General features: G+C 37.7%; 2 protein-coding genes across 27 annotated transcripts; both read left to right on the top strand.

The window, feature by feature from the left end:
• The first annotated feature begins 14,804 nt into the window (after positions 1-14,804).
• Positions 14,805-53,873, top strand: LOC110694885 (chromatin structure-remodeling complex protein SYD-like). Of its 26 annotated transcripts, none has more exons than XM_021872067.1 (62): positions 14,823-14,986; positions 15,416-15,535; positions 15,658-15,719; positions 16,059-16,174; positions 16,271-16,693; positions 17,221-17,402; positions 21,570-21,733; positions 21,822-21,886; positions 21,989-22,717; positions 23,316-23,617; positions 24,804-24,901; positions 24,985-25,170; positions 25,538-25,718; positions 25,799-25,987; positions 26,074-26,117; positions 26,520-26,576; positions 26,721-26,817; positions 26,931-27,103; positions 27,187-27,400; positions 27,557-27,682; positions 27,769-27,858; positions 30,022-30,138; positions 30,335-30,415; positions 30,542-30,649; positions 32,700-32,869; positions 33,885-33,963; positions 34,157-34,231; positions 35,105-35,202; positions 35,306-35,413; positions 35,867-35,924; positions 36,060-36,287; positions 36,458-39,104; positions 39,410-39,538; positions 39,693-39,827; positions 40,013-40,114; positions 40,587-40,697; positions 40,867-40,980; positions 41,377-41,490; positions 41,878-41,991; positions 42,569-42,682; positions 42,976-43,089; positions 43,554-43,748; positions 44,187-44,300; positions 44,702-44,815; positions 45,233-45,346; positions 45,711-45,824; positions 46,203-46,316; positions 46,722-46,835; positions 47,265-47,378; positions 47,795-47,908; positions 48,123-48,188; positions 48,355-48,468; positions 48,624-48,737; positions 48,867-49,013; positions 49,176-49,289; positions 50,583-50,693; positions 51,102-51,215; positions 51,613-51,726; positions 52,144-52,257; positions 52,808-52,912; positions 53,017-53,119; positions 53,588-53,873. In XM_021872067.1, the coding sequence occupies exons 2-61, from the start codon at positions 15,425-15,427 to the stop codon at positions 53,100-53,102; spliced, it is 10,731 nt and encodes a 3,576-aa protein (XP_021727759.1). In that variant the 5' UTR covers positions 14,823-14,986; positions 15,416-15,424; the 3' UTR covers positions 53,103-53,119; positions 53,588-53,873. The 26 variants fall into 26 exon arrangements, with proteins under 26 accessions (XP_021727778.1, XP_021727780.1, XP_021727759.1 ...); XM_021872070.1 differs by having other exon boundaries at positions 14,824-14,986; positions 43,635-43,748; positions 48,075-48,188; XM_021872065.1 differs by having other exon boundaries at positions 14,824-14,986; positions 48,075-48,188; positions 48,672-48,737.
• Positions 53,874-65,653: 11,780 nt separating this feature from the next.
• On the top strand, positions 65,654-66,697 carry LOC110694849. The gene has a single exon (XM_021872012.1). The coding sequence runs from the start codon at positions 65,654-65,656 to the stop codon at positions 66,695-66,697; it is 1,044 nt and encodes a 347-aa protein (XP_021727704.1).
• Positions 66,698-72,089: the final 5,392 nt, after the last annotated feature.

Genomic DNA, 72,089 nt, shown 5'->3' with positions numbered 1-72,089 from the left:
ACGGGACCTCCAACCCAGAAGACCACCTGCTAGCGTATACCCACCTCATGTATTTACAGGAGTTTGATGATGTCGCATAGTGTCGTTGCTTTCCAGCAACCCTGAAGGGCATAGCCCAGCAGTGGTTTAGTAATCTTCCGGCTGGTTGCATAAATAGCTTCAAGACGCTTGCATTCTTGTTTGCTTCAAACTTCTCTATGAACATCCCTGCCAAAAAGACAAGTCTTGACTTTGGCAATGTACAACAGGGAGATAGAGAAGGCTTACGTTCCTACGTTAGGCGGTTCAATCTGGTCCGAATCCAGATTCATGGGCTATCTGATGAGGTCTCTTTCACAGACTTTTTTAAGGGTCTGAAGGACGGGTCTACTTTTAAGTACGAACTCGTCCGCAAACATATCTTTACTCTGCAAGAAGCCTTGCGAGAGGCGGAAGCCTACATACAGGCGACCGAACTCTGCTCCTCCAATAAGTAGTCGGACCATAAGAAGTCCGACCGACAGAAAGTGAGTCGGCCTGCTCAGCCGGCTCCTAAGCCAGAAGAGAGCAAAAAGAAAAAGCAAGTCTGGGCCATTGATAACTCTGATCAACCGGCCCAGAAGAAGAAAAAGGAGTGGAAACCGTACGTCCCAAGGTACGAATTCCACAAGGACTGCTGCTCCATCCTCTTGGAAATTAAGGATCGGTTGACTCTTGAAAAGCCAACTCCTATGAAAGTTTCCGCTAAAAATCGGAACAAAAACAAGCATTGCCATTTCCATGAGGATGTTAGCCATGACACAAACGACTGCTTTAGTGTCAAGCGGGAGCTCGACCGTCTGGCCGACAAAGGACAGTTGAAGTCCTATGTGAAGTCCAAAGTGACTTCAAAAGCAAATCCGGGGCAGTCCAAGAAAAAGACTCCCCAGACTGCTGTGAGTGCCGAAACTGATGAAGAACCGGTGTACACCATAGCAGGCGGATTTTCCGGTGGTGGCCCGACCATTCGGGGTACCAAGGACCATCTGAGAAAGACGGTCAACTCTGTTGAGGAGGGGGATGCAGCAAGCGCATCCACCTTCCCTAAAGTTGTCATCACCGAGCAGGACAGAGGCAAAGTCCGTCAGCCGCATGATGACCCAGTTGTCATTGAGTGCAAGGTTGCCAACCAGCTGGTTGGCCGAATTCTGATTGACACAGGAAGCTCCTCTGACCTCATCAGCCTCAAATGCTTATCCTATCTCAAGTACTAACCGGATAGCATGATGGAGGTCACCCACACCCTTGTTGGGTTTGGGGGAGGACTTGTGCACCCAGTCGGACGAATTGACCTACCTGTCCGCCTGGGAAGCAGGGGAGACGGTCGGCACATGACCATCCGTTTCCTAGTGGTTGAAGAGCTCACGGCTTACAACCTCATCTTTGGCCGTCCCAATCTTATGAGTGTAAGGCCGTCATCATCCCTGCTCTCATGCTACTCAAGTATGAGAAGGATGATGGAACAGTTGGCTCCCTTAATGGGGACCAAAAGACGGCTCGAGAGTGTTACCTTTCGGATGTCAAGCCTGCGGCCGCAGCATCCGGCCAGGGCAAGCAAATGATCGACCTCAACGATGTCGAGGAAGAACAGTCGGCACAACCAGCCGGAAAGAAAAGAAAGACTGATCAGCTGGTGGTGGTCAAAAAAGAAAAGCAATAGCAATCATTGACCGGGGAACGGTCGGATGATCTTCGTCCCCAGCCTGCTGGTGAACACATTGATATCCCTCTAGATGACAGTCGTCTAGAGCGGACTGTTAAGGTGGGGACGATTGCCTTTGCAAAGCTGGGTGAAAGCCTTCACCAGCTGCTGAGGGAATTCAAAGACATCTTTGCCTTTGAAGTGGAGGAGATGCCAAGCATCAGCCCGGATCTCGCTGTCCACAAACTCGCCGTGGATCCTAAAAAGAAGCCCATCCGGCAAAAGATAAGAAACCACGGCGAAGAAAGAAGTCAAGCGGCAGCTGCCGAAGTAAAAAAGCTGTTAGATACCAAGTTCATTCGGCCGTGCAATTTCCCTGAGTGGGTAGCTAACGTTGTGTTAGTAAAAAAGCCGAATGGAACTTGGCGGATGTGTGTTGACTACACAGACCTCAACAAAGCATGTCCAAAGGATAGCTATCCATTGCCTAAGATCGACAGTCTGGTCGACTCAACAACCGGACATGCCCTGATGAGTTTCATGGACGCCTATTCAGGTTTCCATCAGATCCCCCTGTGGAAAAAAGATCAAGAAAAGACGGCATTCGTCACTGATCAGGGGTTGTTCTATTTTACGGTGATGTCATTTGGTTTGAAGAATGCGCCTACTACCTTCCAACGAATGATTAATACGGTCTTCATTAATCAAATCGGAAGGAATGTAGAGGCGTACATTGATGACATGATAGTCAAATCCAAACAACAGGGCGATCACCTTGCTGATCTCCGAGAAACATTCGCCACACTCAGGTGGCACAAGGTCATGCTTAACCCAAAAAAGTGTGTCTTTGGTGTTGAGTCTGGGAAGTTTCTCGGATTTTTGATTGACCAAAGGGGAATAGAGGCCAACCCTGAGAAAATACAGGCGGTGATCGACATGCAGTCGCCCCGTACTGTGAAGGAAGTGCAAAAACTAACAGGTTGTCTGGCGGCCCTGGGGAGATTCCTCAGTCGGTCAGGCGACAAGTGCCTCTACTTTTTCCAGGCAATCAAAAAGAAGACAAACTTTGAATGGGGAGATGATGCAGAGGCGGCCTTTCAAAAGCTGAAAACTCATTTGCACTCTTTGCCGAGGCTTGTCAGCCCTTTGCCCAAAGAGAAGCTCTTCATGTACTTAGTCGTCTCTGATCATGCCCTCAGTGTCGTTCTCTTAGCTGAAAGAGACGGCATCCAGCTCCCGGTGTATTTCATTATCCATGTTCTGAGAAACGCGGAGCTTCGGTACCCCATGGTTGAGAAATTCGGCCTTGCCCTTTACATGGCCATCAAGAAGCTTAAACCCTACTTCTTGGCGCATGCGGTAGAGGTCTATACTGACCAATCGATCAAACGGCCACTCACAACCTTGGAGTCTTCTGGACGAATGCTCAAATGGGCGATTGAAATGCAAGGACTAGAAATCACTTACGAACCAAGGAATGCAATAAAGGGACAAGCATTCTCTGACTTTATTGTCGAAATGACAAGGCCGGTTGTTCCGGACAATACAGACCGGGTTTGGAAAGTGTATGTGGATGGGAGCTCCACTGTGAACGGCTGTGGTGCAGGGATTATCTGTCAGTCTCCTGAAGGGGATAAGTACGAATACGCACTACAGTTCAAGTTCCAGGTCTCTAACAATGAGGCCGAGTATGAGGCCCTGCTGGCTGGCATCCGGTACTGCAAGGCTGCAGGGGCAAAGAAGATAGCCGCCTGCTCTGATTCTCAACTGGTCGTTCTCCAGGTTAATGGAACATACGAGGCCACTCATCCGGCCATGATAAAATATTTGCAGGCGGTCAAGAATGAAGTTGGGTCACTTGAAGAATTTCATCTAACTCAAGTGCCCAGGTCTTCAAACAATCAGGCGGATGCTCTGTCCAAACTGGCATCATCCGCCTCCTGTGAAACGCCTCGGTCAGTTTTCTGGGAGGTCATGGAAAAAAGAAGTATATCTGAGGAAGACCCCATTGGAATTCATGACCGAATCTCAACCTGGATGGACAGCATCCGGGCCTATCTTGCAGACGACACGCTCCCTGACTCACCACAGGAGGCGGCTATTCTGAAAAAACGAGCAGCTAACTTCGAGTTGCGACAAGGAGAACTCTTCAGGGCTGGCTTTTTGAAACCCCTGTTGAAGTGTGTTACCCCTGAGAAGGGTAAGGAAGTCCTCGAAGAATTGCATTTGGGATTCTGCGCCTCCCATATAGGCGGCAGATCCCTCGCAGCCAAGGTCAGGCGGCTTTACTTCTAGCCAACTCTGGAGTCGGATACCATGGAAATGGTGAAAAATGTGACAAGTGCCAAAAATTTGGCAAGCTCATCCATCGTCCGGCTACAGACCTGACGGCCATCCACAGCCCAATATCTTTTGCCAAATGGGGCATGGATATTCTGGGGCCATATACAACTGCACCAGGCGGCAAGCGCTATATATTGGTGGTTGTGGATTACTTTACCAAGTGGGTAGAGGCGGAGGCAGTAAAAAACATCAAGACTAAAGACGTCATTTCCTTCATCTGGAGGAACATAATCACTCGTTTCGGGGTGCCCATGTCTATGGTTTTTGACAATGGTCCTCAATTTGAGACGCCTCAACTCAAGACTTGGCTGGGAGACCAGGGGGTCTCAAGCTTCTTTGCATCAGTCGGCCGGCCGCAAGCAAACGGCCAGGTCGAAGCCTTCAACAAGTTAATCTCAGACGGGATTAAAAAGAAAATTGAGCGGGCTGGAGGCCTTTGGGCGGATGAATTACCACACGTCCTCTGGTCCATCAGAACGACTGCTAAAGGGGCGACTGGAGAAACCCCATTCCTTATGGTGTATGGAGCATAAGTTGTTCTGCCCATTGAGCACTATGTGCCGACTCTTCGAATCATGTTGTATGATGAAGAAGCGAACTGGGAGGCCATGCGCCTAGCATTGGACTCACTTCCAGAGCGCAGGGGCAATGCTACCTTGCGACAAGAGATATACCGTCTGAGAATGACTCGGGCTTACAACAAAAGAGTACACAAGCGTCCTCTCAAAGTGGGGGACTTTGTGCTACGGAAAATGGAGGCAGTCGGTAGGGCGAATGAGCAGGGAAAGCTAACCCCAAATTGGGAAGGCCCCTACCGAATCTATGAGGAAGTAAGAGACGGCACCTACCGCCTGGAAGACCCAGACGGCAGGCAGCTGCCTAGAACTTGGAATGTAGACAACTTGAAAAAGTACTACTTCTAAGTACGAATGTAAAGACCTTAATTTTGTAATCTCGAGTTTTGTTAATGAGAATATGCCTTCATTTCCCAACTTGTCTTTTCATTTAAGTTTCTTAGTGTCGCTTGTACAAAATACAGACGGCCAATGCGTTTGGAAAGCGTCTGTACCAACAGCAGACGCCCCAATCCTTCTGAAGGAGCCGATTGTTTTAGAACAGTCGTTCCTACGAAATTCACTAAGTTAATATTGACACTTAACAAATATTTACTCAACCATTTAAGAGGCCTAAGGCCAGATAAAATAATGATGAGGCCGATGGCCGAATATTAATAAACAAAAAGAGACCGAATTGTCACAGTCTGCTCCAACATGAGTATGACCATCTGCTCCAACATGAGTTAGATAATCGGCGACGTCCATTCGAGGGAATTCGTCGAGGAGAAGCATCTCCCATTTGGGTGGCACATTGCTCTACAAATATAACAAGCGGCCCTACCGAATGCTAAGGCAGCATTCGCAGTCATTTGTTTTAATCGAAAGTGAAATCTAAAAGGCCTGAATTTTCTAACTGTTCTAGCACAGCTCGAAAATGGTCACTGTTTCATAAGTAGAGGCTAATGAGGCATTAAGCCGGATGCGCCTGTTTTTGCCCAGGGGCAAAGCAGGCAGAACATTCTTGTTAATATACGAGTTAAGTTAACTACTTAAGCACCTAATGAGGCTTTTGGCCGGATGACGCCTGTTCTTTGCTTTTGGGGCAAGACAGGCGGATAATTCTTTTTAAAAAACATTTGCTAAGTCATAAAATTAACTTATCTCAAAGAGGCCTATGGTCGGATGCGCCTGTTTTTAGCTCACGGGGCAAAACAGGCGGAAGTTTTCCTCTAGCAAAATTTGCTAAGTTGGAAATTTGAGTTTTGTTCGAGCCAATGGCCGAATGAAAACTTTAAGTTCCCTATTCTGGATGGACGTCTGCCGAGTGGTTTGGGGCAATCACCATAGTGATTGATTGACTTAGAAACCATGCATACTCCTCTAAGTATCAATATTTTCTAAGTCAATCAATCCAATAAACTGAAACCACTCGACATCCGTCCAGGGGAAAGAACATTCGTATGGTATACAGGTGATAATACTTAGCCAAAAACATGCAATGAAAAATTCAAAAATACAAAGGACAACAATATGAATAACTTCAGCCAAATGGGCGAATGATTTAAATTTAAAAGACCAATCGCCATCAGACGACTGGTTAAGATTGTTTTCTGGCAATGCCAGAGAAATTGTTAGAATACTCGACCCCTTGGTCAGTAAAGATACATCCATACTCGGCACGCAGGCCAGACAAGTAAAGTACATGGCCATTCTGCCGCAGAAAATATAAAAAATCTTAAGTGATCAGGGGAGAGCTGAAGGTTCAATGGGCACTCAAGAGGGGGGGGGTGAATTGAGTGTTAAGTAATCGTTGGCTAATTTTGCTTCTTTTCGGATTATGTGTGAGGAACCAGTTGTGCTGGTTCCCGTACGCAGCGGAATATAAATAAGCAATAAAGAAGACAACAAATTTAACGAGGTTCAGCCAACTCAGGCCTACGTCCTCCTATCCTAAGTTCTTTATTAATCTACTCCGAAAAACAAAGACAAAGAACACTCTGCTGTTTCCCTACTCCGGGAACCAGCAAACCCCACACTCTACTCCGAGTATGCTCTCAACTTACCCTCGTAAGTTCTAAACGTGTTTGAACTCACAAACACTCACCCAGCCTTTAGCCTCTTTGCCAAAGACTCAATTACAAGATCAAAACTCTCTAATGATCTAACTCTCAAAAGTTAATGTAGAGAAAATATTAAACACTAGATGCTCTTGTATATAACTTGATGAATGGGATTAGTGCTTAAGTATATGCTCTCAAATAATTGCTCTTTTAATTTCTGGAGAGGCACACGAAATATGTGAAATAAGATGAGTTTATATAAGCTTAGATTCCTAAAACCTAGTTTCCTTAAATCACACAATCTTAGAGAATAAGATATATTGTAATTTTAGGAAAGTATTTATCTTATTTGATTTAATCACAAAGATAGAATCAATTAAGATAAATACTCCTAGTTTTTAGGTAACCAAGAATATTTCATCTTATTTCCAGCTGCACAAAATATTTTCAAAATAATCTTTTCGAAAAAATCTTTTTGTAAAATCTTTTTCCAAAAACGGCAGCTTGAATATTTCGTACAGTGAACCTGGTTCCCCGACCTGGTTCCCTGAATTGAAACATGTTATGAAACCTGTTCCAACTTTGTACCAGATTTCATATCATACTTCAATATACTTTTAAGCACTTATATAACCCAAACATGCAAGCATACTACGGAGCATATTACATGAAAACCTAGATAACATATTAAAGCATAAATCGTCTTTTCTTCATGTAATCTTCAAGACTTGAATCTTCCTTGAATACTTCTATTTTGAGCAAACAATCTTTCTTCGAAATATCTTCGAAAGGCTTCTATGCTCCAAGTCTTGGAATCAACTCAACTACTGCACATGTAACATGGTTAATGCACAATAAAGAGTATGTGACTGCTTTTCCGCATAGCAGTCAAGGAAACGGTTCATACTGGTTCCCCACCAGTACATAGCACATTTATCATCTAACTGTTTCCTGTACATAGATAAGTTAGTTCAATAGATAACTCATATAGTCAATAACTTATCTAGGAAAACAGTGTTCTATTATAGCTGGTTCCAACCAACTGTTTTCAACACTTATTAAAACCTGTTTCCCATAGCTGTTTGTCATCATTCAAAACCATCATTCAAAACCTAAGGGACTCAACAAGAGCCTCTTCATTGGCAGCCGGCCTGTTGTCCTTCGGCTGCTCTTCATCATTTTTCTCTTGCTCCTCCGCCTGATCCTCCTCCTCGCCACCAGAGGACGACTCCCCAGAAGAGTCGGACCTAGAGCTTTCCTCGCCCGCAGTAGCATTCTCAGCCTCTTCAATAAGGCAAGTGTCGAATGCTTTGCTGGCTTCATCAAACTTGGATTTCCAAGTCTGATAGTCCGAGTCCGGCTGCACAGCCGCCCAAGTGTCCCGCATGATGGCATCATAGTCGCTCATCATTTGCTTAACAAGAGCCTCTCTCTCTTGTTCAGCCACGAACTCAAACTTGGTCTTCAGCTGATGCTCCTGGTTGCTGAGGCGCTGCTCCAGGCGGCCCACCTTCTGCTTGGCTCTCTCGGCCTCTTCTTTGGCATCCTGAAGAGGCTCGAGATTCTCCTTAAGATTTGTAATTTCTTTCTTAAGGGAAGTGATGCGCAGGCGGGCCGAGTCCAGGTCCTTCTTCACCTACATGTTGGCTTCCGCCTGCGAATACATCATATCAAGCGTCAGAAACTCATTTTGAGCAATATCAAATTGAGCTCGATCCAAGGCGGACTCGGCCCGAGCTTTAGCGGCTGTTACCTCTTTGGACTTCTCCTTGAGGGGTTGCATGAGCCCTTGGACGCGCAGCATGGCATGCAAAAAGAGCCGAATGGTTAAAATCAGACGGATAAAGACTTGAGAAAAAAAAAAAAGAATTGATTTGCTTAAGTCAAGACTCATACCTCGCAGAGGTTCCCCAAGATGCCATCCAAGTCTAGGGTGCCGACTCCTCTGACAGACGCCTTGTCGTCAGGATCAACCGCCCTCAGCATGGACTTGACCATCTGGATTACAATCGGCCTCTGCACAGGAACCGATAAGGAAAGAAAGTTAGAAAAATAACGCAAGTATATCAAAATGGAAGAACAATAAAGACGAATGGTTATTACCGTCGTCCTTCGGTTCCTCCACTTTCCCCAGACTCCTCCTCTCTCCTGCTGAGCCGACAGCAGCGGTGGGTTGCTTGAAGCCACCCTTTGATGCCCTTTGGGCATCCGGTTTGCTGATCTCCTTTTTAGCTTCGAGAGAAGAGGCATCTGGGCCCTTCTTGGGCTTGTAAGCAATGTGCTTCCGGCCGCCCCTGCTGGATGCGCTCACATCACCCGCCCTTGTCTTTTGGACCTTAGGATCGGATGGTTTTGAAGGAGATTTGGAAGGTGCACCCTACATCAACACAAGATAAAAACAAGTTAGAAATCATTTGGACAAATCTAACATTGGTCAGAAATGGCAAGTATAATGAGTTCTCACCTTGGGGGTGTCGCCAGTCTTCTGCTCATCCACCTTGGTATGGGTGGTTTCCTCTGCCTTATTTAGGACATTCGATCTGTATCAAGCAGCAGATACAACCGGCTTCCTTGTGGCCGAGAGCTTCTCCATTGCCTTGTCTGCAAAAATGAACAAGTGTTAGCACCGTCAAACAAGTACTGGAAAGCAAAAGTAAATTGCATATAAAACAGACGGCCACTACCTCTCGGCATTTTAGAACTTAGCCCACAGGCGGCTAAGAATGTTCCTTCTTCAAACCATTTGTACAAAGGGAGATAGCATTGAGGGGTGACCTCCTTGTCCCCCTCATCATTCGTCCACACGGACACGATAAACAACCCCGCGTCCATGATCTCCTCCTTTGTCCGCCTAGGAATAGGCGGCAATGCACTCCTGCCTGCTAGGAGAGGTGGATTCTTATTCCACCTGTTATACTTTTGGTTCAGGCGGCAGTCGGCAGACTTGACTATGTAAAACTTAGTCCTCCAGTCTTTCCACTTGTTCTCTTTGCCAACAGCCATCATGTACCCCTTGCAAGTGGTCAAGGTGTACTAGCCCTCACCGCCCCTAGCAGGCGCCCTGCTCAGATAGTGCATGTGGGCGAACGCTTCAAAGCTCGCCTCCACCTGCAACATCTCACAGGCAGCAACGTACCCCAGAATATTAATCCAGGAGTTGGGTACAAGTTGCCAGATACCCAGTTGGTATCCGTCCAAGATCCTCTCCACGGCCGGATGGAGAGGGCAGCGGAGGCCAGCTTGGAAGGCCGCTTCATAGCAGCCAAATGCTCTGTCCTGATAGCTGGCCAGGCTCGGCCAGGTTATGGTGTCACCCTCGTTAGGGACCGACAAAGTGTAGCCATAGCCTAGGACGACCTTGCGCCTAAAATTGGCAAGGCCGGATGCCATGGAGCTCCGCCTGCCGGACGAAACATGATGATAATAGGGGGCTCTCTCCAAGCGCCTGGAAGCGCTCGGCTCGGTCCAGCTTTCCCCCTTATCCACTGCCAGGGACTCTATGGTAGAATCTATTTTTGATCTAGCCTTCTCTGAAGTTATGGAGGCGTTCTCTGAAGAAGATGACGAGGCCGACTCGTCATCAGAGCTCTCATCAGAGCTAGGGGACCGCCGACTGGTGCCAGCGGGGTCCTCCCCTAGACTCTCTTCCGGCGCCTGTCCAGAAGGCCCGGGTTGATATTCTTCATCTGCCTCCCCCAGGATTCCATCACTGGGAGTTCCACTAGATGTGGGCGAATGGTAATAGGTGGGGGTAGGAGGAAGATAAGAAGGGCTGTCAGGATGTTCCGACAGCTCACTTCGAGGCACTCTTATTGAGCCGTCTGAATAAACAGTCGACCCATTCGAATAGTAGAAAACTCCATCGGAGCTACACTACCTTGCTGTTCTTTTGGTTCTGGCCATAGTGTCCTGCACAGACACAAAAACGGTCGGATTCGGAGAAGTTCGCAAAGCAGGGTCTTTGGCCAAGCATTCGGCACTGCTAGTTCTAGATTCAGTCGTCCCCGGTGACCGGCTGATCACTATCCTACGCCGTGCCGCATGCAATTGGGGAGCCATTTTTTCGAAAACAAAGAAAAAATGAAGAGTAAAAGAAAAAAAAAATAGGCGTTACCTTTAGAAGAAGGGAAAAAGACGCTTGGTTGACTAAAGAACGGTCGGACTGTTGGCCGAGTGTCGGATGCTTGAAAAACGCTTAGGGAATTTTGAGATTCTTTAAGTCAAAAAGTCCAAGATTCTCCAAAGATTCGCAAAGGTGTGAATCCAAGGGGGGGGGTCAAACCTCACTATTTATAGGGGGGTAAAACCCTAATTTTTTCCCTCCAGTAATTTTTGAATCTGACCACTCAGATGCTGACACCTGTCACAGGAGTCACGTGCAATGCACGTGACCCCTGTGAGGGGCAAATGATTTGGGTATTTTATACCCGGCCAGGTGGCCCAATCAGAAAGCGCCACGTGTCCTCCATATAGGTGCCATTTGGACCCATGGAATGATGACACGTGGAGGGCGGATTCTTCTCTGTCCTACACGGACTGAAGATCCAGCAGGGACCATTCAGGTGGAGACACGTGTCACTCGAAAGGTGCCTTAGAATCCTTTTGGGCTCAATGACACGTGTCACTCAGGCATTGGCCCTAGGATGGCGGCCTTCAAAGGCCCAAATCCCGAGGCGCCGCAAAACGGCGTGACCTAATTCCTAAGTCACCAGATCCTAGGAAGGGCACACTTTTCAAAAGGACCCTATAAATAGGGATATTCTGGCATTTATGACAAGAGAGAGAATTTTACACGCAATACGAGACAATACGTCACTTATCACACTTTACCTAAGCTTGGAATCCGAGCAGATAACTTTATTTCCGCACGTTTTATTACCGAACGCTTGCTAACTTAATCTTCGGAGGCGGACCATCCGGCGGTCCGTTTGCTTTGCAGGTACAGGCGTCCTCAGTTGAATCCAGTTTCAGTGTTGTAACTCTCCCAAGGGAAAAAAACCCCAGAAACAATATTAGGCCCTCCCCTAGATCATTGGGCCGCATATAAGGCTCAAACCGGGCCCAGTTTAGTAAATTGGCCATAACTTCCTCAATATTCATCGGAATTGGGCTTATAATATATCGTTGGAAAGCTCTTGTCAATCCCCATCCAAATACACTACTATTGGACCCATATCATGGACCAACGAAACTGGATTGGTTGTTTTCTTAAAATAAGTTTTCAAAAACAGAGAGAAGAGAAAAGAAAATTAAAACTATCCAAAACACTAAACTTTCCACACTTTCGCTTCATTCGATTATGATTCGACGCAAAAGGTGCTCATCACTGGGTTTGGTTTTGGGGAGACACAAATGGGTGTCTACAAAGATCCTCTCTGTTATCAATGAGCATTCTTAACTCTATCTCACCTTATTGCTTTGTTTAATTTCATGTTTGTTTGGTTTAACTTTGATGTTTGATGGTTGATTAGTGTAATTGTTCTTGATATAATGTTGATTCTTGATTTCTTTAGTTGATTGTTGATAGATGATGATATTTGAGTAGTTGTTGGCTAGAAATTGGGTGAAACTTGCATGATTGATTAATTGTGATTAATTTGGGAATTGTTTTGATTGATTGTTGAGATTAAAGTGATTGATGAAGGTTTGCATGTGTGTAATTCGATTAGGCCTTGAGAATTATGCTAGATTGCATTATAATAGCTAATGACACGAACAATTGATTTAGGAATTGCAATTATCGATTGGTTTTGATTGTGATTCTCTTAGTTTGTTATTCATAGTGAACCCTAGCTTATCAATTAGGAGATAGCTCTTTGATTTCAATTGATTGCTCTTATCATTAGTCTTCACAACCTTTGATTGGCATGCTCTTCCCAAGTTGTTGCAATTGACATGATTACTTGTTGATCCTCGTTCCTAGTGCTTTATTTCCTTGGTTACTTGTTTTGTTAGTTGTTAGTATTCTCTCTTACCTTTGTCTTCGACCTAGCTTAGGCGCATAATTGAAAGTGCTTGAACATTACCGTTCCTTTGGGTTCGACCCTTGACTTGCCTCTATACTCGTATTTAGGTTTGTTAAGTGTTTATAAATTTAGTTTGACCGAGGGAAGATTAGATAACAACCTAGTTTTCCACTCGTCAATCCTCAAACCCAATCACACAAATATGATTATGGAGATTTGGAGTGGTTTTGGGAGTTGAAAAAAAGGAGAGGAGTGGTTTCGAGGATGGTGGGAGAGATCTAAGGTGGTTTCGATGAATAATTAATCAAATCCCACTCATCTTGTTGTCATTAGGGGTATATGGTGAATTTTTGTAATAACTCAAGGGTATATAGTAAATTTGAAATTTTTTAAGGGTATATAGTAAATTTGAAATTTTTTAAGGGTATATAGTCAATTTGGAACTTTTTTGGGGTATATGGTGAATAAAAAAAAACTCAAGGGTATGTGGTGAAAAAACCGTAACATCTGTATTGTGCAAGATCTTGTGGGCAGATATAGAAGGAAGAACTCTCCTCTTGGGTGCATGTTCAAGATTGAAATTTGTAAAACCTATGATTCTGTGAATTGGAGTTTTCTTGAAGATATGCTGGTAGCTTTAAAGTTTCCTGAGCATTTCATTAAGATGATTATGGAATGTGTTAGAACTCCTAGTTTCTCTCTTGTTGTTAATGGAGAAGTTAAAGGGTTCTTTCCAGGGAAGAAGGGTTTAAGTCAAGGGGATCCTTTATCCTCTCTTTTATTTGCTTACGAGGAATATCTCTCTAGAATCCTGCATAAAATTGGAGAGCATAAGGATTATCACTTTCATTCAAGATGTAAGGGGATTAAACTTAATCATCTTGTGTTTGCAAATGATTTGATTGTAATGAGTAGAGGAGATGAGAAATCTTCTAAGCTTCTTTTATGAGGTTTTGCTACTTTTGCTGCTACTTTAAGGCTGATTACTAATGAAGGCAAGTCTAATGTCTATTTCTCCAATGTGCCTTAGGGAGTTAAGGACAAAAGTATCAGTTTTTTGGTTTTAAGGAGGGTCAACTTCCGTTTAGTATTTGGGAGTGCAAGTAAATGCTAAGAAACTCTAGTGGATGACGGTCAGATCCTGATTAACTTGGTTGTTCCTTGAATCAAAATTTAGGGAAGTAAAACCATGTCCTATTATGCTAGAGTAACTTTGGTTAACTCTATTATTTTTTCTTTGCATACTTATTGGGCAAACTTGTTTATTTTGCCTAAAAAGATGTTGGATGGAGTTATGGCTGTGTGTAGAAATTTTATTTGGGATGTCAGGGCTGTTTTCTTCAGAATCCTCCCATTGCCTGGGATATCATTTGTAGACCAAAGAAACAAGGTGGTCTAGGTGTTCATGACTGTCACATTTGGAACGCTGCTGCTATGGGGAAGTATGTTTGGGACATTGCAAACAAGAATGACAGCCTTTAGTTAAGATGGGTATGCCATTATTACATTAAAGGCAGAAACTTGAAGAGAGTTTGGTGTCCTGGGCAAGCTAGTTGACAATGGAGGCAAGTCTGGAAGATTAAGGAGAAAATTAAAGATGGGTTTGCTGGTAATGTTTGGAAGCATAATCATGGTGAATATATTGTGGCTAGTGCTTATGGATGGATGCTAAAAGATAACCCTGAAGTTTCATAATGTAACATGATTTGGAATAGATATAGCATTCCAAAGCATGTTATTGCTTGGATGGCTATGTGGGGTAGACTAAGAACTAGAGAGAAACTGAAGCAATATGGTGTAATTTCTTATAAAAGTTGTCCTTTATGCTCCCAAGGTGCTGAAAATATTCAACATTTATTCTTTCAGTGGGATTACAACAAGAAACTTGTTCAGCTATTGTAGGGAAGAAAGATGTTCTTCATCTCAGAGTCAGTTTTCAACCCTGGAAGATTGCAACACTTGGTAATGGAAGGCTAAGAATAGGTTTTCAGAAGTCTCTTCTACAAGCTCTATGTTATGCTCTCATTTACAATATATGGCAACAGAGAATGAAGTGGTTTGGAAGAATAGAATGCTTAGGCATGATGTTGTAATTAGTAGGATTTGTTATGATGTATATCATAGAATTAGCAGCTTAATTGCTATTAGAGGTAAGGCTAGTGAATTAGCTTGGCTTAAGCATATTTGCTTATTAGGGGCTTAGTAGCCTCCGTGTATATTCTTGATTGTGATTAATAAAATTTTTGCCTTTTTACTCTTGGAAAAAAAAAAAAAAACCCCTTCAGTAACATCATCGTGGACGGAAACAAAGTTACTTTGTTCCTTTTCACTTGTACGCTTCACCTATTTCTCTATCCTTGATTGCAGCGTACTCAGAGTTCTCCATTGAAGCAGCTTAAGGTAAGTTCATATTCAACTATCAATTTAATTATACCATCAAAATTTAATCTCACAATCTAGGGTTTCATTCAACACTAACATTAATTGAATTGAACATTAGGAATTTTGGATTTCCCCAACTACTTACGAATTTGATATTTTCTCCATCTACAAGCTAATAATTGAGAATTTCGGGTATCTTCAAACTTTTCCTAGAAATCTCACTCTTAGGGTTCCAGATTCATCTATATTTTTTACTGAAATTTTCTATTTTTTTTATTTAGATTTAAGGGTTTAGTTCAGTTGAACCTACTGAACCCTTGTTTAATGTATTTTTTTTTTTTTTTTTTTTTTTTTTTTTTTTTTTTTTGCTATAGATTGTTAAATTGAGCTACTTTTACTGTTTCATTAATGAAATTGATATTTTTTTGTTGTTTGTGATTTTTATAGTTAAACAAGATGGCGGATCTCCATCCTCATAATGTTGAATTTGAGGCTGCCAAATTTTTGCAGAAGCTCATTCACGAGTCTACAGACGAGCCTGCAAAATTGGCGACGAAACTCTATGTTGTGAGTCTTCGATGTTGCTGTCGTTGTCTCTGTCTTCTTTTCCAAGTCGAATTTTGGTGATCTTTGATATAATATGTTAGGATTATATGGTTGTTAATTTTCATATGTTTTGTATGTTTTAGATATTGCAACATATGAAAGCAAGTGGGAAAGAAAATTCTATGCCGTACCAAGTAATATCTAGGTAAGTAGTTTACAATGAGTTCATCATTTCATTAGTTTTATGTTTTATTATGAAAGCATACGGTGAAATAGTGGACCTTGAAATTTTTCGATTGATTTATGTTGTCGTGATGTGGCTTGCATGCAAAAAACTGTTAGATTTGGGTGGTGAAATAGAAGAGGTTTAATAAATCTTCATGCAAACCAGACTCTGGTTGCGTTTCTTCAGTTAGGCGAAACCATGTTGTTAATTAGATTCTGATATCTTGCTATTGCTCGATAGTTTATTTTTAACTACAATATTAGAGCTATGATCGGGAAAAGTGCTTACTTTACTGTTTTTAAATTTCAATTTCACAAGGGCCATGGAGACTGTTATAAATCAGCACGGCCTTGATATTGAAGCATTGATGTCGTCACGCCTTCCTCTGAGTAGTGGATCTCATTTGGGAGAGTCTGCCAGAGCACAATCAGCAGGTGTTAACTACTCCTATTGAAGATTTTATTTTTTTCTCCTTCAAGCATTTCATTTATTCAACGTGAATGTTTTGTAATCGTTGAACTACTTTGCAGGATGTTCACAGTCTGCTGGAGTTGTCGCAGACTCTAAATCAGGCATGATTGAAAATGAGACCACAAGGCCTGATGGTTTTAGTTCTGGCAAGCCACCTGCTGTTCCTAGCAGTATTGGTAACGATCCTTTCCAAGGACCAGTTTCCCAAAGGAGTGCAATGTCGTTTGATCATGAGAGCCCTTCAAGTATTGACACTAGATCTACAAACTCATATTCACAGGATAGGCGTGAACCGCCAGGTTGGGAGCAACAAGGTATACAGAAAGATCCTAAAAGAGCCAATATCAAGAGAAAGAGGACTGATTCATCTGGCATAGAAATACAGGAAGATATCTCCCAACAGCTTGATTCTCATTCTGGCATGCCTGATATGAGAAAGGAGAGGCTTGCTGGCAAGTCTGAAGCTGGAGGAACTCTTCCAGGTGATAGTTTACTACTCTGTACTCTGTGTTATATTACTTATTTACCCACTGCACGTGCAGTGGTGCAGAAAACGGAGGATGAGTTAGGGTTCTTTGGGCTGTGAGAGTTACATTGTGCTAGTTGTGTGACCCCTTTAGTTTTTAATTAGAGCAAATTAATCCTTCCGCTTATAATGATTCAGGCATTCAGCAATCTACCGTTAACCTAATATTTATAATGCTAGAGAAGGAGGTGTATGAGCTTGAACTTGTGGAACCATTTTGCTATTGCTGTTTTTGCTCCACTCCCTTGTGTTGGTGTTGGTTTCCACATCATGTGCAATATGCAAGATGATAAATTTTCTTTTATTATTCTCCTACCCACTTTTATTTAATCAATTATCTAGCTACGATCCATTTCTCTGCGAAAAGGTCCTTATAACGATTCATGTTAGCCGACCCCAAATCATTTTAAGACTAAGGCTTTGTTGTTGTTGCATCTTTACATGGGTTGTTCTTTTGCTGAGCGTCTGCTGGTAAATCTGCAGTTGATTCTGAAAGCTGGAAGCAAGGATTCTTCAGGGGTGCAACCAGCTTGCGAGAGAGAATTGTACCAGGGCAATTATCATCTGGTATCAAAGTTGACGGAGCAATGAGAAACTTAAATTCACCTTCTTTTGACGCTGCTGAAATTTCACATATACCAGCGAATGCTGACAGGCTTTCTCAAGTAATTTCTCACCTTAAACTACTTAATACATCTTTCTTGCCCTCTGTTCAATTTCACCCCTTCTTCCCTTTATCTTCTCCATCGCCCTCTCCGCTGATGTTTTTATCCTTTTTGTAGGGGAGGGGGGGGGGAGGATGAATTGCCAGGTAGCTAATTTAGTGAGGAACATCAATTTTCAGTTTTAATGTCTTACTTGGCAAACAGTATTTGTACGGAATTAAGAATAACTGTACAAATCTACAAAGTAACACCATAAGTTTTTCTTTGAGCAAGAATATCTGTATCTTAAGCGCAGTGCTTGAAATGCTCCCGCAGCATTCTATCAAGAATAGGCTGTATACTAATACACTGTTTGTTATTTTTTTTGTTCATTCAATATTGACTTTCATGTTTACCAATACACAGCTTTAACTGTTACTATAATCATGTTTAAGCAATAAATATAAAGAAGTCGATAATAATGATTCAATGTAATGAGACTAATCTAATATTTCTTCCATTTCTCTAATATTGCAACAATTACCAGAAACATGCACAAATGTTGCTACATTACCATATTTGCACATGCTTTTTCTCTATCTCTCTCCTCACCACATGGGTTTCTATCTTTTTCTCTCTCTATATCACGCAACATCCTACATTTCTTGTCTTCACCCCCTTGTTGCAATATTACGGGAACGAAGGAAGTAAATTTACGTTATAACCTTTTGCTTTTATAAATTAGTAGATATATATATGGTGAAAGTAAACTTTACTGTTGAGGATAAATTATGCAGAAGTATAAATATGACACAAAAGGGGTTGCTAACCATTTAGCCAATATTTTTGTGGGTTCTAGCTATCAAGTGACTATATATTTATGAACTTAAAAAAGTCAATTTTTATTAAGGATCTTGACATGAGTAAGTTTCCTTTAAAAAATCTGCTGGTTTCCTTCTTTCAAAGTGTGAACAAAACCATCCTCCATACTAAAGAAAAGTACCTTATCTTCCTTATTTGCTATGTAACATAAACATCTTTGGCAGAAAGGGGATGAAGTGAACTTATACTAGACAAAACTATGAACAAGTGCCAAAGAGATTGAAATTGTGGACTTAAAGTAAGACTCTAAGAGACAATCAACATACATTTCCTCCACTTGGTATTGGCTACAAACCTATAATCTGCTTTCAAAATTAAAATTCCTTGAGAGTACATTGTCTCTTGGGAGTTTCTTCATTATTGCTTTCCTTGTAGAAATGTTCGTTAGGAGCTTATCTTTTCCTTCTTATTAGTAGAGAAATGAAGTAGATATTCCTTTTAAGAAGTCATAAAATTTTTCTTAAAAGATTAAATTTCTTCCTAGGACCTTCAAACTCATTGATTTAATTTCATCCCGACAACCGATATTTGTGAAATTTCATTCTACATTTTCATCCTCAACTTTTCTGTGTGTGAAATTTAACCCCTATGCTTTATCGATATTAAGTTTCTGTAAAAAATTAGTCCAACTTAAAAATATACTTACTATTGAAAGGAAGTTATACCCTCAAATGACACTAAAATTAGTATAAAGAAAAAAATAACATCAATTACTCTCGGTAATGAATTTTAATTTTTATACACTGATAACTCCACCATTTCATGAGTAACTAATCATTACCTTCATATAACACTTGTTATATTACCTATTCTGGTTTCTCTTTTGATTCTTATATCTTGATTTTTTTTAATCAATTCTTTATTGCTTTCTAATAACTATTCACTCGTACCAAACTTTTTGTTTGGTCACAATCTCTACAACATTTCATATGTCATATATTTTTCATACATTTATATAACAATGCAAAAGGGAACATTTCCAACACTTCCTTTACCACCATACCTAGACAATTTTCACTCATGATCATCTCCCTAACATGTAACATATACAAAATTATATTCCATTCTATCCTAACATTCTATTTGCTTTCCTCATTTGGAATATGGGAGTAAATTCAGGAAAACGAATCTTATTGTGAGAGAAACAATTAAAATAATAGAGATTCTAATTTATTCGTGGAATAGTTCCACTTTTCAAAGCAACAAAATGATAAAGAAAAAAGAGGTACAAGGTAGGTAATATGGCGATTGGCAAGAGAGAATAATGATTACAAATATGAATCATGCATCGTGAAATTTAATCATTATTTAAAAAATCTTGTGAGAAAAGAAAACTGTGATAAATTTTGGCACATTTTCCTGACTAGGAAACAGAATGAATAAATATGATTGGAGGAAGTACTACAGTAAATGAACTACTGATTCAATCTGCTAAATCCATCCATGGAGAATTTTATGCATGGACTCATATTAAGTTCTTTTTTAAAATTTAAATTTTCTACTATTATTTTTGTGCCAATAACAATTTAGTTATATAAGGTAACATGGCATCTTTGAATCGGTGCTTTAGATCACAAAACAATGACATTTGGCATCGTTAATTAATGATGTGTTAATGCCACTTAAAAGGCATCTAGGAAAATTATGCCACCTTATAATATTAGTGTTTGGTTATAAAATGAAATTCTAGTATTTTGTGTGAACAAAGTCTAGTATTACTGTTATGATATAATTCATTAACTGTCAATTTTCAAACCATTAGATTCATTTATGATACAAAAAAATTATAAAATACCTATTGTATAATTATATAATATGTTTTGTCATTTTATATAATTTTGTTCTTGGCTTTTTTAAAGCTGTTCTGATTTGATTTGCACGTTTGCCAACATACAACTTTGATTGTTTATATTTGTAACTACATTTAAGTACTCCGTCGGTTTTTTTTAATGTTCTACTTGTTTACTGTAGCTATGCAAATTAAGGAAACATTGTAGAATGTGACTGGGTGTAAGATAAAGTAAGAGAGGTTGTAAAAAGGTTGGTTTGTGTAAGAAAAAAGTGAATAAAGTAATAAGTGAGAAAGTGTGGAAAGGTGTAATTATTATGTTGCTGTAGGGTAAGATGGTAAAAAGAGTTGGTCTAAAATAGAATAAATCAAAATGAGTAGAAAAAAACGAACGACCTAAAACAGATTATTAGTGCAAGAAATTTTTTTGTATTGGTTGAAATTGATTTTAGCAAAACATTATTTTTTTATGGTGAAAAGAATAAAGCAAAAAATTGAAAGAGAAAATTCTAGTTTTCATGTAATTTAAATGCATTTAATATGAACACATGATTCCAACATCTAATGAAAAAGAAATGTTATACATGATTTGCTTCTTGGTTGCCATGAAGTCAGGTATAGGACTTCACAGTTATCCAGAAATAGGTTATCATCTACTCTCAAACTATCCATGTAGCATAAAGATTTCTTGTAATCGTCTACCATACAATGTTGGTAAATGTTGTAGTTCTATGAGCTGACTCTCTGTCAAGTTATTAGGTATTAGGCCCTATCGTGTTCCCCTTAAGTCCTCTTATTTCATGAATAAGAAGTTCAGATACTGGCTGTAATTAATAACTTTCTATATGTTCAAGAAAGAAAAACTTCAGATGAGGGTTACTAAGGTTACCTAAATTCAATCTACAGCTAAGATAAGCTCTAATAACTTAGCTTAGCTCAGATAAGTTTAGATTACTATAGTTAAGTTTAGATAGGTTTAAATAAGTGTAGATTAGGTGAATAGAATGCACCCTTACATTGTAAGTGAAAATTGTTGATGGGAAAAGTTGAAAGCATTTAGAGTTACTCTTATCGTTTTGCTTTAGAATGCTTAATTATTGCACACCTGCTCAACCTGTACTGTTTATGATGATTTGAAGTCGGTGATTTAGATTTTTTCTGCTAAGGCAAAATTGAAAATAAAGTGGTTGCCAGTCTTGTATCTTCCTTGGTAGTTCTTTGTATAACTATTTTGACCATTTTAGATGTCAATCTATTTTACTTTTAGTTTGTCATGTCGTCTTCTATTGTTGTGGACGCAAACCTTTTAACTTTTTGTTCAAATAAGCATACTCGATCCCTATGCCACAAGCTTTTATACATTTAAATGTATAGGTTTTGTAACCGATAACTTAAAAAAATATTCTGGTTGGGGCCTTGCTTGCTCCTGAGAAAGATCCTTTAAGTGTACCTTTATTTTTCGTTGCTGACCTTTTAATTTACTGATCTGACATTGTTTGATCGTATCTTTCTGCCAGGCTATTAATCCCAGCAATCACTGTGGAGGGGGGATACCTGGAAGTTCAGGTTCAAGAGATACAGAAAAGTATCCAGCAAGTACTGCTTCTGTACCAAGCATGCCTTTTAAAGAACACCATTTGAAGCAGCTAAGAGCCCAATGTTTGGTCTTCTTAGCATTCAGGTGTGTAGTATATTGTTGACAAATTTTATCTTGACAAACTATATTAGAGAATCTGTATTTTTATCTTGACGAATTTTCATTTGCATAGAAATGGGTTGGCCCCAAAAAGACTCCATCTTGAGATTGCACTTGGAAACATCTTACCTAAAGAAGGTATGATGCTCACAACCTGTATCATCAGCTATACCTTTTGAACTAAAAGAAAAAAACCTGTATGTGTCTATATAATTCAAATACTCTGTTTGATGCTGCTAGGATCCAGCAGTAGTGTAGATGGAGCTCAAATGGAGCTAGCGAAAGATAAGGGCAAGCAACAAACAACTCTTGAGTCGAGCAGTATATCTGAAGTCCCTTTGCCATTAGGAAACATGGCTGGCATGAAGAGTGATGGTGCTCCTACTGCTTCTGCTGTGGGTGCATTTGTTAGAGAGGTTGATCCTTTTTCAAAAGAATCTGAGAATATAAAACATGAGGCGGGAAAACCTGCATTTGCTGACCTTTCACATAATGATGAAGATATGAAACACCATCCTCCTGGAAGTAGAATTATGGAGGATGATACAGAGAGTCAGGAAACAGCCAACTCTTCTGCACTTGTTACAACTTCAATTCAGCATGATACTTTAGGGATGAGAAGTCCAGCCACCCATGTACATGAAGAAATTTTGCAGCCAGGGGGGGCAAATCATGTGGCTTCTGTTGTTGGTGTGAACAAGCAGCTAAATCCTGAAATGATTCGGTGGGCTAGAGTTGGTCATACTGACCTCTCACGAGGGCCATTGCATTCCACTGTTCAACATGACATTGGGGTCAATAATGAGATTTCTTCAATTTTGTCTCAACGTGACAGCCATAGTCAGAACCAACAGCTGCTCGATAGCCAATTGTCCTCATCTTGGAAGTCAATTCAAGGCATGGACAATGGAAATCACAGGGCAAGATCAGTAAATGATGCTAACATGTTGCTCAGTAATGCCTTGCATGGTGAGTAAAACTCTTGGCTGGAGATGCTTGGGTGAAAAGGCTATGTTTATGTTATAGATGAAAACTTGACAGTATGGGGTCTATTGCAAACTGTAAAATGGAATTAGTTGATATAAATTTATGTTGTGGTTTGTTTCATGATTTTTTAAAAGAAAAGCAAATATCATACTGCCTAAGGAGAAGAGGGAGCATTATTTAATTTAATGGGATAGTGGTGTACCTTATGTTGCATTAATTTGCTAAGTAATAGCAGGAAAAGTAATTTTAAAGAAGCTGAATGGGCCATATATACAACATAAACTTAAAAATAAAGAAAAGTCTCAGAGGTATTAATTTAACAAGCATGTAAGAGAAAAACGCAGATTTTCATGTATATCCCTTCACCTCACCTTTCAATTGCTCCTCTTCATTTGCAGTTTTCTTCTTAAAGAAGTAAGCTTAGTTATGCTCAGAAAAATGATCTACATTGACTTTAATCCTTCATTACCTGTGAGGACTGCCCCTCCTTATCATACGCATAGACTCTGTAGTCAAACTATTCTGATGTAATCGCATGCCCTTAATCTTGTTACTCTTCATTTAGTTAATTAATGTGCAGATGGTAATGGTGCTGTAGAGTATCAAACAAAGTCTATCTCAGATGGGTCAATAGTTGTTCCGGTGGCTGATTCATGCTACATGCATAAGGATTCTAGCTCTCTTGCTACTATGGATAAGCTTATAGAACCTGAAGAGGAAGAAAATTCAGTGTCTGCTAGCTTGCGCCCTTCTCCAAGATACACATTGTCTGAGAAATGGATTATGGCTCACCAGAAAAAGAAACTTGCTTCAGAACAAAAGTGGGTGCAAAAATTGCAAAACGCTGACCAGAGAATTGCCTCATGTTTTAGTGAGCTTAAGGTATATCCTATCCTGTCGATTTTTTTTAATGGTATATGACTTACATTGGGGGGGGGGGGGTTTGCTCACTGTTTAATTTCTATATCCTTTTCTTTTTTTATTTTTTTGACAGAATTTCTATATCCTTTTCAGTGTAAATGGAACTTAGCTGTTTATGGATGTTATAAAACTGAATTTTATGGAAAGTAGCTGTATATTAAATGCTTAAAAACTAATGAAATTTAGCTGTAATTAATCTGTTTTGCTGATAGTAATGCTAATCAAGGGTCACATATTTTTTACACCTCTAGTTGATTTTATCTTGGGTATTAATTATGTACTCCATGTGTTAATGTAACTTTATTTTGCACATAGACCAAGGTAAAGGTGAATGAAGACGTTAGGGTAAAGTTGCGAAGATGGAAAAAAGACAAGTGTGGAGAGTGGCTTAGTATGTTGAGTGGGGGCCATTTTACTAATCTTTTGTCTTAATTTCAAGATATTAGTGTTGGTCAAATGAGCTATCTGAAGTCCATTATTTGATAAAATTTTCTCGTAAACCCTTAGAATTCATTGATCGAGTGCAGGCAACTAAGATAGCTCCCAATTTAAACACATTAGAATGTTATTAGAGCCTTTTGGGACTTCCGTGATCACGGTTAAACCGAAGAAAATTTATCAATGATCTTGGTATTTAGAAATGTTATTCAACATGTATAAAGGATGAACAAAAGGTGGTGACTCTAGGAGAAGCATCAAGGACATGGTCGTGATCAGAGGGAGTGTCTTAACAAGATTGTGTTAACTTGGGTAGGATAATTATTGCTTTTACTAGTAAACACATCAACCTAGGTGAAATAGAAGCTCAAATATGTAGTAGAAATAACCGAAGAAATAATTTTAGAATTTTTAAAGGAACTTAAGCGCAAGGAGTTGGTGGTATACCGTATACCCACTTATTTTCCTTGGCTACTCTTGGAAAAATAAGGTTTTTTAGAAGAATAAGATTTGGTTTCTTCTGAAAGCTTTAAAATGAGAAACCTTATTATGACTGTAAAGTCGTAAACCTTTTTCTTTAATTATGTATTTCATAAGTGTCTTGGTATGTTCCAGCCATAAACCCTTAAGTGTCGTTTTTGTACACATAAATAAAAGGATGCTGATTTCATGGTTGCTCTTCTAATTTTCTTGTCTGTGTGATCTATAGGAAACTGTTAGCTCATCCGCAGATATATCTGCAAAAACAAGGAGTGTGATAGAGTTGAAAAAGCTTCAATTATTGGAGCTTCAGCGTTGCCTTCGAAGGTGATATAGATATAATTTTATCTGTCGTTTGCTAAAATATTCTTTCTCTATTTATCTGAAATTTTTATGTGTCACTTCTACAGGAATATCTTGAGTGATTTCTTTAAGCCCATACGAACTGAAATGGACCGTTTGAAATCAATCAAGAAACACCGAATTGGTAGGAGGTTGAAGCATGTAGAAAAATATGAGCAGAAGATGAAGGAAGAACGTCAAAAGAGGATCCGCGAGAGACAGAAAGAATTCTTTAGTGAAGTAGAAGTTCACAAGTGTGTCTGATGCTATTTTTCAACAAGATGTTTCATATTTGATCCTGTTGTTCTATATATGTTAATTATTCTCTCCGTGCCCAAATATAAGTCCCATTTTACCCAAAAACATTGTCACTAAATTAAAGTCCCATTTGATCTTTATCTATTTCTATATTCACTTTTACTTAACCAAATCTTTTAATCTTATGTTTTTTATTCATTTTAAAAACCAAATCCCACTATCTTATTTCCTTATTCACCTTTTAAAAAATGTGTGCAAAAGGCAATGAGACTTTTGTTTGGGGACCGAGGGGGTATCTTGTTTAAATCTTGCTGTTTCGGTTTCTTTTCACTGTTTTTCATGTGTGGCTTCGACTTCACTCAGGGAGAGACTGGAGGATGTATTTAAATATAAGAGGGAACGCTGCAAAGGTTTTAATCGATATGCAAAGGAGTTTCACAAAAAGAAGGAGCGGGTACACCGGGAAAAGATTGACAGAATTCAGCGTGAAAAAATTAATTTACTGAAAATCAATGATGTGGAAGGATATTTGCGGATGGTTCAGGTATGAAAATCAAATCAACTTAATTGTTGCATTTTCTGGTCTTAAGTTCTGAGTTTTACATTTGATTTGAAAATTGTTAGGATGCAAAATCTGATAGAGTCAAGCAACTTCTCAAAGAGACAGAGAAATATCTTCTTAAGCTTGGATCAAAGCTTAAGGAGGCAAAGGCTGCTGCTCGACAAGTCGAGATGGATGAAAACAGGATTGCAACTATTGATGAGACCAGCGACATTTTTGCTGATATTGAGGATGAGAGTGATCAGGCAAAGGCAAGTAATAGAAAAGGGTTTTCGATTTTCTTCCATTTTCGGGGAATACTCTCTCAATTTTTTATTTTTTATTTTTTTTTCTCCAGCATTACAAGGAAAGCAATGAGAAGTACTATTTGATCGCTCACAGGTTAGATTCATGTCTTTCACTCTAAATAAGCGTAAATCATATTTTGACTGTTGTGGGTTGAAGCTGTTAAATTTGTTTGTTTAATCTGCTAAAATCGGGCTCATATAGTAGTGTAAAAGCTTTATTTAATGAGAAATAATTTGATGGGTACAAGAATGCTGATCTTGCTGATTATTTTATTTCCACGGGAGTATGTGATTATTTATTTATTTATTTATTTTTTAATTTTTGGTCTTGTGTATAAATTACTAAATTAGGAGCATTTGAGTGAACACTGTAAACGACGATGTCAATAATTAGTGTATGATGATGCAATCAGTTGCTACTCGTACTTATTATTATTTATAATTTATTTAACCTAACGCTCACCCTCTAGCTGCATATTGCAATTTATTTTTGCAGCATCAAGGAGAGCATTGCTGAGCAACCAGCTGGACTTCGTGGTGGAAAATTAAGAGAGTAAGTTAGAACAGAAACTTTGCTATTCTAGTTCTTTCTTTAGAATAGTCTTGTGGCTACTCCTTTCTTCTGAGGATCAGTGAACTGTGACTTGCATTGTCATGTAATTTGTTATTTATTTATTTATTTTTAATTTTTTTTTAGGTACCAAATGAATGGTTTGCGATGGCTTGTCTCACTGTACAATAATCATTTAAATGGAATTCTTGCTGATGAAATGGGTCTAGGGAAAACTGTTCAGGTATGACTTAATTGGGTTTGGGTTCACATGATTCCAAGAAAGAATATAGAGCTTGTGATGGTTTGCAGTTACAGATCTTGAATTGTGGATGATCTAGTATATTCGTACTGCAGGTGATCTCTTTAATTTGTTATTTGATGGAGGCAAAAAATGACAGAGGACCTTTTCTAGTGGTTGTTCCGTCATCAGTTCTTCCTGGATGGGAACAGGAAATGAATTTATGGGCGCCTGGTATAAACAAAATTGTTTATGCAGGGCCTCCAGAAGAGCGGCGTAGACTATTCAAGTAATGAACTTTTGTATTATAAAGTATCTATTTCATACATAATACCCTCACGAATAATTGCAGCTGTTAATTTTCTGCTGTAGGGAGAGCATCATCCACCAGAAATTCAATGTCCTTCTGACAACATATGAATATCTTATGAACAAGCATGACAGGCCAAAGCTGAGTAAAATTTTTTGGCATTACATTATAATTGATGAAGGACATCGGATAAAGAATGCATCATGTAAGCTAAATGCTGATTTGAAGCTTTATCATAGTTCTCACAGATTACTATTAACTGGAACCCCTTTACAGGTTATTGATTAATCTTTTTTTATTTTATTTTTTTAATACATTATTTTCTTATTGCACTCTTTTATTGGCTTGTTTACACTCTTTCAAGTTATGTAATCCCATTGATTTGGTTATCATCCATTTCTTTAATGTCAAATAATATGTTGACCTTTGCAGAATAATCTTGAGGAGCTTTGGGCTTTGCTCAATTTTCTATTGCCAAACATTTTTAACTCTTCTGAGGACTTTTCTCAGTGGTTTAACAAGCCATTTGAGAGTAATGGTGACAATTCCCCTGACGAGGTGACTTTAATTTTGGCACCTTCTCACTGGTTTATCTTTCAGAGTTTTTTCACTTATTTACCTGAAGTTTTGATTTTCATCACCAGGCCTTGCTATCCGAGGAGGAGAATCTCTTAATCATTAATCGTCTTCACCAAGTTCTTCGTCCATTTGTACTTCGTAGGCTGAAACACAAGGTTCCTCTGATGATATCTGTTACTTTTTTTCCCATCTTTTAATCACATATATTAGTCTTTGTTGGTATAATGGCGACTCCGATTGAAATTACTATCTTGGACATGAATGCTTATATAATTAGACATATGATACTATTATAATGGCGCCGAGTATAATTTTATATCTGATCTATAAGGCTAGGGCACCAAGAACAATCCTAAAACTCCGATTAGCTTTTGCGTGAAGACAAATTTAACCACAAACTCACAAATCTAACAAATTGAAAGTTTTAAGCTGTGTATAAGTAACTGTGCTTGCTGTTCTCTCACTTATACAGTAGATTTTAGGGAATTAAGAAGATGGATGAGGTATTAATGAGGAAAATTGTAATCTATTTCGAACAAAACTAGTAAGGTATGATTTGATTGATGATAGCTTAAAATAGCATTTCAAAATTCTTTTTCCTCTCTCAACTTGCACTCTGCCTTCTTCTCCCGGCTAATTCTAAATCCAGTAGCACCTTCCTCCCTTGTTTAGTCTATATTACTCCCTCTGATTTATAATAATCGCAACAGTAGGGAGGGCACAAAGTTTTAGGCAAATTATTGAGAAGTGACAAAAAATAGTATAAGTGGGGCTAGTAGGAGAGAAATAAAATAAAATAGTAGTGGGTCCTTACCAGAAATGGAAGGGCTGCAATTATTACGAAATGGATGAAAAAGGAAAGTGTTGCAGTTATTACGAAACGGAGGGAGTACAAAAAACACAGCAAAGCACCATATTTAAATTAGTGGTTCTTTTCATTGAAACTCAAGTCAAATAAGAATCGAAAAAAGAAATCAGATTACAAACACATTTTCACATGCGAAACCCTTCCCTTTGGAGGGAAGTAAAGACTATGCATTTAGTGATTACCTTAATTCATATTGCCTTGGCACCCAAGCTTCATTTCATCCTACACCAAATCCAACTAAAGGAGCTTGATATCCCAGCAGACCCTAATGAAGAAAAAACACGTGAAACCATGCACATGTGAGCCATGTGCATTTGCCTTGCAAACGAGCCTGAAATTGTTTTAGGAACTAAGGTCAATAGCTATCTTTGACATTCAACCTATGATTTTAATTGTTCATTTATATTGTAAGATGTCATCAATCATTGGTCATGATTTTAATGCCTAGGTGTCTTAAGAACCTTGATTTAAACGATAGCTATCTACTTATTTGTATACAATATGTCATAGGTCCCCAACTTGTTGTTGGGTTTGGGTATCAGATCTATGCAATCTTTGTGCAATGTGGGACTGTTTTTGATGGACAACATGCTATGCATATCGATATATTTTTTGATTTAGTAGCTTCTTAGCCAGGATGTGTCATCCATGATTACCCCCCCCCCCAAACACACCCGCACACACACCCACACCCTCCTACTCCCTCAAGTTTTTGGTACTTGAACGGAGCGGGTTTTAATTTGGTCATTGAGGGGTTTAAGAAGCTAGTTTTGGGTTTCAGGATTATTTTTATATGTGACGTTGTATGATATTTCTTTGTTTCTTAATACTTGCAACTATTCATACAATTTGACTATATTTGCCGATTTAAATATAAGATGTATATAGTTATATAGATCTTGAAGATACGCCTCAAAGTATATTTTCAAAACATGACGTGTTAATTTAAAAAATATAAATGATTGATAATCTGCATTGGCAACCATGAAAATGGAGGTGTGGCAAGTATTACAAAGCAGAGGAAATACATATTAAACTTTGAAACTTTTTCAATACTTCCTTGTATTTTTATTACATTTACGGTACCATCAGGTGTTGCTAAGAGACGAGAGAATTTATGATAAGTATACGGGGATCTGGAGCAGCTGAAAAGAAGAAATCATCCTGTTAGTGTTTGCTTAAGGAAGGGGGAAAATGTGGCTTTTAATAATATGCTGTTTTCGTAAACCTGGTTTTGGCAGTGGCCATGAATACTTGGTTAACTTTTCCTAGTGATATACAACATTTCATCAAAACTCCTCTCTCTAAAAAGCCTTTAATTCTTCTTTATATTAGTTGACTACTGGCTCAATTATACTTTCAGATCACTGTATCAGTGTAGCTATTTCTGAATAGGAGATACATGATAGAAAAAAGAGTAGCTAAAGTTTAGTGATTATGTTTTTTGCAGGTGGAGAATGAATTGCCTGAGAAAATTGAGAGACTTGTCAGGTGTGAGGCTTCTGCATACCAAAAACTCCTGATGAAGAGGGTGGAAGAGAATCTCGGTGCACTTGGGATGTCAAAGGTTTCATTATTTTCATTAAGTTTTCTGTTTCATTTTTTTTGAAGAAACAATGAGATTGAGATAAAAAACTGGTTCTTTTTTTAGACCTATCTCAATTTTCAACACTTGATAAAATTCAGAAAACCAGTTTCATGCTCGCACGTATTGGTCTATATTCTAAATTAGTTATTTGCTTATGTTGATAACTTATTATCAGGCTCGAGCAGTTCACAACTCTGTCATGGAGCTCAGGAATATCTGCAATCATCCATATCTTAGTCAGCTTCATGCAGAAGAGGCATGTTTCTTTCTATTAATCGGAGTTGTTAGTTTATGGTTAAGGGTGCGGGTTGGAGGATCGGTGCATAATTTTATTTGTCTATATGCAGACATTTTTTTTAATTAAAATTTCTTCTTAATGTAGGTGGATAGTTATATACCTAAACACTTTCTGCCACCAATTGTAAGGCTGTGTGGCAAGCTTGAAATGCTCGATCGTTTGCTTCCTAAACTCAAAGCAACTAATCATCGGGTATTGATGCACTTACTCTTGTTGTTTAAGTCTTTTACTTTATTATTAGATTAATGTCTTTCAAATGTAGATGGTGACCCTCCTTTTATACATTCTATGTGGTGGCCAAAAATATGAAAAAACGTGAATTTCAAAAATTGATTTCACCCAATATCATTGTTATACAAAGGTTTATGTAATCTTACAGCCAAAAAAATAAAAAAAAAACCTTGCTAACTTTTTGTTGTTTAAAATAAATAAATAAATATAACTCATTCCTAACTGAAACAACAAAACACACGGCCTGTGCTGCCACAGCATCACTCCTTTGTAATCCCATAGCCCCAGCCCCCAAAAACCTCAACAACTGCTGCCTAAAAACCTCAACCACTGCTGCCCATAACCCTCACCAACCTCAACCACTGCTGTCCATAATCCCCACCTACTTTAACCATTGCTGCCCTTTACCTGTAGCCCTGCTCCCTTGATTGCTGGCCTAACTACCTCCTTTCTTTGGTTCTCTTTCCCATTTGCCCCTTCTTTCAGGGAGTCTACATATGATTTAATGCAGTCTACTGATGATGTGGGCAGGATACATATCCAACAGGGGAGTAGTATTGAAGATTTTGATGGTTCCTTTATTCATGGAATAAATTAGGTCCTGTAAATTATAATATGTCCAAGTAGTTTAAATCGACTTATGAAATCAAAGATATGATTGAAGACCACCAACACTTGTATTTATTGAAAGAAATGTATCTATTCACCTGGGAGAGTAATCCCAAAATTACCTTTGAAGGCTTTAAAGATGTCTGATATGGAAATATTATATACTACCTCTATTTTTTTTTTGTAGTTGACACGTATTCCTTTTTAAAAAGGTTATTTTTAGTTGACACGTTTCCTTTTTGGGTAAGTTTTATACTTCGCATTTAGAAGTCTACCCCACTTGCTTTATCATTCTCTCTCCTCTCATTTATTTGTGTGCCTAAATTGAACGCGTCAACTAAATAGAAAAGAGGAAGTAGTTGGCAACAACCAAGATAAACTAATTGAGTATTTAAAAGCTACAGAAAGGGGCTACTAAGGGAGCAGAGGGCTGATGATCATGAAGGGTGGTCTAAGAAGGGGTGGGCAGTTGTAGAGAAGTTAATGAAGAAGGGAAAGGGTGCAGTTGTGATGATGGCTGATTAGTTGGTTGGAGGTCGCAGAGGAGGTTGCTGGTGGGTGGTGGCTATGTGTTAGATGTGCATATATATAAAGGCTAATTCTTATAAAAAAAATTTAATAACATAACAAAAAGTTAACTGGTATTTGGTCATGAAGGTCACAGAGTCAATCAGAGCAATAACAATTGCCTACTTTTGAAAAGTCACCGTTTTAGTGTAGCAATGTGAATGTGTTATAAAAAAGGTTTTAATATGTAAATTTTTCTACCAAAAAACTAGTATATGGCAATTCAGTAAAGGTTACGGCGGCATGATCCAAAATAATTAAATAAATCAATTGTAATTTGTAACTAATAAATTCCTTAAATTCACCGATTTTTTGACCGTGGTATGAACAGTCAAAGCCTAAACTCAGCAATAGTAGAAAACAGTTAAATTTCACATTTATACATTAATATTATTGAAGTTTCAACTTTCAAGCTAGATGAAGTCATCAATTAGCTTGTTTCAGTGGTGACCGTTGTTAAATTTAATCTGCGGACTCTTGTGCTCAAATTTAAGAAAGTGATTGTAAAAAAAAAAAAAAAAAAAAAAAAAGTAAAGAAGTTATGTTATCTGTAAGTTTGGATATATGTCTGGTGTGGGTCATTAATGTCCTACAAAGACGTTATGCTTATAACTTTACAAGGAATCAGAAACATTTAATTATTTTTAGGTGTGGTTTTCACTTGATTCATATGAGAGTCAATCTACCCAAAGTCCCAAACACTTTTTGCATGTTTATGATGCTCTTAATTTGTCTGGGCAATACAATCAGAGCTTTTGTTTTTTTGTGCTACTTCATTTGCAAGGATTATTGTTTCAGTTAGTGATATTGGGTAAATTCTCGTTTTATTTTGCAGGTTCTTTTCTTCTCCACAATGACTAGGTTACTTGATGTTATGGAGGAATATCTTGTATGGAAACAATATCGTTACCTTAGATTAGATGGGCAAACATCTGGCCTAGACCGAGGTGCTCTTATTGAACAATTTAACCGACCAGAATCTCCTTATTTTATATTCCTGCTCAGGTTAGTGTAGACTTGTTTTTGTTTAAGTTAGCTGGATTTTAGAAGGTACAAATGGTATCTGAATCTTTGTTTAAACCATTTCACCCATTCAATCCGTTAGTATAATTCTTATTCGCGTTTGGGATGTCACAAATGTTTGCAATTTGCTTGCTTAAAGAACTTCCACTGTCTTTTTTTACTTGCATCACACTATTTTGTCATTCACTTTAAGGAAGATAAGACTTGGTAAACAGGAAAAGTGATTAAAATAATTGTACCACCAACATAAAGAAAGTGTTAAGTTGTTATGGTTTAGATTTTATAGCTTAATCCGTCAGTTTACCATCTATTTACCTTCTCTAATGACTTCCTCAAATAGTATTCCATGGTGTGTTGCAACTTGCAAGTATTAAAAAACTAGAGGAAGTTTATTTCATTAGTTCATTGTTATATTATATACTAGTTAAATAAATTTAGTCAATATGAATTTGTCATTAATTGCTCTAATATATATATACATATATATATATATATATATATATATATATATATATATATATATATATATATATATATATATATATATATATATATATATATATATATATACAGATTTTTTATTTATTTATAAAAAAAACCCAGCTTAGGTAGTACTCCGTACTTCGTATAATACACGAACTTTTCAAAATAAAAAGGGTATAATTAGGAGCCATATAATTTAAAGAAAAATATTTGGCGTATTCATTTATTGAGAAGTAATAGATGGGGATATATGTTGTCATAAATGCTTTTGGCGAAATATAAAATAGATTTATTATTTCCAAGATGATAGTCTATTACTTAGCTAAAATAGTGGGTTTAACTGAATTCGTGGTGTTTTGTGAATCCATGTAATGATTTTGGGTTCTAATGATTTCTATTTGTTGCTCAATATCTTTTTTGTGAGGAATAGGATTTGTAGATTGTTGAAGCTTTTTTAAATCTCTTACTTTTTACTGTATTTAATTTTATCTATTTTTTTTTTCATGTTTTGTAGTATTCGTGCTGGTGGTGTTGGGGTGAATCTTCAAGCAGCAGATACTGTCATCATATTTGACACAGATTGGAATCCTCAGGCATATTTTCTGTGCCCTTTCTTTTGTTTTTTTGTTGGTTTGTATGTGCGAGTGATATTTTTTTTTCTTTTATTTTTTATTTGTGTGTGTGTGTGTGTGTGTGTGTGGGTTGGGGGTGGGGTTGGACACTCATGATGATAATGTTGGTTTGAACTTTTAAACTGACTTTATTTATTAATGATTGTGATATAAGGTTGATTTGCAAGCACAAGCTAGAGCCCATAGGATTGGACAGAAGAAAGATGTGCTTGTTCTTAGATTGGAAACAGTAAGTTCATATTTGTCTCAGGGTTTTACCTTTTTTCTTTGTCTCGCATTTACCTTGAAGATGTTGTGATACTTTAGCAGTAAACATTACCCGAGCATATTAATTTATTTAATTAACTTAAATATTAGATTTGATAACCCTTTATTACCAATCTTTTAATTAATATGACAAAGAAATGAAGTGAAGGTTGAAATCTGCTCAAAGTCTCCTTTTGTGTTCCACTTCCTCATGTATTCATGATTGCATTCTGATTGTCTTCATATGATGGAGCTAATTAGACTCATCACAAAGCTGCCAAGGCACTGTGCATTATTTTTCTTGGTAATTTAACTGTAATTGGAAACATATTTCTAAATTACGTTAGATTTGGAGAGACGTGACCATGATTTTTGGTTTCATTTATATTCAAGGTGCTGAGATGAATCAATATCTAAGGGAATTTGGCTTGGACATTTGAATGAAGACGTCCTCTTCTTGTTGGTCTATTGTAGAATAATTCGGTAAACCATGTTGAGCAAAGGCACTTAATGGACAAGGGCACAAATCTACCACCCAAAAGCATAGACTATGCAAAATTATTTGAGGGATTTTGGGCTAATTTTCTCTGTATTTTTAATTCTTTGTGCAATTATAGAAGGATTAGTAAACTGAACATTATCCAATTAACAATATCAGAAAGTGGAAGAAGTCCTGTCTTTAGTTATGTTTTTTGGGTTCGCTGCAATATTATGCTTTGCACTGTTGGTCATGCAAGTCAATGCTCATTGTAGATCTTTTTTTACTGCTTATAATTCTCATTTCTTTTCTGTGTTAATTTTATGCTATAAGAGTGTTAATCTGTCACCCTTATTGCACGATTTCATGATACTCAAGGTCCATACTGTGGAAGAGCAAGTGAGAGCTTCAGCTGAGCACAAATTGGGTGTGGCTAATCAGAGTATTACTGCTGGTTTCTTTGATAACAATACAAGGTATAACATATTTAGTAAATTTTTTTGCTTTGCTTTTAGATTTTGTGGTAATTTATACATTACTATAGCTTATTGCTACATTATAACTTATACCATCTTCCAGTGCTGAAGATCGTAGGGAATATTTGGAGTCTCTCCTACGGGAATGTAAGAAAGAAGAAGCTTCGCCTGTTTTGGATGATGATTCCTTGAATGACATATTAGCCCGCAGGTATCATATTTGTGTCCAGAATTGTTTGTGAGCTGTTCATGAATTTTAATCTTTTTGTTTATTAATTTTATTTTTAATGTTTTACTTTTATGCTTATTGCTTGTGGGACCCTGACTGGCAATACTGGTAAAAACATGCATGAACCCAAAAGTGTTGTGCACTTTCAAAGACAATGAGATGCAGTTGTTTTTGTCATGGTTCTGGCCTTGTTTGTTGGGACAAGTGACAGTAGAACTACTTTTAAATTGTTTATCCAAATGTGAAAGTTTGTTTTATGTAACATACTGTGCTCACATAGTTTAAGTGTGTGTTGTTGGTTTTTAGTTTTTCTGTGCATGTATGTGTTCTGTTGGCATGATGATAGAGCTAGCTTTTGTATATTATTGTCCCATACTTCTTTCCTGGTGCTTGATTTCCACTTTCTCTTATCCGAACTTCGTATTTTTATTTCAGTGAGTCTGAGATCGATGTATTTGAATCAGTTGATCAAAAAAGGCGTGAGGAAGAGATGGTATGTACTCAAAGAACACAGATCTTAACTTTTATCTATTTTGGTATTCTTCATTACACCCCCATCCCTCCACCCTCAATCAAAATGGTGTACTTATGTTATTGTTGTTGGGCTTGCTATCACTTTAAATTGAAGATTACATGGAGGAGGCTGTTACTCGAGATGAAGGGTGATTGTTCTGAAGTGCCGCCTCTACCCTCACGTCTTGTAACAGATGATGATCTTAAGGCATTCTATGAAGCGATGAAGATACATGATATTCCTAATGACGGGACATCTTCTAGTTCTGGGATGAAGAGGAAAAGTGGGTATCTCGGAGGTTTTGATACTCAACAATATGGGCGTGGGAAGCGTGCTCGAGAGGTGAGCTAATTATCTTTGGTCTCGTGCATAGTACATGTTATCAATCCCTCCTTTGCTTTTGGCATTTATTTTCATCTTTTGTATGATATGCATGAGCTTGTATAATTGAAATATTTGTCAATCTCCCATTTTGATACATTGACTCTGAGTTTGCCTTTATAATTATTCAGGTACGGTCTTATGAAGAGCAGTGGACAGAAGAAGAATTTGAAAAGATTTGTCAGGCTGACTCTCCTGAAACTCCCAAGCTAAAGGATGAGAAGATGGATGTCTCACAGTCATCAGACAATAGTCAAATTCCTGGAAAAGTAGAGCTATCTACGCAGACCCTGCAATCTCCTCCTCCTGCGTTAATATCTTCACCACTAATCAAGAAAGAGGTCACACCACCTGTTAAGCGGGGGAGAGGTAGGCCAAGGAGAACAACTACAGATGTCTCACCGTCTATGGGAGTTAGTGCAACACCTATCGGAGCTAGTCAACACGCAATTCATTTACAAAAAGGAACAGATTCAATCATGTTGAATTCAAGTTGTCTGGACACTCCTGGTACTTCTGGTTTCACTAAAGATACCAGTGCAGACAAAAATCAGAATGTTGCTATTTCTCACATCTCTGAGGCAGTTCCACCGTTGCCACCTATTGATTCTGGGGTTCAGTCTAACCCTGCTGGTACTTTAGTTTCATCGCAGTCTAAAAGACAAGGTCGAAAGGGGCAGCCAACCAATAAGTCTATTGGAGGGGATTCAGGGCTAGAAATTGTTAGGAGGAGGGGGAGGAAACCTACTCGTGTGTTACACCCTGTTCCTACTGGCTCTCTGGTTGAAGATTCTAAACCTGTCGAAAAACTTGCTTCAGATACACATGTAGCAACAACTTCTAGTGTTAGCACAGATAACCATCTTGCTGAGGGCTCAGATCCCAAATGCTTGAAGGGCTGTGCTGGGATTGTCGTCAAGGATTTAACAGGATCTGAAGTTGCAGATAAGAAGACTTTATGTGATTCTTCATCATTGGCTGTTGCTCCTCTTACTGATTCAGAAACAAGCAAACTTACTGCCGTTTCGCATAACCAAAATGTATCTGTCCAAGAATCAGCAGCTGTACAAGCTCCAAAACCAAGTGGTCAGTCTAAGCTAGATTTATTGGATTCGTCTTCTGTTCCATTGGCTCCTTTGGAAGCTTCTGCTGCCAGCAAATGTGATCCTGTCTCTATTTCCAAGAGTTTTGATGGCCCAATCGCATCACCAAAAATTGGAAGCCAGCCTTGTTTGAAATCAGGGGCTGAGGTTCAAAGCATTAACCCACAATCTGCTAATCCTAGCTCTCAAACTGCCCTGACCAGCTCAACTGGACTCAGGCCTGGTAGAAAACAAAGTCAGAAGCCTCACGGTGGAATCGAACCAGTCCGACGAAGGGGTAGGAAACGGGGAAGGATTGTGCCAACTGACCCAGCTGCACCTGATGTTCAAGATAAAAATTTGAAGGAGCCTGTGAAAATCACAGATGCATTGTCCACCTCTGCTGACACATATGTTGCAGAATATTCTGGAACTGGTAACATGGGAATGATATCAGATGTTGCAACAGTTCCTGTAATTCCTCTTGTCCCAGTTTCAGGTTTCATGCTAGGCTCTGCACCTTTGACTTCTACTAGTGGCTCAATGCATCATTCAAGCATTGGTTCACAATCGGGTCCTGTTCTACCTGGAACTTCTGCTATTCCCCTTCAGACTCCTAAGTTATCTGTTCCTTTGCAAGTCCAAGGACCAGATCAGAATTCACAAGCTGGAGGAACTGCATCACGTCGACGTGGAAAGAAAAAAAGTGCAGCGTTGCTTGATAACTCGGGTGATCAGTCTTTATCATCCAATAAATCTGATAAGAGTCCTAGGGGCTCTGGTGGCCGCAAAGTCATAGCAACAAGAAGTAGGCGAGTAAATAACTCTCGTAGTAAGATTGCACAGGAAGAGGCAGATGCATGTAGCAAATCTATTGCTTTAACTAATAGTACAGATGCCGTCCAGCCTCCCAACCTGTCTTCTCATGTTCCAGATTCTACCCTTGTTAAATCCAATGAAGCCAGTATTCGGGGGTCAAGGCATGCTAACCCGTTGGAAGAGATTACATTATGTCGCACTCCAGCAGATATTCCGCCTGTATCATGTAAGGGTAAAACAAATGTAATTGTGTTGGCTTTAGAACCAACTGGTCCTGCCGTGGATCCTACTGGGAGTAGTTACAAAAATGCAGATGGAAAAGTTGAATGTTCGGAGTTGCAAAAGAGTTCTGCTCGAAATGTACTCATGCCAGTCGTTGATGTTTCTAGATCAGAAGTCAGCTGTAGTGCTGGTGTTCAAGCTCCTAATCTGGATGAGGAAATGTCCGCACCTCCTGGATTTGACACCCCAAGATCAGAAGTTCCAGATGCTGAAATGAAGAAGGTGTCAGAAAGAGGTGGTCGTGGTGCATCTAAGATTACTGATGCAGAAAGAAGTTCTGTTGTCTTGGCTCTGGAATCAACTGCACTGACAGCCACAAAAGAAGAATTTTCAGTATTGCTGGGAGTTGAAGGTTCCAGAAAAGGAAGTATCTCTTCTACAAAGCCTATAGGTTGTAAATCTACTTCTAATTTGGCTGATGCAGCAACAATAGGTCAGCCAGAAGAAGAAATTTCAGCTCCTCCTGGGTTCGACATACCTCAACGTTGCCTATCTGAAAATGCTGTTGCAATGTCTTTTGAATGTGTTGCTGGCCTGGCCTCGGACCAGTTGATTGATTCTGCTTCAAAATCAAAACTTGACCAATGTTCTCAAGGTACGTCAGATGCTGATCCTGAGTTTAAAAGTTTGGAAGAGAGAATCAGATACTTTTAAGGATCTCTTCTTTTTCCTGTAATTTCTGGAGCATCAGCAGATGAACTTATTCGATGTGATTGCTATTTTTTGTTTTCTTGTTCATGGAGCCCTTACTAGAATTTTTTATCAGATGCACTGCTTAGATGGGAATGCTGGTTTTGTGCTCAATAATTCCATCTCTATTAATTTTGTATACCATGACTTATTTTTTGCTTAAATATAGGTAGTATGGCAGCTTCTTTAATTTGCATTTATGTTTGACAGGATCTCTTGATGATGGTAATGCTGAAATTAGCACTGTTGAATCTCCGACTGCTTCCACTGTTGTAGGTTTTGGTATTACGTTTGCGTCAACATTGGAATCATGTTCAAAAGAAGCTGAACTTTCTCATGGTATGTCTGAAAACATGTACTCGTTAAGTAACTCATAAGAAAGTTTTTTTTTTTTTTTTTTTTTTTTTTTCATGCCTGGAATGGTGACAATATTATTCTGCCAGTACTACTATGAGTTTTGCATGATTTAGCTGTTTCTATTCTAATTTTGCAGGGCCTGATGATGCCAAAGTTGATGCTGCTGATGCTCCTAAAGTATCCCATATTGTGGAAGCTCCTAGTTTAGAATTAAAAGTGGAGGACTCTATTGCAGCTCCTACCCTAAAGTTAAAAGTGGAAATATCTCATGGTATGTCTGGAACATGATTTTCGACTGTTTTTTCTATTCTGTTCCAACTTATGTTATTTACGATTCATATTAGATATTCCTTTATAAGTGGGATAGATGTATTAATTTTCCTTAATAATCAGTTTATAATTAAGAAAAGTATTTTTGATCCATCATAGTTCTGTAATTTTGTTTTCACTTTACAGAGCCTGAAGTTGACAATGCTGAACATAATGTCTGTGATCCAGAGTCTGATGCTACAGCAACATCACCTTTAGAATTGGCTAAACATACAGAAGAATTACATGGTTTGTCTAAAGCACAATTTAATTTTGTTACATGGTTTGTTTTCTTTTTTTTTCTTTTTTTTGAATTTTTGTTTGACATTGCTGAATTGCTGATCTTTCTGTAATAATGACAACTCCTGGCAGTTCCAGCAAATCAATATGTTAATTTTACCATACTGTCTAATATCTTACTAAAAATGCAAGGGAATTGTGATTTTAACATAGCTATGATGCTGGTATTGCTCTTCGGGACCCAAGTAAAACTAACTAGGAAAGGTTGTTAAACACAAGTTTAGAGGGTTTCGAATTGTGTAAACGAGGGAATAAGGGTAAACTGGTTTTCGAATTAGTCCTCTATTGGAACTTATCCTTCATATATATACTTCCTCTGTTTGTTATTACTTGCAAGTTGCAGCACTTACCTAAATGGAAATGTCACAATACCTAAGAAAGCCGTAAGAGAAGTGAAGTAATTTTTCTTTCTTTTTTGCAGGATCTGATGGTGGCAATGCTGAAATTGCTAATGTTGATGCTCCTACACTTTCTCATGTTGTCAGTTTTGAAATGGTGGCAGCTAGCTTGGATTCGACGGAAGAGTGTCACAGTAAGTGCAACAATTTTATTATGCAGTCCATATCACTTTGTTGTAGTTTTTGGCATCTATTGGTTGGCTTATAATGCTTTGGACTTACCACAATCACAGCATTGTTTAAAAAGGTAATGCTGAACTTGCTGATGTTGATGCTTTTGAAATTTGTCATTCGCTTTTGCAGTACCTGATGGCGGCAAAGCTGAGCTTGATGATGTTGATGCTCCTACGGCTTCTCATGTTGTCAGTCATGAAAATGTGGCAGCTTCAAGTTTTGAATCGATAGAAGATTATCGTGGTTAGTTCAACAATATATGTATAATTAAAATTATAGTCTATAACTCCGTTTGAGGTGTTGAGGCAATACATATCCCTTTATATTACTTTGGTTACCCTGTGTTGGTTGTTTTATAATGCTTTAAAATTACCACAGTCACAGCATTGTTTAAAAAAGTGTACAGTTGTTCTGTCGCAATACTTCTTTTTAAAAAGTTACTGAAGAATGAGACTTAACTGTAAACTATAAAAATGAGTGATTAAGAGCCTAAGAGCTATACACATGTGAGAGAGAGCTATAAATAAAAGAGATTACTGGTATAATATATAAGAAAGTAATGATAAGTAAATGCTTAAACTACTGTAAAATTTTGGAAGCCGTAATAGAAGTGGAGAAATTTGTCTTTTGTTTTTGCAGGACCTGATGGTGACAATGCTGAACTTGATGATGTTGATGCTCCTATGGCTTCTCATGTTGTCAGTCATGAAACTGTGTCAGCTTCGTGTTTGGAGACGACAGAAGATTGTCGTGGTAAGTTCATGTGTATATTTACACGTTATTTAAATTACAGTCTATAACTCTATGTTTGAGGACTTGTGGCAGTCATATCACTTTTATGTTGTGTTGGCAACCCTGTGTAGGTTGGTTTAGAATGCTTTGATATCAACACAGTCACAGCATTGTTTATAAAGGCACACATTATTTTCTGAACAATTTTTTTTAAAGCCGGTGAAGGATCAAACTAAAGTGTAGAGTAAAAAATGAGTGATTGAGAGGTTTACAAATGTAAGAGAGAGCTATGAATAAAAGAGATTACTAGGATACAATATAAGAAAATAATGATAAATAATGCTTTAACTAATGTAAATTTCTTAAAGTCGTAATAGAACTGGGGAAATTTGTCATTCGTTTTTGCAGTACCTGATGGCGGCAATGCTGAACTTGATGATGTTGATGCTCCTACGGATTCTCATGTTGTGAGTCATGATACTGTGGTAGCTTCAAGTTTGGAGACGACAGAAGATTGTGGTGGTAAGTTCAACAATATAGTTACGTATTTTGAAATTACAGTCTATGACTATATTTGACGAGTTTAGGCAGTACATATCACTTTCATGTTGCTTTTGGCAACCCCATGTCATTTGTTTACTGTTTATTTTTTAATATATATATATTTTAAAAAGTTAAGTTTCACTCTCTTCAATGAATCGCTGAAAGGCTCTGAAAGACCGGACTTAACTATATAGTAAAACACTGATTAATTGAGAAATAAACAGAAGTAAGAGAGTTACATAGTAAATTGTAAGATTTTAAACTATCACATCATTGTTTTAAAAGGCACACTGCTTTTATTCACTGTTTATATTTTTTTCGCTGTTTCATTCTCTGCAATGAGTGCAAAAAGGCGATGTTGGACCATACATAACTCATTGAAAAATAAACAAAAGTCAAAGAGTGTTATGAAAGAAAGAAATCATTGGGATAAATTTTTGGGATGGAAAATTAATGACAATTGTGTACTTTTAACTTGAAGGTAATTATTATTACTTGTTTTACATTTTGGAATACCATAAGAGAAGTGGAGTAAATTTGTGTTTCTTTATTGTAGGACCTGATGGTGGCAATGCTGAACTTCGTGATGTCGATGCTCCTACAACTTCTCATGATGTCGGTATACAAACAGTGGCAGCTTCAAGTTTTGAGGCGACAGATGAGTATCATAGTAAGTTAAACAATTTTAAATATGCATCATTGAAAATGCTCTCTATAGTTTGAGAAGTTGAGGTAATCCATATCACTTTCATGTTTTTGGCATCAATTTGTTTGTTTATAATGCTTTGAAATAACCACTATTACAGCATTGTTTAAAAATTAAGTGATAAGAGGTATACAGATGTAAGAGAGTTATATGAATGAAAGATAATATAGGAATAATATATAAGAAAGTAATGATAAGTATATAAAATTTAGGAAAGGTGTATTAAAAGTGGAGAAATTTGTTGTTCGTATTTGCAGGACCTGATGTTGTCAATGATGAGCTTAATGATGTTGATGCTCCTACGGCTTCCCATGTTGTCTGTCATGAAACTGTGATAGCTCCAAGTTTGGAGACAACCGAAATTTGTCATGGTAAGTTCCCCAATATCAATATAGGCGTAATTTAAAGTAAAGTCTATAACTCTATAGTTGAGGTGTGGAGGCAGTGCTTATCACTTTCTTCTTGCTTTTGGCTACACTTTGTCGGTTGGTATATAATACTCTGAAATTGCAACTATCGCAGTATTGTTTTGAAAGGTGCACAGCTTTTGTTTCACTGTTTATTGCTTTATTTTATAGTTAATATTTTATTCTTAAAAAATCAAGTTTCACTCTTTGCAACCAGTTGCAAAAAGTCATAGAAGTATCAGACTTAACTATATACTAAAACTAAAACATTAATTAATTGAGAAATGAACAGAAGTACGGGAGGGTTGTGAAAAAAATAAATTACTGGGATAAAATATGGGATGTAAAAGAGATGATAACATTTACTTTTAACTTGAAGGTAAGGAAAGCCATAAAAGAAGTGGAGTAATTGTCTTTTCTTTTTGCAGGACTTGATGGTGATAATTCTGAACTTGATGGTGTTGTTGCTCCTACAGCATCTCATATTGTCGGTTTTGAAAGTAAGGCAGGACCTGATGGTGATAATTCTGAACTTGATGGTGTTGTTGCTCCTACAACATCTCATATTGTCGGTTTTGAAATTAAGGCAGGTTCAAGTTTGGAGTCGGCTGAAGGCTGTTGTAGTAAGTTCAAATATTAAGATACACATCTCTAATATACAGTCTATATTTGAGGAGTTGAGGCAGTCAATAATCTCTTTCATGTTTCTTTTGGCAACCCTTTGTCTGTTTGTATAACCATCACAGCATTTTTTTAAGAGTGCACAGCTTTTCTTCACTGTTTATTTATTTATTTTCTTTAATTTTTAATTTTTTAGTTAAGTTTCACTCTGTATGAATAGTTGCATAAAGGCACTTAAGGAACATACTCAACTGTGTCGTAAAATGTTGATTAATTAAGAAATAATTAGAAGAGGGTGAAATGAAAGTAATTACTGGGATAAAATATGAGATGTAAAAGTAATGACAATTTGAAACTTTAAGTTAATGGTAATTAATGTTATTATATTATTTTTTGAAAGCCATTAGTGAAGGGGAGTAATTTTTCCTTCTATTTTGCAGGACCTGATGGTGGCCATGGTGAACTAAATAATGTTGATGCTTCTACACTTTCTCATGTTGTCGGTTTTGAATCTGCAGCAGCTTCAAGTTTGGAGGTGACAGAAGAGTGTCACAGTAAGTTCAACAATTTAAATTATGCATCATTGAATGTACTATCTATTTTTTGAGGAGTTATGGGCTTATGGCAGTGCATATCACTGTTATGTTTTTTTGGCATCAACTAGTTGGTTTGTAATGCTTTGTAATAACCACAATCATAGCATTTTTTTTTATAAAGGTGCATTGTTTTTCCGTCACATTTTTTTTATATTTTTTTGTAAACGCTTAAGGATCAGACATAACTGTAGAGTAAAAAATGAGTTATTTAGCGGTATACAGGTGGAAGACAATGCGCTGAATAAAAGAGATTACTGGGTTAAATTTTTAGAAAGTAATGATAACTATATATTTTAACATTTTATATTATTTTCGAAATCCTTTATAGTAGTAGAGACATTTATCATTCGTTTTTGCAGAACCTGCTGGCGGTAAGGCTGATCTTGACTATGTTGATGTTCCTATAACTTCTCATGTTGTCAGTCATGAAACTGTTGCAGCTTCACATTTGAAGTCGACAGAAGATTGTCGTGGTAAGTTCAATCATAGATTTATGCATCATTGAAAATACAGTCTATGACTTTATAGTTAAGGAGTTGAGGCAGTACATATCACTTTCATGTTGCCTTTGGCAACCCTGTGTCAGTTGGTTTATAATGCTTTGAAATTACAACAATCACAGCATTGTTTATAACAGCGAACAGTTTTTCTGTCACAATTTATTTATTTATTTATTTATTTGTTAAAGGTGCTGAAGGACAAGACTTAAGTGTAGAGTCAAAAATAAGTAATTGAGAGGTATACACATAAAAACACGTAAGATTGAGCTATGAGTAAAAGAGATTAATGGGATAAAATATACAAATGTAATGATAATTAAATACTTTAAGCAATGTAAAATGTATTGAAACTGTAATAGAAGTGGACAAATTGGTAATTTGCTTCTGCAGGACCTGATGGTGGCAAAACTGAGCTTGATGATGTTGATGCTCCTACAGCTTCTCATGTTGTTAGTCATGAAAATGTGGCAGCTTCAAATTTAGAATCGACAAAAGATTGTTGTGGTTAGTTCAACAATATATTTGCTCATCATAGAAATTATAGTCCATAACTCTATGTTTGAGGTATATTTCGTTTGGCTTCCCTGTGTCGGTTGTTTTATAATGCTTTGAATTTACCATAATCACAGCATTGTTTAAAATTAGCACAGTTTTTCTGTCACAATCTTTTAAAAAAAAAAAAAATTCACTGAAGGATCAGACTTAACTGTTGATTAAAAAATGAGTGATTGAGGTATACACATGTAAGATAGAGATATGAATTAAATAGATTACTGGTATAAGATATTAATAAGTAAATACTTAAATTAGTGTAAAATTTTGGAAACTGTAATAGAAGTGGAGAAATGTGTCATTTGTTTTTTTGCAGGACCTGTTGATGGCAATGCTGAACTTGATGCTGTTGATGCTCCTGTGGCTTCTCATGTTGTCAGTCATGAAACTGTGGCAGCTTCAAGTTTGGAGACGACAGAAGATTGTCATGGTAAACTCAATAATATATTTACATGTCATCTAAATTACAGTCTATAACTCTTATGTTTGAGGAGTTGTGGCAGTACATATCACATTCGTGTTTTGTTGGCAACCCTGTACCGGTTGGTTTAGAATGGTTTGAAATTAACAGTCACCACATTATTTAAAAAGGCACACAGTTTTTCTGTCACGATTTTTTTTTTTTTAAATGGCGCTGAAGGATCAGACTTGAGCGTAGAGTAAAATATGAGTGATTAAGAGGTGTACAAATGTAAAAGAGAATACTAGGATAAAATATACGAAAGTAATGATAAATAAATTCTTTAACTAATGTAAATTTTCTTAAAGGCGTAGTAGTTGTGGGGAAATTACTCATTAGTTATTGCAGGATCTGTTGATGGCAATGCTGAACTTGATGATGTTGATGTTCCTATGGCTTCTCATGTTGTAGGTCATGAAACTGTGGTAGCTTCAAGTTTGGAGGCGACAGAAGATTTTCGTGGTAAGTTCAACTATATAGTTACGCATCATTGAAATTACAGTCTATAACTCTTATGATTGATGAGTTGTTGCAGTCTTGCAGTGCATATTACTTTCATGTTTTGTTTGGCAATCCTGTGTTTGTCGGTTTATAATGCTTTGAAGTTAACACAACTACAGCATTCTTAAAAAATGGCCCCACTTCTGTCATGATATGTTTTTCTTTTTTAAATAGGCGCTGTGGATCTGACTTAAATTAGAGAGAAAAATGAATGGCTGAGAGGTATATACAAATGTAATAGAGAGCTATGAATAAAAGGGATTATTAAGATAAAATATAAGAAAGTAATGATAAGTTATCTTTAATTAATATTAAATTTTGGTAAGCCGTAGTAGAAGTTAAGAAATTTGCGTTTCGTATTTGCAGTACCTGATGGCGAAAATGCTAAACTTCAGTATGTTAATTCTCCTACAGCTTCTCAGATTTTTATTCATGAAACTGTGGCTGTTTCAGGTTTGGAGTCAACAGAAGATTGTCGTGGTAAGCTCAATAATATATTTACGCATAATTGACATTATGTTATGTAACTGTTTGAGGAGCTGAGGCAATGCATATCACTTTCATGTTGTATTTTGCAACCCTGTGTTGGTTTATAATGCTTTGAAATTACTACAATCACAACATTGTTTAAAAAGGCGCTCAGCTCTTCTGTCACACTTTTTTTTTTTGGATTCATTGTGTTGCAAAAAGGGAGTATCAGACTTATCTGTATAGTAAAAAATTAGTTATTGAGAGTTAGACAGATAGAAGAGAGTTAAGAACTGAGATGGGAATGTAATGATAAGTTGGTACATCAACTAGACTTTATTTTTTAACTATTTAAATTATTGTTGTTTTTTTTTTTTTTTTCATTTATGTATTTGGGATAGCCATAGTAGAAATGGAGTAATTTGTCTTTCATTTCTGCAGGACCTGATGGTGGCAATCCTGAACTTCATGATGTCGATGCTCCCCCAATGTCTCATATAGTTGTTTGTAAAACTGTGATGGCTACAAATTTGGATTCGAAAGATGAGTGTCATGGTAAGTTTAACAATTTTGTTGCACATCACTGAAAATACACTATACTTCATGAAGCCCCCATCTCAATTTCATGTTGATTTTGGCAACAATATATATATATATATATATATATATATATATATATATATATATATATATATATATATATATAATTTAGATTTATTTATTTTTCATACAAAAAATTAATTGCTACTCTTTTAAGTATGTTGCTAAAAGCCGGTAAAGGATCAGACTTAATTGTTGAGTATTGAGATTTTTGATTTTCTACCGGAAGTAAGAATATTAAGAAAAAGAGAGACTACTAGGAGTCTAGGATAGTTAATAAGAAGTAAAACTAATGATAAGCTTTTAATTTAGCTTTAAAATCGAGTTTTTTTATAAGGCATAATAGAATTGGAGTAATATTTCTTTTTCAGGCCCTGATGGTGGCAATGCTGAACTTGATGGTGTTGATGCTCCTACAGCTTCTCCTGCTGACGGTTTTGAATCTGTGGCTGCATCAGGTTTGGAGTCGAAAGAAGAATGTAATGGTAAGTTCAACAATTTAGTTACACGACACTAAAAATACACTCTATACTTGAGACTACTAGGATGGTAAATGAGAAGTATAACTAATAATGATAAGCTTTTAATTTAGCTTGAAAATCGATTTTTTTTACAATGCATAATAGAATTGGAGTAATTTTTCTTTTTCAGGCCCCGATGGTGGCAATGTTGAACTTGATGGTGTTGATGCTCCTACAGCTTCTCATGCTGACGGTTTTGAATATGTGGCTGCATCAGGTTTGGAGTCGAAAGAAGAATATAATGGTAAGTTCAAAAATTTAGTTACACTACACTAAGAATACACTCTGTACTTGAGACTACTAGGATGGTAAATGAGAAGTAAAACTAATAATGATAATTTTTTAATTTAGCTTGAAAATCGATTTTTTTTACAAGGCTTAATAGAATTGGAGTAATTTTTCTTTTTCAGGCCCCGATGGTGGCAATGCTGAACTTGCTGGTGTTGATGCTCCTAAAGCTTCTCATGCTGACGGTGTTGAATCTGTGGCTGCATCAGGTTTGGGGTCGAAAGAAGAATGTAATGGTAAGTTCAACAATTTAGTTACACGGCACTAAAAATACACTCTATACTTGAGACTACTAGGATGGTAAATGAGAAGTAAAACTAATGATAAGCATTTAATTTAACTTCAAAATCGATTTATTTTTATAAGAATTGGAGTAATTTTTCTTTTCCAGGCCCCGGTGGTGGCAATGTTGAACTTGCTAGTGTTGATGCTCCTACAGCTTCTCATGCTGACGGTTTTGAATCTGTGGCTGCATCAGGTTTGGAGTCGAAAGAAGAATGTAATGGTAAGTTCAACAATTTAGTTACACGGCACTAAAAATACACTCTATAATTGAGACTACTAGGATGGTAATTGAGAAGTAAAACTAATGATGAGCATTTAATTTAACTTGAAATTCGATTTATTTTATAAGGTATAATAGAATTGGAGAAAATTTTCTTTTTCGGCCCTGATGGTCGCAATGCTGAGCTTGATTGTGCTGATGCTCCTACAGCTTCTCATGCTGACGGTTTTGAATCTGTGGCTGCATCAGGTTTGGAGTCAAAAGAAGAATGTAATGGTAGGTTCAACAATTTAGTTACGCGACACTAAATATGTATTCTGTACTTGAGACTACTAGGATGGTAAATGAGAAGTAAAACTAATGATAAGCTTTTAATTTAGCATTAAATTTGATTTCTTTAATTAGGCATAATAGAATTGGAGTAATTTTATATTTCAGGCCCTGATGGTGGCAATGCTGAACTTGATGGTGTTGATGCTCCTACAGCTTCTCATGCTGACAGTTTTGAATCTGTGGCTGCTTCAGGTTTGGAGTTGAAAGAAGAATGTAACGGTAAGTTCAACAATTTAGTTACATGAACTAAAAATACACTCTACACTTGAGGCAATGTGTGTCACTTTCATGTTGCTTTTGGCAACACTTGGTTAGTTTATCTTGCTCTAACATCATTGCAGTGTTTAAAAAGGCATCTAGTTTTTCATTCATTTATTTATAATAAGGCATCTAGGTTTGGAGTCAAAAGAAGAATGTAATGGTAATTTCAACAATATAGAATATGCACAAATTATAACTCAACACCTACAAAACAAGTACTAGTCTGGCAATGAAATAATCATATGTGCATATTCTCATAGTCGAATGTGCATAATGTTTACATAGAACATGCATAATTTATTTTAAAAAATGTTGATATATTCTGGTAGAGAAAAGAACAAGAGTATGTCAATTAAAAGTGCACGTTGAGTAGTGAAAATTTGGGGATAAAATTGGTGGAGCTTGATTAGAGGGAGCTATGGAGATCAACCCTCAAAGTTCTATAATCCGACGATATTCAGTATAGTGGTGAGGAAGATGAAGTAAACAAAATATTATTTTATTTTTAATATCAGCCGTTAGATTGTTTCATATGAATGGCTAAGATCCCTTCTCATCTTTCTCATTTTCTACTAAAGGTGCATTATTTTCTTTTGACCCTGTACTTTATTTCAACTTTCTAGGCAAACGAAAATTTATGCACTTGTGCACAAAAAATATGCGCAATGAATTTCGGTCAAATTTTGTTTACACATTTTGTTCAAATATTATGCTCATTGAGTGAAAATTTATGCACAAAAAATCCTTCTCATTTTTAGAAACTTCTCCTTTGACCCTAAATTTAGAACATGTGAGTAAAAATTTAGAAAATTTGATTTATGAAATTTAGAACATGTGAGTCAATTTAACACCTGATATAGAATAAAAAACACGTGAGTAAAAATTTAGAATATAAGAGTAAAAATTAGAAGATACGAGTAAAAATTAGAACATATGCTTTAAAATCTAGAACATATGATTAAAAATCTTAGAACCCATGATTTAAAACTTAGAACATATAAGTTCAAATTTTGGAACAATTTATTTAAAATTTATTACATTTGATACAACTAATTTATGGTAGAACATGTGACTAATAATTTAGAGGATCTGATTTAATTTAGAACACCTGAGTATTAAATTTGAACACTCAGATTTTAAATTTAGAATATATGAGAAAATTTAGAACATAATAAGTGTTCTCACATAACAAAAGGGCTCACATCTAAAGGTGGGGTTCTCATGAGAGTCGTGTGATTTGTTTTTTGGCAGTACCTGATGGTGGCAATGATGAACTTCATGATGTTGATGCTCCTACAGATTCTCGTGCCAACATTGAAAATTTGGCAGCTTCAATTTTGGGATCGACAGAAGTGTGTCATGGTAAGTTCAATAATTTTATTATGCGTCACTGAACACTTGTGTAGTTGAGTCAGTCTATATTTCTTTCTTGTTGGTTTTGGCAAGCCTTGGTTGGTTTATGCTCTTAAATTTTGCAGCAGTGTTTAAAAAGCATATAGCTTTTCTTGTACACTTATTTTATTCATAAATTTATTGCGATTCTCTTTAATTAATTGCAACAAGGCATTGAAGACTTTACTGTAGGGTGAAAAATTGATTTATTGAGAGAATAAACAGAAGAGTGTGTTACGAATGATAGAGAATAATTTAAGATATGAGAAGGAATAATAATGATAAGTTCGTTTTTTTTTTTTTTTTTTTTTTTTTTTTTTTTTTTTTTTTTGGGTTAGCCGTAATAGAAGTGGAGTATTTTCTCTTCCGTTTCTGCAGGACCTGATGGTGGCACTATTGAACTTCATGATGTTGATGCTTTTCCAGCTTCTCAGGCTATTGGTTTTGAAACTGTGGCAGCTTCAAATTTGGAGTCAAAAGAAGAGTCTGAAGGTAAGTTCAACAACTTGGTTACTTATTACTGAAAATTCACTCTATACTGCAGGCAGTCCATATCACTTTCATGTTAATAGTGCAACACTAGGTGTTTTATTGCTTTGAAATTACAAACATCATAGCTTTTAAATATGCACACTTTTTTTGTTTAGATGTTTATGCATGAGTTTTCTTTTTTGTTTATATATATATAAAAATATTATATGGGAGTCTTTTTGAATGAGTTGCCGCAAAAAGGTACTGAAGGATCAGACATCTACAGTTAGAAATCGAGTGATTGAGTGATAAACAGAAATAAGAGTGTTTTGAACAAGAGGGATTATTGGGATAATAAATGAGAAATAAATGTAGTAAAAAGTTGGTACTTTAAAGTAATTTTTTTCCCTTTTTGTAGGACCAGATGGTGGCCATGATGAAGTTGGTGGTGCTAATGTTCATTCAGCTTCTCATGATGTTTGTTTTGAACCTGTGGAAGCTTCAAGTTTGGAGTCAAAAGAAGAGTGTCATGGTAAGTTCAACATTTTAGCTACATGTCATCGAAACATTCTGTACTTGAGGAGTTAAGGCAATCCATATTATTTTCACGTTGCTTTTGGCAACACGGGGTTACTCTATATTCCTTTGAAATTACAATGACCACATCATTGTGTAAAAAGGGGTGCGCGCACACCCACATATATTTATGTTAAGTGGAACTCTTCAATGATTTGCAATAAGGCGCTGAAGGATCAGTCCTACCGTACAGTAAAAAACAGAGTGATTGAGGTTTAAACAGAAGCAAGAGAGTTATGCACGAGGGAGATTACTTTGGGATAAAAAATGAGAAGGAAAAGTAATGATAAGTTGGAGCTTTAACTGGTGTTTTTTATTTATATTTTTTATGGATAGCCATAAGAGTAGAGTAATTTGAGTTTCCTTTCTGCAGGATCTGATGGTGGCAATGCTAAACTTCATGATGTCGATGCTCCTACAGCTTCTCCTGTTGTCGGTATTCAAACTGTGGCAGCTTCAAGTTTGGACTCAAAAGAGGGGTGTCATGGTAAGTTCAACAATTTATTGCCGCATCACTGAAATTACAACCCTCGCAAATGTGCTTAAAAGGGGCACAGCTTTACACACACACACACACATACATACAAACAAACCTAGTATTGTCAAGCAATTCCCTGTAACATATGCTAGCATAACAATAAGTTAAGTTTTTATGCTTGAAATTATTATTGAATCCTCTTTAACAAAACATATTTTTCTTTATCATATTAACAAAGAATGTAGTTTATTGGATAAGAATAGTGTTGAAAATTGAGGTTGGGTGTTCGAGCCTTGTACAAAACCTTTTATCTGATTTTTGAGTAATGGAAAGCATGAAGTGAAGAAGAGAGGGCCATGTGGAATATGAACATCCTTTGGGATGCTTTTTAATATCTACAGTGTAGATTAATGTCGCTTCAATGAGTTGCAAAATGGCACTGAAGGATCCCTATCACCTCAATCAGTCTTGACTCTTGAGCCTTTCTGTACATTACATCACAAGAGATGCTGAACATGGAGATACCTTTTTAATTTTGGCTGTTTTTCATGTCCTTCAGGGTGTGATGATGGAAATGCTGAACATGATATCAGTGATATATGTAAAGTTTCTGACACTCCAACAACCTCAACTTTGGTATCAACTGATAATGAACCATGTCATGGTATGTCCAACAATATATTCTGTTTTTTAGCTTTCAAAATTGCCACAATCCTCAGTTTGGGCTAATAATATATTCTGTATGAAATGTTGCTTCTATATGTTTAGGGCCTGATGATGGCAAGGCTGATGGTGTTCCAACGGCATCGTGTGCGGTTGATACCGATACTGCAGCAGCATCAACTCCGGAATAAAAAAAGAGAGCGCCATGGTATATTTTGCTGATATTAACCCAGCATCACTAACACTTTGTTTGGATAGCAAAGAAGGAAGGAAAAGAAGGGGAGGGAAAATGGAGGAAGGGAAGGGAAAAGAAAGGGAGGGGGAGGTGAGCTCCATTTTCCCTCTAAATCTCTCCAATTTTGGAGAGATTATGGTTATTAAAGAGAGAGGGAAAATTGATCCCTCCCTCTCCTTCCCCTTCCTTCCCCCAATCTTTTACCCAAACAAGAGATTTTGTCCCCCTCCATTTCTCTTCTCTTCTTTTCCTTCCATTTCTTCTTATCCAAACAAAGTGTAAATTTGTGTTAGAATTTCCTAGTCACACTTTTGCATGCTGTGTTTGTATTATTATTACTGTCTTGTTTGTTTGTTACTACTGAAAAGCTATAAGATATACTTTATTATGCCAACATCTGCTTATTTGCTTTACCAAGATATATGTTTGTTAATTTTGTAGGGAGTGATGATGAAAATACTGAGCATGAGTTGATGATGCTTCTATATCTTTTGGTTGTTTGATATTACAACAGCTTCAGCTCGAGATAACAGTGATGCTATGTTTGTTTAGTTTTAGTTGAGCACCCTAAACAATTGCCATTTTTCATCAATGCTATTCCATTGAGACTTGGTGTAAATAGATAATTTTTATGTGACTTACATGCTTCATCAATGTATCTAAAGCTTTTCTACTACTGGGTTAACATTTACGCTTCTGGTTCAAAATTACGTGATTATTGTGGCTACGCTGCCTGAGGGGCTTGTGTTCAATTCGCTTAGCATAGTCCCATTTGTCTCAATTAGGTAGGGATCACTAAGCATGATGTGAGGTGGGATGATGAAGGGGATATAAATAATAACCACCATGCCTTAAGAAAGATCTCACACCCTTTACATTAACCGGAGGTGGAAGCTTTTCAGTAACTTTAATCTTCGCTTTGTCCACCTCTATACCTTTGTGGGAGATCTTGTGACCAAGGATAATGCCTTCCTCAACCATGAAATGATATTTATCCCAATTTAAAACCAAATTCACTTTCTCACATCGAGCCAAACACTTCTCAAGACTCTCAAGACAAGCTTCAACAAATGAAACACTACCTACTGAATAATCATCCATAAACACCTCCATTTCCTCATTCAACATATCTTTGAATATGATCATACATCGTTAGAAAGTGACGGGGGCGTTGCAAAGCCCAAATGACATTCTCCTAAGGCAAAAGTTCTATATGGAAAAGTAAAAGTTGTTTTCTAAGTGAATAAGAATTTGGAAAAACCTAGAATAGCCATCAAGAAAACAATAATACTTATACCTTGCTAGTCTTTCAAGCATTTGGTCAATGAAGGGAAGGGAAAAATGATCCTTTTTGGTGGATGTGTTTAGATGTCGATAGTTTATACACATTCGTCATCCCATGACCGTCCTTGTAGGAATGAGCTCACCTCTCTCATTCTTTAAAACGGTCATGCCTCTTTTCTTTGGGACAACGTGGAATGGGGAGCCCATCTAGAGTTAGAGATGGGGAAAATGATTTCCGCATCCAATAGCTTAGTGATTTCCGTCTTGACTACCTCCCCCATTTGACGGTGTAGCTTCCGTTGCCTTTCAATGCTAGGTGATTTGGTGTGTATATAAGGTTGGGCTTATACCTTTGAGGTCATTAATTGTATAACCCAAAGCACCTTGGTGCCTTCTCAAAACACCACATAACTCTTTAGCTTGACTCTCACTCAAGGAAGAGCTAATAATAAAGGGAAAAGTAGAGATGGGCCCCAAAAATTTATACCTAAGGTGTGATGGTAGAGGTTTGAGCTCTACTATGGGACACCTTTACCTTCCTATATTGAGGCCGCTTGCAATGCATCTTGGCTTGAGATTCCCATGCAAATATGATCATCACCCTCTTCCATGCTTTCATCAATGATTCTCTTAAAGAATGCCATTTATTTGCCATGCTCACCTATCTTATCTTATTCGACAAAACACACTCAAGTGAATCATTAGACGTGAGAAAGTGCTCATGCATGAAATTCACAATATTATCTAAAATTTCAACTCTCATGCAATTTGCAAGTGAAGAAGGAGGATGTTTCACGCTTTCATTCAAATCAAATTCAATAACCTCTTCTCCAACTTTGAGGGAAATCTTAGCACTTTTAACATCAACAATGGCACCTGAGGTAGCAAGAAAAGGTCTACCAAGTATGATAGGAATGTTGACATCCTCATCCCTCAAAGGAACATCCCCCTACCTTACCTTTTAGAAATTTAATTGATCTATCAGCTAATTAAAAGGTAATGTTGGTAGGCAAAAGTTTCTCTAACTCAAGTCTTTGATAAACAACAAGATTAAGAAAGAGATTAATACCTTTGGCATAAGGCTAACACTAGTTCCTAGGTCACACAAGACATTATAAATGTTCATCTTGTAGATAGCACACGGGAAGTAGTGTTGTCAAATTTCAAACCGAAACCGTTTAACTACCCGATATAAACCAACCCAGATGAGAACCAAACCGATTAAAAACCGTTTTTTTTGAAACCGAAAACTGACTCGAACCGTATGTGAATGAACCTGAAACCGAACCGATCCGAATAACGTTACACCGTATAAGAACCGAACCTGTTAATGAACCGAACTAGTTCTAAACCGAACTGAAATCAAACCGAACCGAAAAAGAACTGAACTGCTTCTAACCCGAAATTGCTTTCAACCCAAAACCGTTTGAACCGGGATAAAAATCGTTTACACTGAACCGTTAACAACCCGCGACCCGTTAGCACCGAACTGTATATAAACCGAACCGTTTATAAACCGAACCGCTTTCAAACCGAATCCAAACGATTAGCAAGTACCATCAAATTTCAAACAAAACTATTTAACTGCTCGAATCCAAACGACTCGATAAACAATCGATTTTTTGATACCGAAAATCGACCCGAACCGTAATTTAGTAAACTCGAAATGGAACCGATCCGAATAACGTTAAACCATAGAAGAACCAAACCAGTTATAAACCGAACTGAAAAAGAACCGAACCAATTATAAACTGAACCGAAAAAGAACCGAGCTAGTTATAAACTGAACCAAAAAAGAACCGAACTGTGTCTAATCCAAACTGTTTCCAAACCAAAATTGTTTGAACCGGGATAAAAACCGTTTACACCGAACAGTGAACAAACTGAACTCGTCTGCACCGAACCGTTTACTACCCGGACTGTTTACAACCCGAACCGAATTAAAATCGCTCAAGAATAAACCGAAACCGAATCGAACCGATAACTATTTAATCGAACTGAAACCGACCCGCGAGACACTTTAATCGATTTCAAACCGACCCGATATAAGACTGAACCAATTTCTAACCGAACCGAACCTGAATTGTCAAACTGTTTTGACAGTGCTACAAGGGATAGAAAAGTTTCTGGGGTCCTTCAATTTAGGCGGTATTTTGTTCATAATGATTGCACTACAATTCTCGGTCAACCTAACCGTTTTTGCCACATCACAAGTCCTTTTTCCACTCAAGATGTCCTTAAGGAATTTTGCATAATTTGGCATTTGATTAATGACATCTGTAAATGGAAGGGTAAGATGAAGTTGTGTAATCATCTCTATGAATTTGCCAAATTGTTCATCTAATTTGTGCCATATGAACTTTTGGGGATATGGAAGCTTTGGTTTGACAACTTCTCTGTCTTTCTCTTTATCTTTTTCAATTGGTTTTTTGGGTTTTGGTGAGTCTAACCCACCACGGAAAGAAACTCGAGCCAAGATCACACTTACAATTATTATAATCATAGAGAATAATTAACTTAAACAATAAGATTAAGAAAGAGATTTTGAAATCTCTTAGCCCCGCTCACACGAGGACCTCCAACGAAGTCCACCTGCAACCCGAGCACCGAAAATGGTCTATTGCTTAGGAGTTAGATAAGCCCTACCTAAACTCGATTAATTAATTGTGTTCAAAGGTTTTCACAATGGTGATGCTTTTTTCAACACTTACTCTAGTGCTTTTCCCAATACCCCAAGTTGGGTATTTATAGGGAAATGCAAGAGTGAGAAAAGTTCACCAATCAATGTGGGAGATTTGAATTTTCCATTTTATTTTAACTCAAAAATAAAATTAATAATCAAGCTACTAATAAATCAACAAGTGGCAAGCTCACAAGAGAGGTTAGGTGAGGACCATTTGGAGAAGGGAGGACCAAACTTGCTCCCCACTCCTCTCCCATAGCAGGCCAACACACCACCCTCAAGCCAATTACTTTACGCCACATGGCACCCCACCACTGGGCACCAAGGCACCAAGGTGGGCTGCCAGCCACTGCTTTGCTCCTTCGGCCCTACAGGCCATGCACCAAGTGTGCGGGCTGCTATGGCCAACTGCTACGCACATGGTGCGGGTTGCTAGCTGGCTAGGCTAGCCAAGGTGCGCTAGCACACATTGCTAGCTATCTTGCTAGGTCGTATGCCCCTACCACTCGGGCATTACGATGCTAGGGGTATATTAGTAATTTTGTTGATTTATTAGTAATTTTCTTGTCTCGTCTTTTATTATTTTTGACTCAGCTTCTGACGCTCGGTTTCTTTTCGACATCTAATTGTTAATTGCTCGGGCGACTCGTTAATTTCTTCCGAATTAATTCGTCGCGTTGGTTTTTTAGTTGCTTGGGTGTGATCCGAAGGGTTCAGTCAAGATTAAGTTGTAATATTAATTCTACATTAATATTACTGATCGAAAGCGGCTTCCACCCTGGAATTTCGATCACTTGACGTCACTGAATAATTAGTTTTCTAATAATTTTGAACCCTCTATCGGAAGAATACTCTTGTTCGAAGGACACCATTCCTTTCAAGTTTCTCACCTACATCCTCATTAAAAAGGGATTTTTTCTTCCTCATCCTAAACTAAAACCACCTTACGACTCTCCTAAGCCTCACTCTTCCTAGGCACACCATTCTCAAGGATCCTACCATTCCTTGTCACTATGACATTTATCGGTCTCTTGAGATCTAAACCTTGAGAAGGTAGAGAGTGCTTGAATGCTATTTCAAAACATTGGCTAAGTTAGATACTTAGAGACATTTCCTGGAATTACTCTAGGAAAGAAGAAAGGAATAGCAAAAAAAAAAAAAAAAAAAAAAAAAAAAGGGAACTACATGGCCTCCCTAAGTTAGATACTTTTGGACTTGGTTTTGAACCAACTCTAGAGGATCTTAAGCGAGCCCGAGAAAAGGGTAATGCACGGAGAAAAACTCGCACCCAGAAAAAGAGCAATTCCAATGGATCATTATCTTCTTACTCTAAATGGACAATTCATAAGAGAGGAAGAAGATTATCCATGCTACAAATTTCTTGAACCATTTGTCAAAGATGAAATATGACAACTTAGTTTCGAAATTTTCTTAGATTGCAACTTTCTAGATGAGATCTCAACTCCTATCCACAGGGAGCAAGCACCTCCATGCTTTGACTTTAATTTCACGGGTCTCCTCTTCAAATACAAAAAGAATGATCCTAAGTGCGTCGACGACAACTCTGCTCTCATCCAAAAAGTATTACAGAGTGAAAACTTTGATCCCTCCAAGATTATCACTCCGGCAGAAGGATTAGTTCAAGGATAACGAAAGACTGTAAAGGTGACTACACCTAGTGGAAAGAGAATCTCCATCACTACAGGACAAGGACTTATGTTTAAGGAGTCCAAATCATTTGAGTTCTGAGTCTAAATTTGAGTCTTCTGTCATCGAGTCTTCTAAGACTCTTATAGTTTCACCTCCTTTTATTTCCCCTAGTTTAGCACCTACTCCTGGATAGTTAGTAGTCAAGTCCCAACAAACGTTTCTCTTTTTGATGTAATTTTTTTAGAATTTAATAATATGTCTTCTTCTGCTTACTCCTCGTGTCACTCCCTTACCCAAGATGACGAGCATTGCTATACTAACAATGAAAATGATAAAGAAATAATAAAACCAATGGAAACACTTGAGAATAAAACACCGATAATTGAAGAAACTGAAACTATTAACATCTCAAAAGATTCGACTATTAAAAGAGAAGTTAAAATTTGTTTAACTCTTAATCAAGAAGAAAGAGCTGATTTAATTAATCTACTAAAAGAATTTATCGATGTTTTCGCCTGGTCATGCGAAGGTATGCCAGGAATAAATAAAGAAATTACTTAACACATGTAGGGAACATTTCAAGCATCCCATACTTGAGCCCCACTGTGATCATACACTTAAGTATGGTGGCGTCCAAAGGGAAGGAAGCTAGAGCAAAAGAGTCACCAACAAGTTTTAGGAACTTGTAAACCATTCACAGGGTGAAGGTTGCACCCCTTCACAATCCATGAGATCGCTAACTCCATAGTGGTTTGGAACCATGAGTGGATATTCGGGGATGAAGGAATCCAACCTTAAAGAAATTGAACCTGCCCTAAAAATAGGCCTTAACTGTATTCTTCTCATATTCATGTGAGCTTTCTGACTAACATACAATCAATATATTAATCTTAAACCTGATTAATCTATGTTGGTTGAATATTAATGCACAAACAAATCTATTATTGGTGATCACTTGAATTATAATCATATTAGCCAAAACAAGATTATTAATTATCTTATTAAGCATGATTACAAGTACAAATCCCGTTTAAACCTGCAAGAGAGGGCGTGATCAAGCAACAACAATAATATATAATATCAAGCAACATAATAATATTGATACAACAAATCATTATCATAACAATAATATTCTTATCAAAGCGTAATATTAGCAAGATCCTATGCATGCATAATACTAACAAGATTAATAACAAATCCTATCATGTCACTAAATATAAAGATCCAAGTTTTATCCCTAACATGATAGAAGAAATAGGAAGCAACCTAAACACGATAATATAAATCAATAAAATAACATCCTAACATGATACTAGGAATTAATATAATATAAACATGCTTTTTAAAGATATAGAGCAATAAAACAACTTAGTTTGTAGCCTCTTATCTCTTTCTAATAACAAAACACACACGTTAGGAACTTCATGGAAAATATTAAATCAAACAATGAATTTAAATAATTGAAATAGGAATTTGGGACCAAACCCTCAGAAATTATCAACCTTTCATGTCTAGGGCGAAGACAATTTCGAGCTTGGCTACGTGCATCTAAAACTCGTGAACGCGATATTTTTTTTATGAAAAAGGGAAGACTAAGAAAGAGGGAGAAAGAATAAGCTTCTAACTTAAGAGAGAGAATAATAGAATATTGTTGATGATTGTGAATGAATAAAAACGGCGAAATACGACCCTATTTATAGGAAAAATAGCTCGAAAATGATCAGAAAAAAACCGAATCCTATCAGGTATAAAACTGCCCATGTTGCAGAACGATAGGGTCTAGCGTGATGAGACAACCCTTTGCTATGCGACAGGCTTGTCGTGACGCGCTAGCGTTGTCATTTTGCGATGGTTCACGCGTTTTCTAAACACCAGTACGGTATTCTTAATCTAATTAAATTCGATTAATAACGCCCGTACTTATCTTTAAAAACCATATTTAATCTTTGTAAAACACTTGTTTTAATCCAAATAGAATTTTTTATTTTCATAAAAGAAACAATTATTAATCCTAATCTCATTAGAACTCAAAATAACCATTCTAGATAATTGTAGAAGATTAAAATCAATCCTAATAACTTTAGGAACATTAATTAATGGGCTATCCACTAGATCATTGGGCCATAAAACCATTTCAGGCCCAATTTAGTATTTTGGTCATAACTTCCTCATTATTCATTGGAATTGGGCTTATAATATATCATTGGAAATATCTTTTCGAGCCCAATCCAACTACACTATTATTGGACCCTTATCATGGACCAAACTAAATTGGACTGGACATTTTCAATAATAGATTACATGTTCAAAAACAGAAAGAAGAGTTATTTTTATTAAAACAACTGTATCACAAGACTTTTCATACTTTCACTTCGTTCGATAATCAAATGTCGTGAAAGGCACTCATCACTGAGTTTGGTTTTTGGGGAGACACAATTAGGTGTCTACAACACACTACACCATTAATTCCAAGAATGAAGCATGCAAAACAAAAGTTGTGTCGAATAAAACTCAACGTAGCTCTTAAGATAAAAGAAGTACAAAAGCAAATAACCGCATGTTTTATAAGTATCCAAATACCCCGAATGTATCGCCCACATGATACCAATTCCCAAGAAAGATTGTAGGGTAAGTGTAATACCCCATATTTTTAATGTATTTGATACATTATTTATTTATTTGTAAAATATAATTTTGGGTCAAATTATTTTAATTATGAGATTTAAATAATACAAGGTTTAATTTTTTGGGTAACTAATTATTCAATCCGAATATAGTCCATCTACATAATAAACCCAATCATTTTTTTTTAGTTTTTTATTTTTTTATTTTTAACATTTGGGTTACCTATTCTATTAAAGTCCACAACTTTTATAAAACCCAACCCTTATTTGAACCCTTGTGGGTCAAATATTCCATAACTCTAGCCCATTATTTTCTAAGCCCAAACCTACCCTATACTCTCTACTCTATAAATAACTCAAAACCCCAAAATTTCCCCCACATAAAAGAGGCTCAAAGAAATCAGATTGCACAAAGTAAGTACTTCATTTTATGTTTTTTCTTTTCTTTATTTTTTTTTCTTTTTTTTTCTTTTCTTTCTTTTTCTTATTCTTTCCTTTGTTTTTTTTCTTGATGTTGTGCGTGGGAATTGGACGTGAGGTCTAACATTTGCTGCCACCTCATGCCGGCTGCTGCCACGTCACCAACCACCTCGTCGGGCGACCCCCTCTCGTCGGCGACCCGTGACCAACCCGACCACCCACTGTGATCTCCTTCTCTCTCCTCCTTGTTTTTAATTTAATTTATGTATTATATGTATTTTGGGTATTGATTTTAATTGTCTAAACATGATTAGTATGTTTTATAATTATGTTTTGATGATTAAAGATTGTAAATTTTATATTATAAAGTCTTTTATTTTCAGATTTTATAAAGTACTAAAAGTTAGGGTTTTAATTTAGTAAAGACTTGATTTTTAGGGTTCTTGTATAAATTAATGTTTGACTTTTATACATTCAATGTTTCTATGGATAATTTAAGTATAAAGTGATAAGTGTCATTTATGGCACTCATAGGGTAGTCTTTTAGGATGATTTCATCCCTTTTTCATGCTTTCTTATCTTATTTGTGGTCATTTTCCCTTTAGTCCCTCTCTTTCCTTCTTTCTTTGTGTTTTTCGTGTTATCTTCGTGTTTTCCTTTTATTTGACCCTTTTCCCCTTTTATTCCTTTCCTTTGTTTGCTCTTGTAGGTACCTAGGAGTTGTCTTTGCAAAGGGATCAAGATGAGCTATATTGACTAAGCAAGGAGGAAGCAATCTGCTCAGAGAGGGCTTGGAGAGGGCTCAAAGAGGGCTTAGAGAGGGCATCATCCCTCTCCAGGTTGCCGCGGGCGCGGGGTGTGTTGCATCAAATTAGCCAAAATCGACAAGGAACTCTCCGCGGGCTGGCCGCGGGCGCGGGTAGACTGGAGAGAGCGCTCCAGATTAGAGAGACCACGGGCCTTTGATTACTCTTTGGGACCAAGGGATTCACCGCGACCTTGCCGCGGGCGCGGTGGCTTTTGCCGCGTGCGCGGGCTAGAAGACCTGCGGGCGCGGGTCTTGCCCAGACAACCCGCGGAGTTTGTTATGGGTTCCGTACCCATTTCCCCGCGGGCGCGGGATTCCTTAGAGAGGGCGCGGGGAACCTGTTTTCCTTCTTTGCCTACAAATACACTTGTAATTCCTTTTTGAAAACTAACTTTTAGATAATTTTCATTAGCTTACTTTTAGAGAGAGAAGTTAGAGAGAAGTTCTTGGATTTGGATTTGTATTTCAACATTGGTTCAATTGTGCTTGGATTTCTTCTTCAATCATTAATATTAGTGAGAATCTCTTATTTTAGTTCATCTTTTTTCTTGTTTGTTTTAGATTCATGTTTGATTGTTTGATTTCCTTAGATTTGAATTTGATATTGTAGTTGATAATTTTTTCTCTTGATTTTGATTTAGAATGATGATCAATGCAATTTCTAGTGATTTATTCTTGATTTACACCATGATTATTGAGTAGATTAGTTTCTAGGGAGAAGGGGAAGCATGCTTGATTGAAAATTTGTGCTAGTTGATGATCATTGATTGATTGAATTGTTGCAATTAAGTTGGTTGACATAGTTTTGCATGTGATTAATTAGATTAGGAGTGATCAACCTATAGGATTAATCTAGATTGCATTGCAATTCTTAATGACATGAACAATCAATTTGAGAATTGTTTTAATTGATTGAGTTTGATTGTGAATTTCCTTGATTAGCATTCATTGTGACCCCTAGCTTGGCCTCTGGAGATAGCTCTTGAATTCTTTTGATTGCTACTATTGTTTGTCCTTTGCAATGCTTGAATCAATTGAATGAACTATCAATTAGCATGATTATTGAACTTGCATGTGGAACCTATATCCCTAGTGTTTAGTTTCTTGAATTACTTGATTAATTTAGCTTTGTTACCATAGTACCAACCATTTTCTCACTACAATCTTCGAAGTAGCTTGACTTAGGCTATAGTTAATACCTACTCACTCCTTTGGGTTCGACCCTATACTTGCCTTATACTTGTATTATGTTTGTTTAGGCTGTTATAAATTGTGTTTGATCTAGGGATAGACAATTGGCGACACGTTTATTCCTCTATTAAAATGGCGCCGTTGCCGGGGAGTGATATTGGTGCTTAGCTTTAGTTGTTGAGTCTACTTCACTTTAATTGAAAAAAATACAAAAAGATTTTGTTTCTTAAGGCTACATTTGTAGCCGTGTTACTAATATTTTCATTGAGTTTTGCATGCATAGAGCTCGTGATCGATCCATTGTGCCTTTTGACCCGGAAATCGAAAGGACTCTCTCAAGGAGAAGAATTGCTAGTCGATCCTTGGAGTTTATTTCCTCAAGCGAAGAAGGATTTGAAGAAGAACTAAGCATGGGAGAACAACCAAGAGCTTCTTTGAAAGAATTGGGAATTCCCGGTGCGTACAAGTTTGAGAGTGGAATTGCTCCACCTATAACACCGGCGAATGATTTCGAAATTAGGCCGGATACGATCGCCTTGATCGAGAGGAGACAATATAGCGGAGCTAAGAATGAGAGTCCGTTGAACAATCTCAAGGAGTTCGAAAAGTATTGCAATACTATCAAAGTAAACAGAGTTTCTCAAGAGTTCATCCGACTAAAGTTGTTTCCCTTTTTTCTCATAGGCCGGGCCTTGGAGTGGTTGGATAACGAGGTAAAGCCAAACTCCCTAAGAACATGGGACGAAGTCACCAAGGAATTCTTGTCCCGGTTTTACCCACAAAAGAAAACAGCGGAGGCTAGAGCTTTGATTCAAGGGTTCAAGCAAAGACCTAATGAAAGCCTTTACGAAGCATGGGAGAGATATAAAGAGTACCAAAGGGAGTGTCCCCACCAAAAAATTCCAACCTATCAAGTCATTCAAATTTTCTATGGTGGCCTAAGTCCTCAAGGAAAATCATGCCTTGATGGGGGAGCCGGAGGTTCCATTATGAATAGGACGGAGGAAGAAGTGGTGGACATTATTGAGGATGTGGTGAAATACTATAGAGATTGGCAAGTTGGTGAGAGGGACTTAAATAGAAAGAGTGGCTCTTCGGTGTACTCTATAGACCATCTAAATGCGATCAACAACCTATCCTCATAAATGACAAACTTGGGAAAAGAAATGACCGCAATCAAGGCCAAATTGGAAAGCTCCACTTCTTCTCAAGCTTCAAATCTTCCTTCCCAATTTAAGGGGAGAGGTACTCTTTCTAACTCTCGACCCCCTCCCTCCTCAAATAATATGCCTATTGGTTGCTTGTTTTGTGATGCATGTGGATCTTATGATCATGACTCTTGTAATTGCCCTCATGCTTCTCCGGAATGTGGTGATGATTTTGATAACAATAAGAGTGAGCATATGAACTATGTGTCAAATAAAAATGTGCAAAGGTTTGATAATCAAAGGGGTCAATGGAATAGGAATTACCAAAACCAAGGTAATTTTGACAACTATAACCAAGGTGGTGGTTATAGGAACCAAGGGAACCAAGGTTCTCGTTGTAACTATAACAATCAAGGTTATAGTAGTCAAAATCAAAACAAAAATTATGGTAATCAAAACCAAAGTTATGGAATTCATAACCAAGGTAAGGGAAACCATAATCAAGATTATAATCAAAATCAAAATAGGGGTAATTGGAACAATCAAGGTAGGGGCAATTTTCAAAATAATTCTCAAAGAGGTCCCCCGCCCGGATTTGTTCCAACGACTCAAGGTGAAAATTCCTATTCACAACCTTCTTCTTCTAGGACTAATGTGGAGGAAATAATTGAAAATCAAACCAATTTGTTGAATACATACATGGCCGTTAGTGACAAGAAATTCAATGAGATGATGACCCATAATAAAATGCTCGAAAACCAAATTTCTCAACTTGCTAATGCTGTGAAAGACCAAGAAAGCCCTTCTTCTTTACCCTCACAAGGCCTAGATCCCAAGAAACCCGTGAATGCTATTGTTACAAGGAGTGGTAAGATTCTTGAGGAGAGATTGCCTAGGAAGAGTGAAGACAAGGAGGTCCCCAAGGAAGCTTTGGTTGAGAATGAGGGAGATAGAGTATCTTTAGATGAGGTTGTGGTTGAGGCACCTAGAGAGGTGAGAGTGGAGAAAGAGATTGTGAAACCCAAGCTCCCTTATCCCCAAAAATTCATGAGACACAAATTGGATGAGCAATTTGGGAGATTTATTGATATGCTCAAACAACTTCACCTTTCTCTACCTTTCACCGATGTGATCAACCAAATGCCCAACTACGCCAAATTCCTCAAAGACATTTTGAGTGGGCAAAAGACTTGTGATTTTGTGGAGACTATCAACTTGACTGAGAATTGTAGTGCGATCATCATGAACAAAATTCCACCCAAGTTGAAAGACCTCGGAAACTTCTCTATGCCTTGTGCTATTAACAAGATGCAAATTGATAATGCCCTATGTAACTTAGGAGCTAGTGTAAGCCTAATGCCATATTCGGATTATCAAATACTTGATCTAGGGGAACTCTTACCTTCCAACATTACCTTGCAACTAGCCGATAGGTCAATCAAGTTTCCAAAAGGTAAAGTGGAAGATGTTCCATTGAGGGTTGAGAAGTTTGTGATCCCGGTGGATTTTGTTGTACTTGAAATGGATGAAGATGCTACCATTACTATCATTCTAGGTAGACCCTTTCTTGCTACCTCGGGTGCTATGATAGATGTCAAGAGTGTAAAGATTTCTCTTAAGGTAGGAGATGAGGTCATAGAATTCGATTTGAATGAAAGCATGAAATATTCATGTTCTTCTCTAGAAAATTGCATGATGATTGAATCTCTTGATCATGTTGTGTCTTCAATGCATGAACACTGAACACTTGCTCACCTCTAACCATGCTCTTGTTTTTGTTGAACAAAGGTAAGGTAGGTGCGCCATGCAAGGAGATGGCATTGTATGAAGAATTGCTTAATGGAAGCATGGAGGAAGTGGATGAACAAATGTGCTTGAAGATCTCAAGCCATGAAGCTTTGCAAGTGGCCGCAAAAAAAGAAGGTAAAGTTGTGCCTATGGTAGAGCTCAAACCTCTACCATCACACCTTAGGTATGAATTCTTAGGCCCAAATTCCACTTACCCCGTAATTGTTAGTGCATCCTTGAGTGAAAGCCAAGCTTAAGCGTTATGTTGTGTCTTGAGAAAGCACCAAGGTGATTTGGGCTATACTATTGATGATCTTAAGGGTATAAGCCCCGCTTTGTGTACACACCACATAACTCTTGAGGAAGGAACCCTTCCTTCTATTGAACGACAAAGAAAGCTACACCCTTAAATGGGAGAGGTGGTGAAAAAAAAATCACCAAGCTTTTGGATGCGAGAATCATATTCCCCATCTCAAGCTCTAAGTGGGTCTCTCCCGTTCATGTCGTTCCTAAGAAGGGGGGTATGACCGTAGTCAAGAATGAGAGAGGTGAGCTCATTCCGACTAGGACGGTCACCGGTTGGAGGATGTGTATAGACTATAGACGTCTAAATACATCCACCAAGAAGGATCACTTTCCCCTTCCATTCATTGATCAAATGTTAGAGACACTAACAAGGCACAAGTTCTATTGTTTCCTTGATGGCTATTCGGGATTTTTCCAAATCCCAATCCACCCCGATGATCAAGAGAAGACAACATTCATATGCCCCTATGGGACCTTTGCTTATAGGAGAATGCCTTTTGGCCTTTGTAATGCCCCCGCAACTTTCCAAAGGTGCATGATGAGCATTTTTGGAGACATGTTGGAGGAAGAAATGGAGGTGTTTATGGATGATTTCTCCGTAGGTGGGGTTTCATTTGAAGAGTGCCTTGTGAATCTTGAGAAATGTTTGGCAAGGTGTGTGAAGGTTAATCTTGTCTTGAATTGGGAGAAGTGCCACTTTATGGTTGAGGAAGGAATAGTGCTTGGACACAAAATCTCTCATAAAGGAATAGAGGTGGATAAGGCCAAGATCGAGGTTATTGAGAATCTTCCACCTCCGGTGAATGTAAAGGGAGTGAGATTATTTTTGGGACATGCGGGCTTCTATAGAAGATTCATCAAGGATTTCTCACTCATTGCCAAGCCCCTTAATGATCTTCTTCAAAAAGATATTGATTTTGTCTTTGATGGTAAGTGCTTGGAGACATTTAATAGGTTGAAGGAGGCCCTAATCTCTACCCCCATTGTTCTAGCCCCAAGATGGGATCTACCCTTTGAATTGATGTGTGATGCTAGTTATTGGGCAATTGGAGGTGTTTTGGGAAAACGTGTGGACAAGAAGCTTCATGTGATTTACTATATGTCCAAGACACTAAATGGGGCCCAAAATAATTACACAACAACGGAAAAAGAATTCTTGGCCATTGTTCACTATTTTGATAAATTCTGGTGTTATTTTTTGGGTTCCAAGACCATTGTCTTCACGGATCATGCGGCTCTCAAGTATCTCTTTGCTAAGAAAGAGTCCAAGCCAAGGTTGATTCGTTGGGTGCTTGAAATACAAACTTTTGAAATAGAGATTAGGGATAAGAAGGGTACGGAAAATGTTGTAGCGGACCATCTTTCTCGCCTTGAGGGTGATCAAATTCATGATGATGGTTTACCAATTGAAGATAGAATGCTTGATGATGTCTTGTATGCCATTAAGGTAAAGGAGCTCCCATGGTATGCCGATTTGGTAAATTTTCTAACATGTGGGGAGATTCCACCTTCTTTCTCCAAGAACCAACGAAATAAGCTCAAGAGGGAGGCAAGACATTACTTGTGGGATGGTCCCATTTTGTATAAACGAGGGGTTGATGGCTTGCTTAGGCATTTTGTTCCAAATGAAGAGGTGCCTAGTGTTCTAAAGATGTGCCATTCGGATCCTAGTGGTGGTCATATGGGTGTTTCCAAAACCGCTACTAAGGTTCTTCAATGTGGTTTGTGGTGGCCACATCTATTCAAGGATTCATGGGTCTTCGTCAAGTCATGTGACCGATGTCAAAGAGTTGGGAATATATCCAAGCGAAATGAGATGCCTCAACAAACTATCCTTGAGTTGGAGGTGTTCAATGTATGGGGGATTGACTTCATGGGACCATTCCCATCTTCATATGGGAATCAATTCATACTTGTGGCTGTGGAATATGTTTCTAAGTGGGTTGAGGCCATTTCTTCCCCAACAAATGACCACAAAGTAGTGTTGAAGTTGTTAAAAAAAATCATCTTCCCAAGGTTTGGTGTGCCTAAGGCTGTGATAAGCGACAACGGTTCTCATTTTGTTCACAATGCCTTCCAAAAGATGTTGAGGAAACATGGGGTTCATCAACGCTTTGGCCTTCCATATCATCCTCAAACGAGTGGCCAAGTCGAGGTCTCAAATCTTCAAATAAAGCTTATTCTTGAGAATATGGTTGCAAGGAATAGAAAGGATTGGTCGGACAAGTTGGATGATGCTCTTTGGGCCTATAGAACGACTTTCAAGACACCTGTTGGCACCACTCCATATCGCCTTGTCTATGGCAAATCATGCCATTTCCCGATGGAGCTTGAACACCGTGCTTTGTGGGCAATCAAGAAGATAAACTTTGATTTAGAAAGTGCGGGGGAGAAAAGGTGGTTGGATATTCATGAGCTAGAGGAGCTTAGACTTGATGCTTACAATTTTTCTAGCACCTACAAAGCTCATTCCAAGGAAGCTCATGACAAGCTTATTGAGAAGAAAGAGTTTTGTTTTGGTAATAAAATCCTCCTCTACAATTCAAGAATGAAGTTGTTTCCTGGAAAGCTCATGTCAAGATAGAGTGGCCCTTTCTTAGTGAAAGATATTTTTGCTAATGGTGCCGTGGAGATTTCTCCCTTGTATTCCTCATCTTCTTTTAAGGTTAATGGTCATCGGCTCAAGAGATATTTTGATGGAGTGTTTGTTGGTCTTATTCACAAAATGATTCTTTTTAAGCCACCTTGAATGGGTGGTAAACGTCAAGCTAACAACGTTAAACAAAAGCGCTTACGGGAGGCAACCCGGATTCTCACCTCTATTCTCTTTTCTTTCCTTTCTTTTATTTTTCTTTGTTGATTTTTGCTCTTACCTTTCCTTGTGTTTTTGGTTTGTTTTGTAGGTTGCCTTCATTCATCAACTATGGACTTAATGTGTTTGATAAGGATCGCTAAAGGAGAATTTGGAGTGTAGGGGAGAGGGCACCCCGCTGGCTTGGAGAGGCCTCGGGTGGCCTAGCATTAAAAGAGGGAAAAACCGATCAGGAACTTCCCGAGGTCTCTCTGCGGTTTCCCCGCGGGCGCGGGTGTCTTAGAGAGGCCGCGGGGAGAATTGGAGAGGGCGCAACATATTTTGTCAAAAAAGGATCAGGAACTCTCCGCGGTTGCCCCGCGGGCGCGACAACTTTGGAGAGGGCGCGACCCCCTGTTAAAGAAAAAATTCGATTTATTTTTCAGTTTGGGCCTGCGATTGCCCCGTGGTCTCTCCACGGGCGCGGGGATGTCCGGAGAGGGCGCGGCTTGCTGGGTTACATGAGGGCCGGTTTGCTCCTCTCTCTCTCCCTCCTCTCTTATTTTTCATTTCCCCCTTATTTTTCCCCTTTCTCTCTCTTCCTCCTCTCAAACCCTAACCCCAAATTCATCATTCTCACTCTAATTCATACAATTCTTCCTTGTTTTCACTCAACTTTCCATCACAATTTCCATCATACTCCATTTTCATCAAGATTAGTCTCTTTTCTCGTGGTTTATCGAGAAATTCGAGTCCTTGAAGCAATTTTGAGCTTTGTTTGAGTCTTCAATCTTGGTATATTTCTAACCTTTGTTTTATTTTTGTCAATTTCAATTGATTATTATACATTGGTTTTGGTTTGCCTTGATTAAGCATGATTATGATGTTTGTGGTTGTTTGTATGGTGGTTTTGGAATTGTTTTGAGTGATTTATGCTTGTTTTTGAGATGGATTGTTAATGTTGTTGGTTGTTTTTTGGATTTTTGGTTGTTTTGTTGCTTGTAACAGGTACTTTGTAGTTTGTGGTGGTTTTAGGTGGTATTGTGACGGTGGTTTGAAAAATTGGTGGTGGTGTTGGTGTTGATTTTGGGTGATATTGTAGTTTCTTGTGTTGGTTGAACTTGTGACTATGGAATTGTTAAGGAAGGTTAAGAGTAGCAAGAAACGTTCTAACCAATCCCCCGGCCAATCCTCCCAAGGCCAATCCTCTCATGGCCAACCTTCAAACACCGAACCTCCTCACAACCAAACTACTCAAGATGATACCCCACTTCCTCCTTTACCTCCTCTCAAATTTCACAATCGGTCTAAACATGTCCCAATCTATAACAAAATGAAATCCAGGAAATTTAGACCTACCCGCAACTATCTTCCCGATGATATGGTCACATTAGGAGTTGATGCCGATCTTGACATCCTACTCCGTAATCTTTGTTTGGATGAGTTTGTAAAGTCTTCTCCGAGAACCTATTTGGAGCCTTGCGTTGAGTTTTCCTCCACCTTTGAGTATAATAGGGCGGGGGATAACTACTATGCCATCTCTTTCCAACTATTCAATTCCAAGCATACCATGAACCTTGCCGAATTCAAAATCCCTTGGCTTCAATCCCAATGCCGACATCTATGAGCCATTGGTTTCCCTTCTCAAGTTCGATTACAATGAGGTTGCATGGTAGAGACAAATTGCTCAAAAGAAGATGTTTGACTCTAAACATTCACTTGCTAGTGAGATCATTCACCCAGCTCTTAGAATTCTTCATCGGATTCTTGGCTATGCCGTGTTTAATATGCAAGATCTTGGGAAGCTTTCGAGGGAGGAGATCTTAGTTCTTTGGATGGCTACAAGGCCGGATTTGGGGCTGAGTTTGAATTTTGGGTATATTTTTATGGATTGTTGCAAGGAAATCATTAATGGGAAGAAATCAGGTGAGCTTGAGATACATTGTGGAGGTATGGTTACTAGATTGGTGTATTATTTCAAGCAAGAACGTTTCTTGAAGTCTTGCACTCCAGTTGGAGGGAGTGAAGACATGTATCTAGATTTGAAGCAACTTAACACTTTGCACTTCATTACTAGAACTAAGAGAGACGGTGTTTATTCTTGGCTTGTGCGTAATGTGAACCATTGTTTACTCCCAAACCCGGGCCGCCACCTCAATTACTCGAGAGGCTAGGATTGTTTGGAGGATTCCTATGGACAATGGAAGAGTTGAGGATGATATGGAGGAGGATGATGATGATGTGAATGAT

This window comes from Chenopodium quinoa, unplaced genomic scaffold (assembly GCF_001683475.1).
Source record: "Chenopodium quinoa cultivar QQ74 unplaced genomic scaffold, ASM168347v1, whole genome shotgun sequence".
Classification (NCBI taxonomy): Eukaryota; Viridiplantae; Streptophyta; class Magnoliopsida; order Caryophyllales; family Amaranthaceae; genus Chenopodium; species Chenopodium quinoa.
Note: the sequence above shows the minus strand (reverse complement) of the source record. Positions and strands in the feature narration are given on the sequence as shown.

Excerpts from the sequence above, each read along its gene's own strand:
- LOC110694885 (XM_021872062.1), top strand. The coding sequence starts at position 15,425 with ATGGCGGATCTCCATCCTCATAATGTTGAATTTGAGGCTGCCAAATTT. Across the intron at positions 35,203-35,305 it reads TTCTTTGATAACAATACAAG|TGCTGAAGATCGTAGGGAAT; the intron begins GTATAACATATT and ends ACCATCTTCCAG. Across the intron at positions 48,738-48,866 it reads GTCGAAAGAAGAATGTAATG|GTATAATAGAATTGGAGAAA; the intron begins GTAAGTTCAACA and ends TTATTTTATAAG.
- LOC110694849 (XM_021872012.1), top strand. The coding sequence starts at position 65,654 with ATGGCCGTTAGTGACAAGAAATTCAATGAGATGATGACCCATAATAAA.